Source organism: Rhinolophus sinicus, chromosome 11 (genome assembly GCF_057876585.1).
Source record: "Rhinolophus sinicus isolate RSI-liver-muscle chromosome 11, RSI-T2T, whole genome shotgun sequence".
NCBI classification, from domain to species: Eukaryota; Metazoa; Chordata; class Mammalia; order Chiroptera; family Rhinolophidae; genus Rhinolophus; species Rhinolophus sinicus.
Window position 1 is genome coordinate 24,793,213 of NC_142511.1, and position 71,137 is coordinate 24,864,349.

General features: G+C 47.8%; 2 protein-coding genes across 4 annotated transcripts; both read right to left on the reverse strand.

Moving 5' to 3' along the window:
• Positions 1-7,609: 7,609 nt before the first annotated feature.
• Positions 7,610-13,866, reverse strand: OPTC (opticin). Its single transcript, XM_088801832.1, is given in 9 exon segments — positions 7,610-7,633; positions 7,718-7,888; positions 8,296-8,327; positions 8,330-8,390; positions 9,580-9,780; positions 10,606-10,657; positions 11,124-11,269; positions 12,811-12,897; positions 13,636-13,866. Coding segments are annotated over 9 exon segments (1,005 nt in total).
• Positions 13,867-18,509: 4,643 nt separating this feature from the next.
• Positions 18,510-31,198, reverse strand: PRELP (proline and arginine rich end leucine rich repeat protein). Of its 3 annotated transcripts, XM_088801791.1 has the most exons (4): positions 31,039-31,195; positions 29,419-29,618; positions 23,032-24,011; positions 18,510-21,507 (listed from the first exon to the last, which is right to left on the reverse strand). In XM_088801791.1, the coding sequence occupies exons 3-4, from the start codon at positions 23,993-23,995 to the stop codon at positions 21,332-21,334; spliced, it is 1,140 nt and encodes a 379-aa protein (XP_088657917.1). In that variant the 5' UTR covers positions 23,996-24,011; positions 29,419-29,618; positions 31,039-31,195; the 3' UTR covers positions 18,510-21,331. The 3 variants fall into 3 exon arrangements, with proteins under 3 accessions (XP_088657917.1, XP_074178108.2, XP_088657916.1); XM_074322007.2 differs by lacking the exon at positions 29,419-29,618 and having other exon boundaries at positions 31,049-31,198; XM_088801790.1 differs by lacking the exon at positions 29,419-29,618 and having other exon boundaries at positions 31,039-31,194.
• Between the last annotated feature and the right edge of the window lie 39,939 nt (positions 31,199-71,137).

A 71,137-nucleotide genomic window follows, 5' to 3' on the forward strand; every position in this document is an offset into this window, starting at 1 on the left:
TTTCTGTTTATTCCATTAGTGCCTGTCTCCCCCACTGAGAGCAGGGACCTTTTCTGTCTTTATTTATTATGATGCCCCTGTTGCTTGACATGTAAGGAGTTATTATTCAAAGAATCAGTGAGGGACATGGGAGATGGTTAAGACTGAGGCAAAGCCTGGATCCATGTGAATCTCTTTAGAGACGGGGTGTTGCCGACTCAGGCATGCCTCCCTGCCCTGCTCAGATAACAGGCTGAGGATCCACATAAGACTGGGGATCTCTGGGTTAAGAATCAGGGGATCCCTGTCTGGCTCCATGAAGGAGGAGCTGTGCTGTCTGCTCGGTCAGGGCCAGCTGCTCAGTCTCTGCCTTGTTCATTATGGCTCCTTCGCAGGCTGTCCTTGAGGTGACCTGGAAAACTTCACACACCCACAAACCAGACCTCACCCTGGGCATGGGGTGGTGGGCACTTGCTGGGTGATGGCAGCACACACACACACACACACACACACACACACTTTTTTTCCCCATTCCTCTTCCAGTATTCCAGGCAGGAGATAAGTGAGCAGCTCCTGGGTTCCAAGAAGGACAGAGGCAGTACGCTGGCACAGTGCCATTGCCCTGAGCTGCAGTGTGCAAGAATGGGGCAGGGCAGAGAGGCAGAGTTAGGCCAGGCCACTTTTCCAAGAGTTCTGTCCCATTAGCAAGAGACTATAGCACCAGAAACTCCCTGGGGATCTCAAAACTGGCCTGGAACACCCCTTGTTGGGATTCTGTTTACCAACAAGTGGGAACGAACCTATTGTACCCAGGGTGAAAGAGGCGGAAAGAAATTGGTGAATAGAAGCTTGAAAGCCAAGAAGTTGGGCTCAGAGACAATAGCTAGGAAGGGGAGGAAGTGTGTGGGAAGGGAGATCTAGGGTGGAAAGGCTGGGAGAAGAAATCCAGGTGTGGGGAGCCACCATTTGAGGACGTTAGGAGAGGGAAGGAGCAAAAAAGGGGCCACTTTGGTGAGGTTTCTATAGTGGCTGGACTCCCCCCTCACCCAATGCATGGAGCTGCCCAGCATGGTGTTCATGGGGTGATTCTATGTGCAAGGCTCCTATAGGAAGTGAGAAGTGGTACGTGATTCATCCAGTGCATCAGACTCTCAGCACCAATCCAAAAGGGTGGAAGGCTTTGCAGTCAGGCCAAGTCTGAATTTTCATTCTGTCTCTTACTTGCTGCATGACCTTGGACAAAGAACTTAACCTGAGTTCTATAAAATTGGGGCAGTGCTCATCTCAATGAGTTACTACAGGAATTAAATATGATAATGTACGCAATGCAAAGGGCTAGCACAAGGCCTGGCACAGTGTCCTGCAAATGGTGGCTTCATAGCTTTCTGCAGCCTGGACCTCTGGTTCTTACTTCAAGCCAGGGAAATCACTTTCTGCACTAGCTGGAGGCCTGCCTGGATGTGGGGGCTTTAACCGAAGGACCTTGAGGAATCTTGGGGCCTTCAGAGTATTGAATGTCTGCCGGCTTCCCATCTTCCTCTACCTTCCCATAATCTCTGCAGGGATGATGTCCTGATCTGCTGACTTTAAAAAGAACCCTATTTTCAGACTGACTTGTTGAAAGGCAAAGCATCTACATTGGTAAGCTGATTTTAACCCAAGTATATAAATGATACGAAAGACTTGAATCTCTGAAAACTACATTTTTTTCTCTCTCTGCTGCAGGGTGCTTTAGCTCGAAACATCTGTGTAACTGCTCAACACCTTCCGACTTCACAGAGCATTTCCACCTTGGGGTCTGTTTGCATCTTTCTGGCCTGGCATTTTCCACAATTACACAGACCCCAAGACCTCAGGCACTCAGCGGTCCCACTTCCCACAGCCCCCTCCTCCAGCACTTTCCCCAAAGGCCAGAGGCTCGCCTGCCATCCTGTCTGTGTCCCAGGACATGGCTCCATGGGGATTTCTTAGGGCCTCCAGAGAGGTGCTGCTGCCTTAGTGGCTGGGCTCTAGGAGCCTGTCCTGGCATGGAGGGGTCTGTCTGGGGGAGGCAGCACCTGTCTTGAGACTGCACTTCAATGGGGTATGTCGATCACGGGTAATATGTGATTCAAGAGTCGTTGCCTTTCCTGTCAAGATGGGTCAGGATGGGTGTCCCTGTCGCAGGTTCCTGGGCCCAAGTGGGAAGAGACCTTGGATTGGTCCCTCTTCTGCAGGGACTAGAGGGGTCTCAGGAAAGCCTGCAGCTCAGCCAGCTTTAGGTCAAGGTGCAGTTTATTTGGAATCAGAAACCTGAGTTAGGAGACTAGATATGCTCTGTGTATCTGTACGCTCCGTCCTTGCCTCCATTGGTCCCCCTTCACCACTGGGCATCTCTCTGTCCATGTTGGTCTGTGCTCCAGGGAACAGTGGGGAGGGTCTGTCTTTGTTCTTAGATTAGAAATGGAATGGGGATGGGCATGGAAATGATTCCAGCCACAGAATTAGGCTGTGGGAGCTCCAAGGGGAAGATGGACAAAACGAAGCACTGACACGACTTGCCACAGTCACGCAGTGGGTCAGGGCTCTGGACTCGCACTCAGTGCTTGCTCCCTTGCACCACCGTGCCTTTGCAGGTGGCCACAGCATGAAAGCCTTGGGCTTCCGCCTATGTATGAACCGTGTGTTAGACACACACCGGAGACCAGGATTCCGGAAGACAGGCTAGGACCAGCGGTGCCAGGAGAAGGTTAACAGCTATCTGCTCTAGTGCCTGGAGACAGAGGGATTACAGGGGGAGGAGAGAAGGGAGAGCGGATGTAGCGTGTTCTGTGGGCACATTCAGGAGCGTGTGCACATGTGTGTCCAGGGTCACAGGTCTGGCTACTCCTAAGACATGAAGACATGAAGAAGGCCTGAGTTCGGGGAATGTATTGCAGTGGCTCAGGAAGGAGGTGGTCCCTGCTGCTTTTTCACCCCTGCAGGAGAAGGAATACATGGGAGCACTGGGGAAAAGCCACATCCTCCCTCCAGATGGAGACGCTCTGTCAAGCTGGCAGAACCACAGGAGGGAGGCGTGCGAGATGGTGAGGTGGCAGTTGCTGGGGATGTGAAGCCAGCCCAGTCGCAGAGACAGAGAGATGACCTTGAAAGGAGAGGCAAAATAAGCTGGTGTCTAGTGTGGGGGTGAGGGGGGGGGCAGGCGAGGAGGAGGAGGGAGCTGAGAGGGATCCAGGCCGTGGAGGGAGGGCAGAGCTGAGTCTGCCTCCTGTCTGTCTGCCTCCCTCCTTCTCGCTGAAGCAGGAAGGACACAGATATGGGCATGTGGGCGCTGGGCTGCACGTGCCTGCGGGGATGGCGGCAGAGATGGGGGGCAGTGTGTCCTTGGGTTCTGGGGTTTTCCTGAGCCGAGATCCACAGAAGCCACCATCACCTCATTGTCTCGTGTACTCGGTCAGAATGCAGGTCTGAGGAGCTCTTTTCTCCAGCCTGAGAGATGGTCCTCACTCCTTGCTTTTCAGAGAGCTGTTGGTTGGGGCATAGAGGATGGGGCAAGTAATCCATTGCTCCCTCAGCAGGGGGTGGGGTTTCCCATTTCTCCTGCAGGAATTACCCCCAAAATGATGGCTGTCCCTCTCCTCCTCCAGTCTGTTTTTCTGTATATTAAACAGTTGTCTTTCTCTTGAATGAATCACTTAGCCTCTATGTTCTGTCTCTAAAGTAGGGATAATAATATCTTCCTCACAGAATCGTGGGGATTATAAAGTCCATCCCATATGTAAGGAGGTCTGTGAAGCGCACCTTACAGCAGAAGGCTAAGAGAGTTGTACTCAGGGAGGAAGCTAAAGAGGCGAGGAAGCAGGAAGGAAGCCTCGGCAAGGGCAGGGTGAGAAAGCACCTTGGCTCCTGAAGGGATTTAGCTCCAGCCCCTCGTCAGCTCTTCCCACCTTCCCAGCCTCCTCTGGTCCTGGTCCTGGGTCTTGCTATGGAGTTGGGATGGGCAGTCACTGCAAACTCATGCTGGTCTCTTCCTCCCATGACACTCACAGAACAGTTCAGGGCGACTTGCCAGGAGGTGGAACCATCCCGAAGGCCAAGTGCTACAGAGTTGGGAGTGCTCCTTCCCTCAGGGCTGGAGGATAGCCACCAGGGAACAACCCTGGAGCAAGGGCCCTTCCAAGGTTGCAAAAGTCACCAAAATTGCCAAGGTGGAGGGCAGGAGGACCTGGATGAGCGAGGCTGGGAGAGTCGGGGTGTCAGCAGTAAGGTACCGGCAGTGTCTGACGGGACCCCGAGGTCCCCTTCTCTCTGCTCTCCCTTTTTTTCTCAGGGCTGGCTCACATCTTTACCATTCTGCAGGACAGAGGACCTCACTCTGGATAAAGAGGTGCTCTCTGCTGCGCTGGCCAGGTCCCCAACCTGGACTCCTTTAGGTAGGTTCCTGAGAAGTAAGAGCCCCAACTCTTCCATGTCAAGATGTGACAGCTGCTGGGAGCCAAGCTGATTTCTCTCCCCACCTCCCTCTCTGGAGAAGCCAAAGGACAGATGTTGTCTTTAGAATTTCTTCAGTGAGGCCTCCTTTCCATTCCTCAGGCTTCCCTAGCCAAGGAGGGAAATGAGGAGACAGCTGCACAGGCAGCTGGCCCTTGGGGAAATCCCACCCAGCGGAGCAGCCAGGGCCTTGGGAAGAAAACTGTCGGGAGCTTTCTTTCTTTGACTGGCCTGGAAAGAAGGGCCTACATTGAAGCGCAGTGTAAGAACAGGACTATGGACCTGTGCTCTGAACAGGACTTCGGACCTGGGTTTGAATCTTGGTTCTGTCACTTACCAGCTGTGTTAATTTGGGTCTCTTCCCTTTCATAAGTCTGTTCCTCACCTGCAGTATGGAGAGAAACATCCCTACTATCTAGGGCTCTTGTTGGGGTTAAATGAGTTGATTTGAATACAAGCTTCTATTACAGGGTCTGGCAAATTCCAAGAGTCCAGGAATTGTTAGTCCCGTTCTCCCACAGTAGAGCAGGGGTCAGATGGCTTTCTGTACTCTACACAGATTAACCTAGGGTATGGGGGTGTGATGTGGCTTCTAGCCCCCAGGAGCCTCAGTTCTGGAGAATTCCCTTTCTGTTGTTTTTCACTGGATTATTTCAGGGCAGGGTTTCTTGCTGTCAGGGATATTGAGGCTTTCAGCTATTGTGTGTCTAGGCCTTGCTGTAATCTAAGAAAGCAAGATATGGAAGAGAACAGGACTAGTGGATATGAGCGAGAGAGAGAGAGAGAGAGAGAGAGAGAGAGAGAGCGCGCTCCTGGTGTAACAAGCTCCTTGGAAGATAGGCAGAGGGAGAGAACAGGCCAGAACTCCACTGTCCTGAAAGACAAGGAGCTACTGCTCCCTGCCTTCCCAGTCTCCCTTGGGCCAGGGATCCTGGAATCCTTGGATCTCTAGGAGAGAGGGTGGGCACCACAGCAACCACACAAGGGCACTTCTTACCATCTTTGCGACTTCCCACTCCCAGGTTGCAGTCTGTGTGCTGAGTCTTGGTTCAAGCCTCAGTCAGCCGTCAGCCGTCAGCCATGTGAGAGCTGGGGGAAGTGCTTAATCTTCTCTAGCTCTTGATTTCTTCTTTTGAGGAATGTGACTAATCCCTGACTTGTTTGCTTACAAGACTATCCTCAGGATCCAAAGTGCACAGAGAGGTGCCAGACAGAGCAGGGGAGGCAGATGAGTGGGTGCCCTCCGGTGTGAGCGAGACACACCTGTCTGTCCAGACTCAGAAACCACCTGGGACCTTAGTGGTTGCCTTGGCAACCGAGGTCCTGGCTGACTCCTACTCCTTTAGGTTTCAGCTTAGACATCGATTCCTCGAGATGTTCTGGACCCCTAGACTGGGTCCCCTCTTGTAAGCTCTCATGGCATTCTGCATATTCCTTCTGTAGCATTTATCATGAGTATAGTAGTGTGGTTATTTGTGTCATTGTTTAACACGTGTCTTCTACACCAGACTCTAAGCTCCATGTCTGTTGCTCATTGTCTTATCACCAGCATTTAACACACTGCCTGGCACATGTCGGAGTCCGCAATAAAATCCTTGCCGAATGAGGAAATGAATTGCCTACCTCAGTCAACACCTGACATCAAGCGCTCATCTATTACATCTCCCTTGCTCAACATCCCCTTATAAGAAGCCAGAGAAGGGTGACATCTCCCCTCCCATTATAATTCAATGGCTAGAGCAGTTGCCCTTCATCCCATCCTCCCAGCACAGCAGGCCCCGCCCAGGATCCAAGAAGGTTGCACGTAACTGCTCTACCATTTATTTATCTTTGCGCAAGGCTGCCCTCTGGTGGTTAAACATGGAAGAGAGCGCACGGGAAGAACGGAAACCCGGGTGTCCTGGAACCGGCTGGCAGAGCCCTGCTCAGAGGCTGGTCAGTGAACCAGAAACAGGTAAGCACTACAAGGAGGGCATCCAGATGAAGAGTCATGTCAGTTCCCCATTCTTATGACTGAATCCCTCCAAATCTAACAGGAAGCCGTGGCCTAGGGAGAACAAGAAATTTAAGAAAGCCCCACAGAAACCCCACCCTTCCCTAGCCCCAGACCCCCCCACCCCCAGTGAGGGTGTGTGTGTGTGTGTGTGTGTGTGTGTGTGTGTGTGTGTGTGTGTTTCTGGGGCTAGGGGAACGGTTAGTTTAAATAGCTATTTTTTCTCCTCAGTGGAGTGCTGGCAAATGCTTAACAACCAGCTCTTTTTAAAAAAATCCTTTTTCTTGTAGTGCAGGTCGTATGTTAGAAAATTCCCTCAGCTTCCATATGTTTGGAAAGATCTTTATTCCTCCTTCATATCTAAAGGATATCTTTGCTGGATACATTATTCTTGGTTCATAATTTTTTGGAAAGAGAACTGACTCTGGGTGGTGAACACAATGTGATTTATAGATGATGTAATACAGAATTGTACACCTGAAACCTATGTAACTTTACTAACAATTGTCACCCCAATAAATTTAATTTAAAAAAAATCTGAAAATCCCAATGTGTAGCATTTACTGATTTCCATCGTATAAATATTTCCACCATGGCCCCTTCCAACTACCCACGTGATGTCGCTGCAAGCAGCCTTGGGATGAGCTAAGCAGTGGCAGCACGTCATTATATAGCTTTCCACCCTACAGAACCCATGGGCATAAAGCAGTTCAAAAACATGGTTAATAGTAAAATAATTGGGAAATGAGGAGTTTGAGTATTTATTACATTTGTTTTCAACATAATATATTTCATTGCATATATTTATTTTTTAATAATGGCTGTGTTCAATACTTGGCTTGTAAAATTCTGGGATATTTAATAATTGGTTCTCCAAGCACAGTAGTAAGAGCCGGCTCCCACACACCACTGCTTCTTCCCCTTCTTCCTCCTCTCCCTCCTCCTCCTCTTCCTCTCCTGTGACTTCCCTGGCATTCTGTGTGTGCAGGAGGGATGGGGAACATGGGAAAGAGCTTTGCTGCAGACACTGCTATTCTCTGAACCAGGGGCCATAAGGTGTTAAGGAAAGAGGATGAAAAAAAAATGCAAATTTGGCTTCTAAAGTACATTTCAGAGTGTCTGTGTTGCTGGGGTGGTGGGGGTTGGGCGGGTTGGTGGTTTCTGCAACTAGATCATGAGGCTGATTAACCCCTAGAAAAAAAGGCATTTGGAGATGGGGGCTGGGCCCTATGGCCCCGGAAGCTGTGCCTTTGGTGGTCTTCTGAGGGCTCTAACCTGGGAGGACAGGAAAGGGTGAGCTAGGAGGAGCAGCCTGCGGGGAGCTGTGGTAGGCAGAAGGAGGTGCTGGGGAAGAGGCCCAGGCCGAGGGGTTGCTGTGAGGGCGGATGTCGTGTGCTCCTTGGTGACACGCAAGTTGTCTCTGTGCACGGTCTCCATCACATTGTTCTGGAAAGAGCACACCAACAGCTGCACTGAAGGCTGAATTAGCTATCCACACCAGCTCTACTCCCCTGTACAACGGGAGAAACCAAGGTACCCAAGGTCAAAACCACTCAACAAGGGGTGAGGAAAGGAGACTCATGGAGGATGGATGGAGAAAGAGGGATGAAGAAAAGAGGAAGAGACAGTGGGTAAGGGAAAGGGGCAGAGGCTGTGGAAGGAGAGGAAGTATTTTCAAAAGAGAAGGGAGGAAAATCAAACGGAGGCTAAGGACAACGACCTGGATAAGACTGACCCATCTGTGCCTCTAATAAGTTCTCCGTTGAGAAGACCCCACTGCTGCCTAAGAATGTTCCCTGCATCTGACCTCTAGCCTCTGTGCTCTGTGCAATGCTCTTGGAGACACCGCTCACCTGCAGGTGTAGTGAGTGCAGGCTCAGGGGCGGGGCCCAGGCACGGAATCCATTAGGTTGTCATCCAGGTAGAGGAACTGCAGCTTCTCCAAGGCCTAGGGCGGGGGAGGAGGGAGAGTGCGGGGGAGGGGACAGGGGAGGCAAAGGGCATGGGAGGCTGGCGGGGGCTGGTGGGCCCTGGCAGAGAGGGGTGCCTGATGTGACCCCATTCACTCACTCAGGGCCTCCTGAGCCTCAGCTGTGTGCCAGGTCCATGATGGGTGCAGCAGGGTGTGCCCAGTATCTTAGGAGCTTGCCGTGCTCACTGCCATTGGGTGCAGAAGGAAAGCTGCTGCCATTGGGGGAGTGTGCAGGAGCTGTCAGCTGTTAATGACAGGTGGGGAAGAGTGGCAGAGGGGGAGAGAGGGAAGACAAGGCGACATCTCAGCCCAGCCTCAGCCTCTGCTATCAGAAGGGATTTACCCAAGTAAATAGTCTCCAAATGCTAAATCTGGAGCGGCGATGGAGAGCATGTTCAGAAAATATCCAGACCAGCAGAATGAGAGCCACAGGCACACATGAGGCGAACTGAGTATGCGTGTGTGACAGAGTTGGGTATCAATGTTGTCTGCACGCCTCTTCATTTCTTCACAGGAACTGACCCCTGGAATCTTCCTAGCCTTGGGGAGTCGGCAGCTGCAGGGGGCCACACTAATGCCATATGTTAGCCCTTCCTATCAAAACTGGCCAACCAATGTCCATGCAGATGGTCTCTTTTGAGAATTTCTTAATAGAAAAACAATAATTAGTCAGTTAGTGGTGGAATTTGGAAATAAAAGGAGTTGTAGAGTTAGGGTGGAAGCCAGCACTACTGCGAGTCATGTGTAAGCCACAGTCTCAGGGGAGCAGAAGCTGTGTGTGCCAAGGGTGCTGGTGTGCAGAGAGGTGAACAGAGCAGATGTACAACAGGAAGCCAAGAGACCATGAGTCCCCAAGACAGAGACGGAGAGTCATAAACCTTGGTTTCTGACACTGTCCACCCCCATGCCCAGTAACAGGCCCCAGAGGCCTGAGTGTTCTCTCATGGAGGTTCTTGGGTGTCATGTTATAAACACAGTTTTCCTGAGTCAGATCAGCTTCTTGCAACAAAAAGAACCTTTAATAAAACAAATTTTAAAAATGGGTTTGATTTTCAGACCCTAGAACAGTGTTGGAGCAGGGATACCCCATGAGGGCAAGGTGTGTGTGTGTAGTCGCAGGCATGGGTGGCAGGTAGTCGATGGTGGACTGAAGGCCCTGGTTTACCCTGAAGGCCCCAGCCTGTATCCCCGAGCTCTGGAGCTGATCTAGGTGGATGTCCAGGACCTCGATGCCCATACGCAGCCGGGGCAAAGCTGTCAGCTGGTTCCCTGGCAGAATCAGGTCCTGCAGAGCAGACAGCAGATGCAGGGCATCGTCATCGATGGAGGAGATAAAATTTCTGGAGAGGTCAGTCCTTTTCAGTTTCACCGAGTGGTGTGAGGGAGAGCAGAGGGACACAGGACACACCATCTTTTCCTGTCCTTGTGGGAGCTGCCATACCCTGCTCCCACCCTCTCAAGATAACTGGTGCCAGTTGTCCATTTGCACCAGGTCCACACCAGAAGAAATAATGTTATAAACCAGGACTTCCTGGAAAAGCCCTCAGATTCTGCGACACCTTTCCCTGGAGTTCTGTCCTATGTGGTGGTTGTCCATCTTGGATCGTTTTGGAAGAAACCTTTCAAGGGCAAGACACAACAGGCCAGAAATCAATTCCTGGATCCATTCCACCTCCATCCGCCACCACTAATTTACACAAAAGGCCCCTGAAGCCCAGAAGGCGGTGGTAACTAGTGGTGGAATCTGGATTGGAGCCCAAATGTCCTATCTTAGGCAGGTATAGGCAGAAAGCAGCAGAGCAAACGGACAAACAACAACCACTTGAACAGCGTCAGTGCCATGCAGAGTAGATTTAACATGATCTTGTCTAGAGGCCAAGCACAGAGCTACAGTTGCTGGGACAACCCAAAAAAGTAGGCTTAATCATAGCTTCCGCTTTCCAGCTTCCCAGCTTTGGGGAGAACAAATGAGAACAGGTCACTTCTGCATCTAAAATCTTTAAGGAACGGAATTAGAGAGACTTGGGGCTATATCCATTTGATGCCTAGAGTGACTGAAAGCTGACAGGGAAAGGCTAACACAGATGGGGCACTGTGTGTGGTGACTGTTCACATGGCTGAGTGGAGAGGGAGACGACCCCAGGGATTCCCTCTGCCACCCGCCCACCCTCCTCTCTTGCCATCCTTACATACTCAGCCCTTTGAAGTCTCCAGCCCAGATATGGCGGATGCCGTTGAAACAGTGTGGGGACAGAGCCCCAGGGAGCAGTTTCCAGGCTCTCGGCCTCACGTGGAAAGGTGCTGGCTCAGGTAGTAGACGGCCATCTGCTGTGGCTAGGTAGCCATCAGCTGTTACCGGTTAGCCATTGGCCACTGATATAACTGCAGTGGCCACGCTAGGGGGTGGTTGGATGGCAGAGAAGCGGATGGCCTGATTGCGGCTAGCAAGTGGGGTTAGCAAGCGTGGATGGCGGATTGCGGATCGTGTGGATCCTAGCTCCTGTGTTTCACCCGGCTGCCAGCGAGATGGGTCCAGGAAGATCCCTCATTGGGGTACTGGCGGATGTTTGCTTTTGTGTCTCGACCAGCCGCCATCAAAAATATAGTGGTAAGACTCCCCTATCTATGGCTCCATTGTTCTTTTTTGGCCTCACCATGTCCTGCGTTCTTATGTGGGGAGCGGGAGATGAGACCCTGCATGACAAGCAGGCATACAGGTAGGCAGTTGTCTGGGGAAGACAGGGAATGCTCTTTAGGTCAGCATTATCACAGTACACAGAAGAACCAAGGTACACACAGACCAGACAGGTGGGCAGGCCTGGCCCAGGGGGAAGACAGAACAAAGGGAGACTCCCCTGGTCAGATCTCCTTCAGCCTCTGGGACCAATTGCCGTCTCCTCAGGGAGTGCCTGAGCCAGGGCTTACTGTGTCCTCTTGGGTTGCTGCCCACCACTGACTGTCACAGTGCACCCAAGCAGTGTTGTTGGCAGCTCCCTGCCTCACGCTCAGTCTTTGACTTGAGAGAAGCAGATCCACCTCAGTTACTACCCAGCCCAAACCTATTAGTGCGCTCATCAGACCCTGGTCCTATGTAGCTTTTCCAGGGCCTATGTAAGTGTTTCTAGGACATCCATCAGTCTCCTTTCCATAGGCTTCCTTTCTGGTCCCACAAGGTACTATGAAGATGAAATAGAGCCAGAATTAAATGGAAGGGTCAATGGTTGCTGGCTCTGCAGATGCCTTGTGGGCAAGAAGTTAGACACGTTCTGTATGGCTCCCAGAAGCATAATAGAGCCAAAGTGGAGTGGATGATGACTGCCCAGAATCCATTTCCCTTTCTTACACAGCCAGCACCCCAGTTTTCCATTGGGAAGCAGCCCCCCCGCTGTTCTCAGTCCATGGCCAGTGGTCATGAGATTTAGGCCAGACCATTGAACTCAGGCTGGCTTTAAAACGTTGAGGAGACCTAACAGTGTAGGCAGTTTCCATCCCTTGCTATTACAAGGGACAGCGATTACTGGAGACCATTGCTAGTCCAAGTCCAGAGGGACTCTGTCAGCAGTGACACAACCCCAAGATTAAGAGGTAGCTCTTCTCACCAGCAGTGACAGCTGTATACGTGTTGCAGAGAGGACCCCAGCACCCTTCTTGTTCCAAGGCCTTGAATGGCAGGTCCAATTGAGGCCCTATGGTCCCTTTGAGGCTGGTATTTTATAGCTCTGGGAGGTCATGGGTTCCTGGCTGAGGTCCCAATAACCTAGACCCACCCAACACAAACATTTCAAGATGAGGACAGGAACTGAGGACAAGCAAGCTGGGAATTGACTGCATCCTTCCCCCACTTCAGTTCTGACCCCCAACAGAATGCCAGCCCCTTACTGCCAGATATGTCAGTATCCCAGGCTCCAGGAGGGCACCAGGGAGGGGAAAGGAGCTGCTCAGAAGGGAATTAAAAGCTGAAAAGCAATATGACTGCTTCACGTGCCCCAGGCTGGATGAAGTTATTTACTTTTCTCTATAGGCTTTGAATTTTCTCTAATCTAATTATTAGTCAGCCCCCTCCCCCAGTGACGCTGTTCCATCAGACAGGGCGGGTTTGCTGGGCATAGCAGAGTTCTGACACTTCCTGGCTTCCCATCCAATTTGTGGATTCAGGCAGAAGCATTAGGGATAGCCAACTCTCCCTTTGATTTGTTTTCTTTTTTCTGTTATTCCCGTGGCTGTTTCCTTTCCTCTACCTCACCCTCCACTCCCTAGCCCTGACTGTACTCCACTTTGGTACCCCTGGTGTTGGGTCATGCTTGTGTGGCCTATGACCCATAGCTATTGACCTGTGACTGTACACTTGCTGTGGCTGGTTGGGGAAGCCAGCAGGCCCCGCATAGAGGCCTGTCACTGTGGGGTTGGAAGAGGGTGTCCTTAGAGCCATGGTGCTCTGAGTGGAGCTGACCCCGTTTGGAGGAGCCAGGCTGGTCCCTTTAACCTGGAGATGTAGCACACAGTGTAAGTCAGCTTTCGCTTGTGAGGGACTTAACTTGGGACTCTGGGAACTCAGTGACCAATTTCAAACTTGCTAAGAGTCACTGTGGAGAAGGAGGGAGGGACAGCAGAAGGAGTGAACAAGGAAGGGAACTTCTGAGCATTTGGTCCAATAGCTTCATTTCATAGATAAGGAAACTGAGGTCCAGAGATGGGAGGGACTGGGCCCAACGAGCCAGCTGGTGGTCAAGCTGGTGGCAGAGCTGGAATCCGCAGTTCCAGGTTTTCCTCCTAGAGCTCTTCCCCTTGCTCCGCACTGACCCAGCCACACGTCAAGCAAGTGCAGACTTCAGAGCAGCCTTTGCAAAGGCCAGGAGGGGGTGAGAAAGAACTTCAGACTGAAGAGGGTTGTGTTGTGGCATTTCTTTTTCTAGGGAGAATATGTGGCTATCACTGATGTCCCAGTGAGATATGTTTATGGTGTTCCTGGAAGGCAGGGGGAGGGATGTGTGACTTCTAAGGGAAGTCCCACCAACTTTGCTACAAATGGACAAAGAAATTGAAGATTTGTTGTCCTGTTTCTTCGTATTATCTGAGGGACAAGTTCCTATGGAGGGACAACAGTTTCTACCCCCAGAGAAAGAGATGAGGGCTTGAGACACTTGCACTACAGAGCACGAGAGGGACCAGGCCCCTGCCCAGTCTCTTGCAGGGGTGCAGCCGCTGTGCTGTGTGTGCTCACCTCGGGGACCTGGTCCCCCCAGTCAGTGAGCTCCTCACAGTTGCTCAGGTCAATGACCTCATGATAGTTGTCCATGTTGAGGGCATAATTTCCCAGATGCAGAACTACGTTAGAACCTCCTTCCCTGTGTAACTGCTCTTCCCTCCTCTTCTTTTTCTTCTTTGGGGGAAAAGCTGGCCCTGCCTCTTGCAGTAGCAGGGCCAGCAGGCTCAGGGAAGCTGGGAAATTCATGGGGTCCTGGGGGGTGGGGTGGGATAAGAATGGGATGGAATCACTTGGCAGCCAGTCCTGGAGAGTGAGTAGAAGGAAGGGCAGCCATCTGAGGAAGCAGGATCTCTTGAGCTTTGTGTGAATGGCTCCCAAACGCAGTGCACTTCCCACCAGGACACTTGCAGACTCTTACTCGTGTAGCTTCATCACACTCAGTGCCTTCAGGACATGTGCAAGCCTCCCACAGGTGGGGGCTATGTTTAGTGGGTGTCTCCTGCCGCCCCCTGCTTCAGTCTCTACCTGCTTACCCACACCCTGATCCTCACACAGGCACATGCAGACACAGGCTCATTTACTCGTCTCCACAAGAACACACGCATGTCCCCTTGACGACACAGCTCTCATCTCATCACAGACAAACGCATGTCCCCTTGATGACACAGCTCTCATCTCATCACAGACACACGCATGTCCCCTTGACGACACAGCTCTCATCTCATCACAGACACACGCATGTCCCCTTGACGACACAGCTCTCATCTCATCACAGACACACGCATGTCCCCTTGACGACACAGCTCTCATCTCCACAGGGATACGCACGTGTCCCCTTGACTACAGACCTTTCTAAGTGGGCACACACTCACGTATTATACGTATATTCTCTATTATACAACCACACATTCAGAGTACAACTATTAGTCACTAAACTAGATTTAGAGAAACTCCAACATCCAGGAATCTTGTGGTTTTTAAAAAGATTATTCATTCATGCATTTGCTCAACAAACATTTATGGGGTATCGGACTTGTCTTTGGGGGTATAGAAATGAATAAGATAAGCCTAGTTTCAGAAACACCTGATCTATTTAGGGGATCTGGGCTTACAAGTTGACATACAATGTAAAAAAGAATATTAGTATATAAAATATACTTATAAATGCAGCTCTTTAGAAACAAATGATTACAGAAACAAAAGACCTTTTTGTGTGTGGTTGTGGGAGTGTCTACACACCCGGAAAGTTCCGTCAATACCTGTGGACACGTGTGTGTGTGCACAGGTAGTCACGTACGTATGTGATGTGCACTGTGTACGAATGTTTGCATAGGTTCATCCACGGACGCGCAGATGGGTCCAGGAATGCGTGTCAGGTGCACTGAGGTACCAGCATATCCCTGACCATGCAGCTCTCCTCAAAGCCCGCTGCATGAGTTTCTAGTAGATTCTCCCCCTTTCTCAGTGTTAGCAGGGCAAGCCCCCAGCAGTAGCAAGAGGTGTCTCTTCACTTTACCTCCCACACCTGACTCCAAACCACATTATATAATTTAAAAAAAACAACATCTTTAAGGAAAGTCCTAAGACATTGCTGCCCACCAGCCTGCTCCGATATCTGGCCCAGAGGCCTACACTCTCTTCTTCCTCCCACCCATTCCCCACCCCAGCCCTCACTCTTTCTCCATTTGCATGCCAATGTGCCTATAGTTTCAAACCTGGAACTTGATCCTTTTGTGTACTCTTCTGGTTCCAAAGGAATCTCACAGCATCCAGATAGGTTTGGACTCTGATGAAAATGTTGTGTGCAGTGGGGCCTGGAGGGACAGCTGCCGGGGAGGGGAGGGAGCTGGCCAGGCAGGTGTGTGGCCAGTCAGACTTCTCTTCTTCCCGGTGTCCAGCTGTTTCCCTGTGACTTCTTCAGGGGGTCCTCATCCCATTCCTTTGCTTAGTGCCAGGGGATTCTCTCTCCCTCCACCACCTCCACTCCCACCCCTTACTTATACCCCTCCCCACCTCCCACCCTCATCTCTCCCTCTTTGTCTGCTGGCCCACTCACTTTGAGGAAGTAGGCAGTCCACATCCTGAGGGGAGTGCCACCCCTTAGATTCTGTACTACTCTCAGAGAAGGCAGCAGCAGTGGGGTGTGTGGAGGGTGGGGGCTTGCATTCCCAGCTTTTTTCTCCAGCCAGAGTGATGATGCTTTGACTTCATAGATGGAACCCAAAGATTAAAAGCTGCTGAGAGTGGAGGCACTCTGACCACCACTCACCACCTGGAGCCCCAATAACTGAACAAAAATCACCAGCAGGAGGATCTAAAGGCAAGCAATTCAAAGAGAAGATGAATGGAGATGGGATAGGATTTGAAAACCAACTTCAAGTTCTCCAGTGATGATGGTGAGGATGACACAGGACATGCACTGCTGACGTTGAGCCCTGGAGAGGATTCCTGATGACAAACACCAGGAGGCATTGTGTGGGGGGTCTCAGGGGACTGAGAAGAATCCCCCCAAGATGTATTTATGGGGAGAGACTCTGCTTTGCTTGTGCCACAGGCTTTCCAGGGGCAGGCCTTGCTGAAGGTGGCGTGGGGTTGGGGGGTAGAAGATGTGTCTCCCCAGGATTCTGTCAGTTTGCCTGTCTGCCAGCTTTTTCAGTAATGCTCCTCCTTACTCCCTCCTGCTGACCAGACACTGAATCCCAGCTGCAGGGCCCCCTAAGAATCATTTAATCCAAACCCCTTATTGTACAGATGGGGAAACCAGACCCAGTGAGGTGAGGTGGCTTACCCAAAGTCACACAGAGCCAAGACCAGCTCCTAGATTTCCTGACTGTCAGGCTAGAGAGTTCTCTTTTGTTCATATGACCATGCCTGGGGGTCCTGAGACCATGTGTCTTGGTGCCGGACAACAGATGGCCTTGGCAGAGCTCATCTCTGCCCTGATATACCAGGTGAAGGGGCAGATCTAATAGCCTGGCCCAAAGGGCAGTGCTTGACCTGCAGTATTCCCGGGTACCAGCTGTTGTGGAGGAGGCTTCCACCAGGCCAAGAACCTGGTCACCAGAGCAACACATGTTCCTATGCCCCTGGCAGACCCCCATCTGGGGAGAGACACTAATCGGGGCTCTGCTGGGGGGAGGAAGAGAGATCGCTGGAGCCAGGACAGTGCCCTGTAAGCAGATGGCAGATTTGGCTGCTGTCCTCCTTTGTTTTCTCTCTATAGCTAGAGGCCCTCCACCCTGCAGTCACCCAGGGCCTCTCCTCTTCCCACCCACACCATTTATTCCCTGGGAGGAATGCAGACTCAGCTGTTCGTTCATTCTGCCTGCCGCCTGCGCTCACTCTCTCTCCCTCCTTTCTCGGTGACACTCCTGCTCTCAGTCGCCATGCTCCCTGCCATGCAATCGGTCCACCCCCAGCACACAGCCAGCCTCCCTGCACGTGCACAGACTACTTCCCTTCCCCACTTCCCACCACCACCCCGTACCGCACCCGAGAGGAATCTCTTAGAAACTGGCCTCTCCCAGCCTGGGCTCTGCCTTAATAAGCTCGCCTGTCTCATGCTCTGGCTCTATGGATTTTACAGAGGGTCCATGGAATGTGCATGTGTGATCTCTGTGAGGACCGTTTGACCATTGTGCTATTCCAGGCCACTTAGCTTCGGAGAGCCCAGGAAGGGGGATGGGGCTGGAGGTGTGGGGAGCCCTTCTAATCCAAGGCCCTCATTAGGTGACGCGCAAGGCATGTTGATGGAATGGAGGTAGCAGGTGGTGGGGACATAAATCCAGACAGCTGACCCTGTTGCTGCCTCTCGAGGGTGTATGGAAATTTTAGGAACCCTCCTGCTTTTTGGACAACAGTGATATATTCCCTGCTGAGGGCTTGTAGCCACATAACCCGATGATGGAAACCTCTCTCTCTCTCTCTCTCTCTCTCACACACACACACACACACACACACACACTCCACAGGGTACATGCCAAAGCCTCCTATGTTTTTGCTCACGCTGCTTTCCCTCGCACTTATGTCCTTTCCCTGCTTCTTCCATCTGGCAAAGTCTGATTTATCCCTTAAGGTCCTGTTCCAATGATCAGAGCCTTTCTGGTTTCTCTCTGGCAGAGGCGGAGGTCCTTTCCACCACACCCTTTGTACACAGCATTATTACAAACACTTAAGACACACAACTATTAATTCATAGATGTTTTCTTTTACCGAGTTATGAATCCCTCCAAGGCCTGGGATACATATGACCTATCATTGAATTCTTAGCTGGGAACCTTGCACATAGTTGATGTCCACTGGACACCTGCTGAATTGAACTGAAGTAGCTGTTCAGGAGGCAGGGTGGGAGGGGCGGGGGCAGCATCTGGCAGTTTTTATCTTAAGATGGTGTAGGCTGGGAGGATCACAAGCCCACTTCTAGAATCTTCCATCTGAAGAGAGATTCCAGGGTATCCCATTCTCACCCTTCTGTGAACATCGGCACAGCCTGTAGACCCTTCCAGATGAGGTGGCCCTTTGTTCTCATCTTTGATACAGCTCTGCCACTGCTTTGTGTTTCTTACACTGCGTCTCTTCAGCTAGTCTGTAAGCTTCACTTGGTCAGGAATGGTGTCTGTTTTGTGTCTTTCCGTATCTGGCTCAGTACCGAGCATTTGGAGACCCTCAACAATTTGGTATGTGTGAGCTGGAAGACCTGGTACTTAGGGTTTCAAATGTAGCTATCAGATTTCTGGTCTGACTTTAGGAATGATTTTTCATGAGGATTGTGAATTTTGGGGAAATTTACCTAGAAAAGGCTTTGGAATTGTTTTCTTAGAGTTTCTTAAGATTGGCATCCTGTCTCCACCCATATTCTCAGAGCACGTGAGAGATGGGAAGCAGGAGGAGCGGGTGGCAAGATGGCTTTATTGAAGGTATTATTTTTGACCTGTGTACATTGTCAAGGTCAGGCAGGATGTTGTTCGTATTATTATATTTTTCTCTGCTGTGAAGCCTGTTGGAATGTGAAAGCTATTTCACAAAGGTAACATGGTTTTCCAGAAGAAGAGCTACATGAACAGAGTACACAGACACACCTACTTACACACCTGTATATGTAGATGCCAATAGTACTGAGAGGTGAACTTGTGCATGGACGAGGGGGCTTCCTGAAACCCAAGGGAGACCAGCATGGTGTGCGTGTGTGTGTGTGTGTGTGTGTGTGGTGTGTGGTATGTGTGGGTGGGTGCGTGTATGTATGTGTGTGTATATATGTGTGTGGTGTGTGTGGGTGTGTGTGTGTATGTGTGTGTGTATGTGTGTATGTATGTGTATGTGTGTGGTGTGTGTGGTGTGTGTGGGTGCATGTGTGCGCGTGCGTGTATGTGTGTGTGTATGTGTGTGTGTATATGTGTGTGTGTGGTGTGTGTGTGGGTGCGTGTGTGTATGTGTGTGTGTGGTGTGTGTGTATGTGTATGTGTGTGTGTGGTGTGTGTGTGTGTATGTGTGTGTGGTGTGTGTGTGTGTGCTTTAAAGCCACTTTAACTTGAATCCTCTCTGGTCTATAGTAGCTGGGAGTGATGGAGGGAGCAGACATTTAGATGGGGTGATGGAATGATGGTGATTGTGTTGCTGCTGAAATAAACTAGTTTGGCTTTTCAGGAGCAGGGGAATGACCCCTCCTCCTCCCTGGCACCCACGGAGCCTCCTCAGAGGGGCTGAGGTTGAAAGGTGTGACTAAAGGTGCAGAAGGGCGCTTATCAGGACCGGAGCCCCAGGCTGCGTGCAGCCACACACGACACGACACGGACTGTAAGCAGGAGCCTCGCAGAAACCAGCTGCAACTGGGAGGAATGAGGCAGCTTATGGGAGCGTGTGGGAGGCAGCTGCGACAGAATGAGCCCCGTTTTCTGTAAAGTAGCAAAAGAGAAGGGCGAGAAAGCGTATAACGGGGACTTCTTGAAGCTAGAGCAGTAGCTCAATACAATTTCTTAAAAATCTCTGGAATTTTCTCAATCTATCTTGAGAGTGGGCACTGTGTCTTACTCGTTTTTAAAACATTCCTCCACTCCCCCACCACACAGACACTCTGGGGGCTATAGAGGGGCAGCACCCCCAAGAAGCTGTGCAGGAGAAGGCAAGTCAGCCCTTGGGCCCAGGCTCCTTTGGAGGCCTGCCAAGCTGCACCTGGACCAGGTAGGGAGAGTGGGAACGTTGGGGGAGGGACAGTCCACACAGGGAATAAATTACTGCAAGGGAAGGGGATAATATTTACGACTTGTCCTACATTAGAGCAAGGTCTAAAGGGTGGAGCCGCAGACGGGAACGTAAGTGCTGGAGGGGCCTCAGAGGACACAGATGTAGGAGCTGAGGGCAGAGGGATAGCAAGGTCAGAGAGCAAACTGGAACAAACTGTATCCTGAAGGGTCTCACCGGTGCTCACCCATGATGGGAATAAGCCCCCCACCTCAGGGCCTCTGTACCTCTGTGTCCTATAGACCCTTGAGGAGAGACAGACCATGCACATAACCCCTGGCTCTTCAAGTTGGAAGTCCTTGACCTTGGAAAATTACCCCTGAGAGAGGTGAGGATAAAGATGGGAGCTCGCTGTGACCTGCACCAGCCACCAGGTGTCACTGATGTGTCCGTCTTAGAGGGTAGGCTAATTTGCACACATGGAAGAGGCGTCTGGGAATTTCCAGGTGCCCCGCCTCTTCTTGCTGGTTTCTCAGGAACCATTCTGGGAGTGGAAAGGATTGAGCCATCCACACTGATAAAGAACAGATGGTAGGGTGGGCCTGGTGGCTCTGCACCCTCCACTGTGGACACTGTGTTCCTCTTGATGACAGGAGGCCTCTTGTCATCAGGCCTCTTGTCCAAAGTGGCCAATGGGGCTACAGGATCCATTGCAACCAAACATGCCTATCTTGGAACTCTGACTCCCACCCCTTTCCCACTGACTGATTCCTAGTTCCTGAGCCATTCCTTTCCTGGACTGTTCCTCCCTGCTCTCCCTCTTGGAATAGAGAGCTCTATTGGAGGGCCTGTGCTGTGTTCACCCTGGAGAAGGAGGGCCACAGCTCCTCCCTGTGAAGAGACAGCCAGCGCAGGCTCTTGTGGGAACTGTGATTCTCTGCCCTCCCTTGGCCATGCCCTTGCACTTCCTTTCTGGAGAACATAGGCTGGCAGAGAGCCAATGTGATGTCTGGTGCCAGCTAATGGGTGGTAGAACAGCAGTTTTGGAAGATGGATCCCTGGCTAAGGAGGCCTGGGTTTCTTGGCCTTTTGGAGTGAAAGTTGCCCATGAAAGAGGAATCTCCTACAGACCTTCCCAAGCCTCACCTCTGGGCTGCCCCTGATCATTTTTTTGCTTCGCCAGGACTGAGATCCAGGTGTCAGTCCTGGCTTAGGCTTACCCAGGAGTGACAGGGGAAGGAGGGGAGAGAAGGGACTATGAAGTCTTTAGACAGACATCTGTGCTTCTAGGGCTAGAAGTTTGGGTGTGTAGTGGGTGTCTTTGAGCTGGGTGGACCCAAATAAGGCCTAGAACATCTCGCTCTAGAAGCCACAGGTGCAGCAGAGTGTGTGGCTTGTCCTGCCCCAGGAAAGTGGGATAAGAAAGGCAAATCTGGGAGCAAGACAGGGAGATAGAGAAAACGAATGGTGAGCATAGGCGCCTGGGCCACCAGCATTCAAGTGCCATCAGAGAAGACCCAGGGCAGAGCAAGGCCTAGATGATCACAGACTGTAGAAGGCGGAAGCACATCATGAGGTCCAGTGGGATGGGTGGCCTCAGGTGGTTCCCATCCAGCCGCAGGTAGCGAAGATGGGGCACGTTCTCCAGATCCGAGGAGAAGTCGTGGAAGGCGATGAGGTTGTTGGGGCAAATCTGAGTCCCGTTGATTTCTATGGAGAAAGAAGGGGAGAGGTGAGCAGGAGAAGAGGGCGGGGTCAGGACAGATGGGGTTGCAGGCACAGATAAGGAAGGAGAGGGTAGACAACTGACAGTAAGGACTCTAGAGTTCTCCTCTCTGGAACTGGCTAACTTTGGGAATTTGTGACCATGAATGAGTTGACCCTAACCTCCAGGCCCAATTTACTCATTTGTAAAATTAATTAAGTTGGAATTGGTCCACAACTGTTATTTGAAATTCACTCTGAAGAGTCGTGGAGGAAGTAAGCTTTGAGTTGGGCCTTCAAAGTTAGGTAGGATGATAGCAGGGGATACCTGGGGGATGGGGTTCTGATAGAGGGACCTATTTGAATGAAGTTGTGGAGGCCAAAAAGTTCACGGCAGAATCTGGGAGTAGTGAACAGCACAACATGATGGACTAGGGAGAGTGAGCTGGAAAGGTAAGTTGTGGCCAAAAATTATGGTTGGCTTTCAAATATTTCACTAAGGATTGGGGCTTTGATCTTCAGCCTCAGGAATGACACTGAGTAGGACAGCAGGATATATGGACCATAGTAGCGTCCGGGGGTGTGAAATCTGGAGGGGGCCTATGATGAAGTTTATGCTGTAGAAAGACGAATCTAGCCACAATGTGGAGAAATAGTGGGGGGAGGTGAGATCTGAAGCCAGCAGGTGGATGTGAGAATTTCCCGTGACCTGGATTTGAGGCACGCAGATGGACAGAAGATGGCCTCATTAACTGAAATAGGGATGCCAGGAAGAGGAAAGGCAGTCTGGGGAGGGCACAGAGCCCTGGGGACATCTGAACCTATTGATTCTTACGTGAGTACTGATTCTAGAGAAAGTAAGCTAGAAAGGTAAGTTGTGGCTAAATTGTGGTAGGCTTTCAAATGGAAAATGAGATTCCGTTTTCTCCTTCACCTCTTTTTAGATGACATCGGATGTGTCATCTTCTAAATGAATCTTTATTCTCCCTTAGCCTTGCTTCATTTATCATCTGTGAGGCCGTTGATGTTCTTTTTCTCTCTTCACCTTTGGAGTAGCAGAAAGAGCCCTGACATAGATGGATTTCTTCTTATGGCCATTGTGGCTTTGGACTGTCACCTGACCACTCTGACACTCAGTTCCCAGATCTGTGACTCATGAGAGCTATAGATCTAGAGGGCACAGAAGCTGGGGTTGATGAGAAGGGATGGAGAAAGAGAAGCTAGTACCCTTCAAGCATGGTATTCTGGGCACTATATTCATGTTAAATGACTAAATCTTCATGTCAACTTCATGACAGGGGTATTATTACCATTCTCACTTTACAGATGAGGGATCTTCTCAGAGAAGGAACTTCCCTTCTCAAATATCTGTTCAAGGTCATACAGATAGCAAGTGGTAAGGCCAAGATTTGAAGTCTAGTGCCAAATGGGGTGCTTTTTGCACCATCCCTCCCTGAAGCCCTTGAGAAAGGGCTGAGGTCGTGAGTCCCCAGCCTCCCTCCGTGGCCCAGCCCTGCCCGTCCCACTCACTCTCGATGATGTTGTTGTTGAGGTATAGGTGCTCAAGCTTGTTGCTGATGGCAGGCACGTTGCTGATCTTGTTGTGTGACAGGTGGAGCACGAGGAGGTTGGAGATGTTAAAGGAGTTCTTGGGGAGCCCCCTGTCGGACAGCTTGTTATAGTTAAGGCGAATGAAGGCAAGGTTGGGGAAGGCCTTGAAGTACCCATTAGGGATTGTCTCGATCTTGTTGCTATCCAGGTAGAGCTGGTGAATGGCTGTGGGGACCTTGGGTGGCATCTTTTTTAGGCTGTTGTGGGCCAGGTTGAGCTGCATGAGGTTCTTGAGACCTTGGAAGGTGTCGGACTTGAGGACGACATCACTCAGCTGGTTGTGTTGGAGGTCCAGGAGCACTAGGTTTTCCAGCTTGCTGAAGACGCCAGGCGGGATCCTGGAGATCTGGTTCTGGCTCAGCCTCAGCTGCTCCAGGTTCTGGGGCAGGGCCGAGGGCACCTCTTGCAGCTGGTTCTTCTCCATGTAGAGGAATGCCAGACTGGGTAGCTTCTCCAATACCTTCTGGTCTACCTTGCGAATTCGGTTGTTGTCCAAGTTGATCCACCTGAGGCCCGAGGCATTCTTGAAGGACTCCACTGGGAGCTCAGTTATGAAGTTGTTCTGGAGATAGAGGTAGTGGATGCGGGGTGGGATGACAGGGACCTTTCTAAGGTTGCGACTATCACAGTAGAGGGCAGACGGGAAGTCATGGGGGCAATAGCATTCCCGGGGACAGTCAGGAAAGATAGATGGAGGACCCGGTGGGAGGGGAGGAGGCAGGTCTGTAGGCTCCGATGGCTCATGGGGCTGAGGAAAGCTGGGTGTGGGTCTAGGTCTCGGTCTGGGCCTGGGCCTGGGTCTTGGTCGTCTTGTTGGCTGGCCTTGGGCCACTGAGGCCAACATGAGGAGAAATGGGATGAGCCAGCAGAGGGATGACCTCATGGTCCAGGTGATGTACCTATAGGGAGGAGACACAGGAGGTCATTAGAGGCCATGTCTTTGCAACCAAAGCTGGCCAGGACGGGCTCCAAGGGAGCTGTGGGAGGGCCCTGTGGAAGCATTTCCTTGTTTGCCTATATCCAGCAGTTAAGAAAGTAACAAGGGCTTAAAGATCTGGAGCCCCTGCCCAGAGGCCTGGCCACTCGATGTGTTCTGCCTGCTCTGGAGAGCAGGAGCCATCCTGGTAGAAAGCACACTGGGCTGTGAATCAGAAGTCTTGGGGCGTACTGGAGAAGACCATTAACCTTTCTAGCCCTTCCCATTTGCAGCATGAGAAAATCATCCCTGTCCTTATAAGAGGGATGTTAGGATACATGAACCATAGAGTTCTGGGGTGTTACATCTGGAAGGGTCCCTAGAGATCTCACAGCTCAGTGTTTTCACACTGTGCCCCCATTTCTGTGGAGCCCCCTGAGGAAGGGAGGCCAAAGGGATGGCCCTCGGGCACCCATAACTCACTCCTGTGCCAACCTGAGAAACTCTGCTTTTTCTTTTAATCTGTTGTGTATATTGCGGTTTCGCCAAAGCATTCATTTGGAAAAAAGAAAGTTTCATTGATAAACGTGGTTTGAAATCCACCAATCAAGTCCAGACTCTACAGCTTATAAGACTTGAGGACTGGAGGAAAGAAGTGGCTTGCCAAAGCCAGGCAGCTATTTAACAGCAGAGCCAGGACAAAAGCCCAGGTCTCCTGCCTTTCAGAAGGGCTCGTAGAGATCTTGGAAAGGAAGGAAAGTGCTACAGACACTCTTGTGTCCCCTCTGCTCACCCCTGTCCCCCTGCGCTCAACTCATAAAACGCTGGTCTTTGCAAGCAGGAGACACACCAAGAATTCTCCCCACATGTGGAGGCTTCTGGGACAGTAAACAGGGAAGGTCTTAAAAGCTGCCAGGAAACCACTTTCATCTCTTGTGACCTGGTATTACTGCTCCCATATCCATTGGAGTTGATGGTGTTGAGGTATCAAGAATTTCCTGCTAGCCTCCGTGACATAATGGAATGGGTTGCTGAAGGATGTTTTGGGTCACCCTTCCCAGTGGCCCTGATAATCCCTCAAATAGGGCCATATGCTTTGATTTGAATTAAGCTGGGGAAATAACAATAGATCCAGGGCCACAGGCAAAAAGTGGCAGCTCCCACAGGCTTCCTCCTTCGCCTGGCAGGGAAGGGTCCAGGGAGGGGGTTCCATGTACCATTTCTTCCCCAGGGCCATCATCCTTATGACATTCCTTCAGGTCTCCAGGCAAGGTCCCCATTCCCACATTGCTTCTACTGCCCCCCCTTGCTGCTTCTTCACAACTGTGGTGGTCTACCCTGCCCCCTCCTAGGGTCTGGGACATGCCAGAGATGCAGAATTCTTGGGCTTCTCTGAGATAGAGTGGGCGTCCCCACTGCATCTGGACCCTGTGATCTCTTTCCTTTGAGTCCACACATCAGCTTAGACTCCTCCCTGCGTGAGTGACCCAGCACCGGCTTCTTGTTGGCTTTGCTCAAAGGAAGATGGTAGAGGCCCCTCACCAGCTGCTTAGTCCTGGACCAGATGCTCAAGAGGAGCTGAATATGACAAGAAACAGGAGAAAGGGCAGAGCTCAACCCTAGAGAGGCAGAGGATGTCTCCTACACCTTACACACACACACACACACACACACACACACACACACACTCCTCTCCCGTACCATGTACATAAGCAAACTCATGCTCACATGTGCTCTGTGTGTGGGGGGGCCCTTATATAGTACACTGAGTATAGGAAGGAAAGAGGGAAGGGGGGCAGACAGACGAGAAAGAGGGAAGACACCGCCTGCAGCCTCCATTGCCTCCCACCTCCCTCTAAGGTAGTCTGTTCCCAGGCTGGCCTTTCCAAGGGGGTCCAAGAGGGCCAGTTTCCCTGGGCCTCCTATCACAAAGGACCTTGCAGTTAGATTCTTGGCTTTAGCTTCAGTTGAGGCTGTAACAGTCTTGGGGATACATTAACAAAATGGGAAAGAAAAGGCATTCATCGTAAACCTACACTTGGAGTCTTGTGGCCAGACCCCACACCACTCGTAATTGGTGAACTACAAATTAATATTTTATAAGTCCTGTAATTTTCTTGAAAAGAACACGATCATTTTGTATAACTTTTAAGGGAGTAGTTAAAACATTAGTATGTTAGAAACAAACATTTTTAAATGCCTCTATTTTTGTGACCCTGATTTTTTTGTTTTTGTTTTGGCATTTCTTTATTTTTTATCACCCAGAAGCCTAAACATTTTTAGCAAGCAATCTCTCATGATGTGAGAAGCCCTTCCCCAGGGAGGCCCCCAGCACTGGCTGAGGCTCCCTATTTCCCGGCATTGCCTGTGTCACTAAAAGCAGCTACCAGGTGCTTGACCCCAAGTTAAGCAGGTAAAGCTTGTCCAGAGCTTCCAGCAGAAGCCCACCCAAGTAAGATACAGTGAGTCAATTAAGTGAGGTACAGTGAGTCAGGTAAGGTACAGTGACTCAGGTGGCTGGCCTTCGCTAAGGGACGTTTTCAGTGGCTCCAGGCCTGGGCAGCCCTAGTCCCCATGGTCAGGAGTGATGGGATCATAGTTTAGTCGCAGCTCCACTTGGCAGGCCAGCCTCCCGCTCCTTCCATTCACAGTGAACATAAGCCTTCCTCATTCCCATCTCCCTCCCAGACCCTTTGGGAACTTCTCTGATCTGCCCACTGGTCCTTCTTCTGATCGTTTTACATTCCAAACCTCTGGAGGCTGGCCAACCTCCTGGCAGAGCTGATGGGTGGTTCCGGAGGAAAAGCTCTCTGGGCCTGTACCATGGGGAAGCTTGATCTGTTAATTCCTTTCTTTTAGCTGCTGCTGAATCATTCTGGGTGTATCCTCGTGCCCATGCTTCTTTCTTGAGGAAAGAGCTTTCCTTTCTAAGGCTTTTCTCATCTGGCAACGCCTCTTTCTGTTGGAGCTTAGCTGTCCGGAGGGAAGTCATGACAGCATAGCTTTGGCAATGCACTGTGACGTCCTAAGTTCCTGAAACCAGCATCTGTGTGACAGACTGGAGGTCCATGAACTCCAAGGGGAGTCATAGTTTCCCCTACCGAAAGCCCAAAGTCACACTTTTTTATGCTTCTGCCTTCCAGAACCTTCTGTCCAATCATAAGCTCCCTTAGGGTGGGTCATAAGTACGTGTGATTTTTAAATTCCTTATGCTTTTGTGAGCACACCTCCTCATCTCCCAACTTTCTGCTGGGCTGTGCTCACTGCTCAGTCACTGAACCCTTGTCGACCATGGACAATCACGGACCTCATGCAGCCCAGTTCGCTAGCATTGGCTCTCAAAACACTGCTGCTCCGTGGGGGAGCCACAGTTGCTTTGCCCAACCCCAAATTCACTCTCTCCAGTTAAGAACATTTCCTAAGACAGTTTAAAATTTGAGTTTCAGCTCCCTGTATTGGAGATCTGGGCTTGAATCCTGGCTCTGCTGCTCTGCCCCAGGCTCCTTGTCTGCGTAAGGATCAAATGAGATCACGCACGTGAAGCATGTCATAGGCTTACACTCTATAAATGGCGGGGCATTAGTTTATTCATTGATTTACTTTTAAAAGAGCAGAGTCTCTAGAGAGACTCTGATTTTAAAGTGAGCTAGCCCTCTTCCCTACCTAGCTCACAAATTCATTCATTGAATGTTCGAACACCCAGGGCTGGTGCAATGTTCAGGTTCATGGCAGGGCTGGATTGAGGCTCACGTGGAGTTTTCAAGTCACTGGGAGCAAGTTTAAGGGTGATTGGCTTTGTATGGAGTCTGGGATTGGGCTTGACTGGGAATGAGGTTGGGTGTGTCCCTTCGGGTTAAAGGATTACTCCACACTTCCACACTGCTTACTGGCATTCTTCTTTCTTGTCAGATTTTCTGTCTAGTTGGTTACCTCAAAATCTCCGTGGTTTAACTCAGCCAGGAAGCCTGCAGTGGGGAACAGAGCTGCCCCTGCCCCACAGCCATACCCACGGACATTGACACGACCCTCTCGCTCTGTTCCCCTCTTTACGTTCTAAACTCAGACTTCTGAAAGCCATCCTGCTCCTTTTGCCTCTTCCAGAATCTCAGAGGGAGTTGGAAGCCAGGAGAATCAGATAGTCTCTGCCCATTTTTTAGCAGAGGAGCAAGGCAAGACCACCTGGGCTGCCTAAGACCCTTTCAAGGCCTTTAAGTAAGGCTTTTGTGGCCCACAGGTAACAAGAGGGTTGGTATAGGGTCATGATGAACTCAGCACACCACTGATGCAGCTGCCTCTTTGGGGGGTGGGGGGAGTGGAATCAGTACAAGTGTGGGCCTGACTGAGGCAGTGGGGGAAGAGCTTCATGGTGCAATCTAGACAGGGGAGGAGGGTCCTTAGCCCGTCCACCACTGCCCAGAGACGCGACCCTGATCTCAGCCTTAGTTTCCTTATCTGTAAAAAGGGGATAATAAAATCTTCCCTATTCCTGTATTCCTCACCTAGTTGTTGTCAGAAGCAAGTGTGACAAGTAAATTTAAAATGCACTGCAGATCAAAAGTGCTAAAAATAAATATAACACTATGATGGAGAGACCATCTGTCTCCCCAGCATCTACCACGGCAAAGTGTAAACAGAGTGAAGTTTCTTTGGCTTCAAGCCACGAGTACAGAAGAGCAAGTTTTCCATTCTAAGCAGCTGGGGAAGGAACAAGGGCGAGATGGCTCTAGTCTTCGCCTCTTGCCTCCTTCTTCCTGCCTCCACCCCCTAGCATCTCTATCGCTTGCAGAAAGCCTAGAAGATGCCTTAGGTTCGTATAGATCTGGGCCCTAAGCCTGAAACTCTTCAGCTACTTCACTGGGTGCTTTTAGGCAAATCGCTTACTTCCACTAAGCTTCAGGTCCCTCATCTGTAAAATGGACGCACTAACGCCTCCTTACCAAGTTAAATTGCGGGTTAAAGAGTGAATGTGTGTAAAGTGAACGCTCAATGAACGATAAGCCAGTGTTGACTTTATTTCAAAGTAATGGGGTCTCTTTCCCTGCATCTTGTCCAAAGGGTAGCCCAGCTCTCCACCCAAGGCAGGGATCCTTGCAGCTGGATATTGGCTCATGGATTTCCCCCAGCTCTTTTAAACAGAATGACTTCCTCCCCTTTGGGACCTGTGAGACCACACTGGGATCGCAAAACCAACTGTTAATAACTGGAGAGATCAGAGAAGCCCCCAGCCACCGGGACCGCTCACGCTGTTCTCCAATTCACTACGCTCCCCACCCCCCACCCCTCCCAACGTGCCTTTCTGCAGCAGGTAAGGGGACGCTGGTGAGGGAAGGCACAGAGCTGGCTGTATGGTCCCATTGTGACCCATGATTCCCCCTCCCAACCTTTCATACCTGGCATTTTTGCCCCTCTGAGCCTTGAAACACTTTCCTCACATGCCCAGTAAGTGGGGCTGCCCGTTGGGCAGAACTCATTGGCCAGCCTATCTTCTGTGTGAGGCCATCAGAACAGACAGCTGTTAGGCAAGAGAAGAGGGGATGTGGCAGGGATGGGGAGAGGTCCAGCTCAGTGCCTCGGGGCGCAGGGCAGGCATCTGCAGGTGAAAGGAAACATCAGCCTTTGGGGGGCTATCTTGGGGGAACTTTCTTTCTGGGACGTTCCCTCCTGATATAGCTGCTGGTGCTTGCAAGAAAGATAGAAGGGGAGAGCCCACAGGAGATCTTCCCTGGTCCCTCCATCCCACTCCCACTCCCCAAAAGCGGGTAGTCTATTTAGGACAGTCTGGCGCTCCTCCCTCAGACAGTCCTTGTCCAGGAAACCACACAGCCCTTCTGCCCGGCTAACGTTGCTCTTCACTCCCAGCACAGGTCTCCCTCAGGCCCCTGATTCAGATTCTCAAGACTTGGTTGACCATCAGGATCCCCTCGAGTATTAAAACAATGACAGATTCCTGGGTCTCAATCCCATAGCTCTGGAGCGAGGGGTCCAACACCTATATTTTTAGTGAGTCCCCCGTCTCTCCCTGCTCCCAGGTGATTGTGAAGATCAGCCACATTTGGGCTGATGTAGCCGCCCTGCCTGTCTTGGGACAGCACTCTCTACGGAGAGAGTTCACCCTAATCAGAAACAAGCCCCGTTCAATAACTCACTCCAGTTTTCGTCTCCTTGATAGATGAAGGAACTACTGTCTTTTTCCTCTGCCACAAGGACCCCTTGCCAATCTGGGATAATTTCAAAATGGCTTTAAAAAGAAATCTCTACTGGCTGCCTACAGAAAAATAAATGAACTGCCCCCAGAGCTGGGGGTTAGGACACCCAAGGCTTGGAAGCTGAGTTCTTTCTTCCCTTTATTTCCAAAAGCCAGTGGTTTGGACCAGTGAGACAGAGAAATTCAGAGCTTCTGGGACAATACTACGCAAGTTGGAAAGCCACTTCCCCCCTCCTACCCAATTAAGTTCTAAAGAACGAAGCAATCCTTCCAACTCCTGCCCTTGTTCATCTCCTCCCTACTCCGCCTGGACTCAGCATGATTTTCTTTGGCTCTGCCATCTCAGCGGGAAGATGTACTTTCTCTTTGCTCTTACAGCTGGAGAGGCCTGTGAGAGGGTGAGAGACAAGATGCAGTGTGTGTGTGTGTGTGTGTGTACCTGTGACAGTGAGTGACAATATGTGAAAGGTGCAGAGAAATGGGTTCTTGAACATGGTTTCTATGGAAACATCTGATCTGTAGAAATACTGTATGCAGCATAACTCTCTGTGCTACAACAAACAGCTGTACCACGAAAGTTTAACTTCTGCAGCAAATACACAGGTAGAAAATGATGAAGAGAAAGAAGAATAGGATGTAGAAGCAATGAGCAAGGAGACGAAGTGGAAGGAAGGAAGGAAGGAAGGAAGGAAGGAAGGAAGGAAGGAAGGAAGGAAGGAAGGGGACAGAGACTAGATCAATAACCTAAGCTGGACAGAGCAGGAGGACACAGGAGGCCTCCTACCCATCTCAGGACTGGGCTTACCTGCACACACCTGCCTCTGCTCTCAGCTCTGGGTTAGTCCCCGCAAGGTTCCCTCCTCGTCCTCCCCCACCCTTCGGTGGAGCTGTGGCCGCAGAGAGCCAGCCAGAAGTTCTGATCTCCCTGTGTCGCAAGAGTGCTTGTGTTTGCCTGACTTTTCTTCCACCAGATTCTATTGGGGTGGGGAGGTTAGGTTAGGGGGAGGGACGGGCAGATTGTAGGGAGGGAGGGGAGGAGGGGAGGAGGAGAGCAGAGAGGGAGGGAGCTTGGGAAAGGAAGAATGACAACAATAAAGTCTTTATTTGGCAGCCAAAACTCCCAAAGACTTCATCCACACACCATGCCCACTAACGAACTCATTTTTAATAACATTTCCTTCTGCTGCCACTGCTTCTGGGGGGAGATTGAACTGTGTTTGGAAAACAAGCCAAATTAACAGAGGAAAAGGCATGAAAGCAAACTCTGTGTGGACCAGCGCTGGATGGCCGGGTTCTCACCAGCCTCCCCAGAACAATCGCCTTGCTTCCCCTTTGCTTCCCTGGTGTTAAATTCCCAAACCGTGAAGCGTGTGGGACATGTTCTCTGAGCAGGGACAGCCCTTCCCTAAGTTATCTTCTCTGGAGGTTGCTAAGGGCGTGGAGTCTCAGAGTGCAGTGAGCTGGCACAGGAGATAGCCTTAATTTGGCTGTTAGAAGGATGCTGTGAAGACCAGAGAGGGAAAAGTTTGGCCTGGGGTCACACAGCAAAGTAAAACAGAATTAAGATTTGATATAAGACCTAAAGTCATTGTCTCTAGCCCAGTGGACAATATCAGTGTCTTCTTTCAGCCTCTCCACTTGTATCACACTCAGGAAAGATCTGGGGACTGTGTGGTCATCTCACAAAGACATGGGGAAATCTAAGTGTTCACACCATCCCAAAAGACCCAGTCAAGTCAGACCATTACCTCGAACAATTCTCCTCAATTAAAAAATGGCAACACACTTGCAGTTAAAGAGCAGCCCAGTGAAACTTCCTGCCAGCCTGGTTGACTACTTGGAAAATACAATGATACTTTTTCTGTCATCAGGTCCATGGAGAGCTGCAGAGCCTACTGACAGGAAACGCCCACCACTCCTCCCAAGATCTCCCTACGTGATCTTGGGCAAGTTACTTAATCACATAGACAACAACTAAGAAAAGGAATGAGTTGGGACAAATCCGGCATCTACAAGGGAGAAGGTGCCAGGTTATCTCAACCAGCCTGCCTTTCTCATCGCCTTGACAGAGGACACAACAGCTTCAAGAGTGGGAGACAGGGGCTGGCTGGGTTCTTGAGACCTGGCTTTGCCTCTTTACATGCTGTGTGATCTTGGAGATGTCCCTTTCCCTCTCTGGCCTCAGTTCATCATTTGAAAATGCAAGGTTGAACGAAGCATGAAGAGAGCCTGAGATTTGGGGTCAGGACACCAAATTTCCTTCCTGCTGCTCTCTAGCTATCTGCTGAGCGGGCCTTAAACACACCTGTGCCTAAGGTAATGACCCTGCCGCATCTCCTGCACAGGTACACCCAGCACAACGCTCACTGGGAGCGTCATCTGGGAGAGCACTTAGCAGGGCACTGACTTCATGCAGCCAGACCCTGCAACTCCTCCCGAAAGAGCTTCTCCTCCTTGGGTCTTGGGGATACCAATCCTTCCCCCCAAAAAGGTACTATCTCTTCCTGGTGTCGAGGACAACACGAAGCGAATGCTGGGAAAATGGTGAAAAGTCATGACAGCCAGTCTGTTGCTGCAGCCTATTCCCAGGAGAGGGCTGCGGTAGTGGATAGGGGTGGAATGTGGGGACAGAAAAGGGCAAGAGGGGGAGGCAGGTGCCTTTGCAATGTGGTGGATTGCAGCGGTATTTCCAGAGATTCTGGACCTGCTCCCACTTCCCACCCAGACTGCAATCCCCCCTCAGGGCCTCACTGCTTCCTCGACCCTCACAGTAACTGCTGCTGGTTATAAGCGAGTGAAGCAAGAGAAGACAGGGCACGATTGTGTATGAGCCTTTCCACAGGAATACAGCACGGTTTCTAGAAATATGTGCTTTCCACCTCCCCACTGCCCTGTCCCCAAGACTCTGCTGGGAAGGAACAGTGTGGTCCTGAGAAGTTTTGGCTCAGACTGCCCTGTGGTTATCGGGCCCACAGGGGCTGGCCCTGGGATGGACCCTCACCCCTCACCAATTGAGGCTGACAGCCTAGGGCGGCTGGGCATCAGGGCAAACGTGGAACAGGGAGAAGCTGTGCGAGTCCTGTGGTCGCTGATCCTGCCGCCCGACCTGGGGGGCTTGCCTGGGGTGAGTGGGTTCCTGGTAGGTACAGGCAGCATCCTGTCATCACGGTATAACCCACAGCACCCACCAGGGGCTTGGCACACCCTGCGTGCTCAGTAGGGGTCTGTTCCATCACATTCAAGAGGGCTGAACAAGGAGACTCTGTCACTCTCTTTTTAAAAAATGTTATTTATTTTAAAATATAAATAGGTAATACATTCTCTTGATTCAAAATCCAGAAGGTACAAAGTTTGCACCAGGGAAAAGTTTTCTACCTTGCCTGTGTTCCCATCATGCAGTTTCCTCCAGGAGACAATCAGCATATCAGCTTCTTGTGTCTGCCAGATTTATTTAGTACACAGATGAGCAATGCATACAAGAACGGTACTTTTATTTTTACTTGGTAGTATATCTTGATAGTCTCTCCATGTTTTTACACAAGATTCTTTCTCTCTGCCCCATATTTATTTGAGCAGTCCCTCTTGTGGACATTTGGGCTTGTCCCTCTCCCTCACCCCAGACTTAGCATCTCACAGACTTGGGTCCAGTTCTGCCCTGCCTCCTCTCCATGGAGACCAGGTAGCCTTGGTTGCTCATTTGCCCTCTCTGAGCCTCAGTTTTCTTATCTGTATATGGCAGGTGTCAGTTGCAATCCATCAATTCAGTAGTTGTTCTATAACTTAACATCTATAATTTAACTCAATTTCTGAATCTGAGTGCTCATGTTACTGGCACAGTGGAAAACTCCATCTCAGTTCTTCTTGGTGCCCCACCCCCTGGGTTGTACAGCAGCTGCAGCAGGTTTTTGTGGAGCCAGGGCCTGCGTCAGGGGAGGTGCTTACGGGGAGGTGCATGTGGTACCTGGTTAGTGTCTTACCCAGGATGCTCGGGACATGCCCTTCATCCTGTGAGACCCCTGTTTGAGAAGCTCTGAGGCACATCCTAAGGCTGTGTGCACAGGACAGAAACCTGCAGAGCTGTCATTTCCTTTCTGGAGATGCGCTAGCAGCCTGGCACTCTCCCAGGGGCTCAGGACTAACAGAACCCCACATTCTCCCCTGACCTGGCCCCAACCAGGGACCATTTCTTCTCTGGGGAAGGAAGTTTCCTTGTCCGCCTTACTTTTGGCCAAACACTGTATTCATGTCCAGAAACCTCCCAGGGTTCAGGCTTGTGGAAAACGAAGCCATAGAATTTGTAGGCTTCTTCCTTTTCCCTCTTGCCTTGCCTGTGGCAGAGAAACTGGCCTGCTGGTATCTACCAGAGGAAGGAAGGAGCAAAGACAGGAAAGGAAGAAACAAAACATGTCTGTCAGCCATGAAGTGAGTGCACCGGGGCTTGGAGGCCCCTGAATTCCTCCTGCTCACTGTCCACAACCCTGTCTAGGTGCTGTCAGCCTGAGGGCTGTCTGAATAGTCCCGCTCACTGTCAGCTAGTGTGACTGGGCAGCACTAACCTGGGGCCGCTTGATCAGCATTGCTTCTGGAGTTCCTCAGGTGCTGGAGAACCCAGGCTCAGGTGAGTGGTGAGGGCACCTGCCTTCCAAGGGGAGGCCCTCCTAGGTCCTGGGCGCCTCTGTGCCCTTTGGACACATCATTCTGGAACTCCACTTAATTTTATGTTGTAATAATCACAAGTCACAACAGCTGGATCTAATATCCAGGTTGCAGGTATAGATCTGATAAGTCACCCAACACCATCCTGCTCCTTGCACTAAGTGATTGGGTTAATGACACTGCCTTACACAGGCACAGTCACACTATAGCCATGTGACGATGATATGTGGCCATGTGCGGTCAATCATGTCTTGGGTCAAAAGGTCTAAGAGGGCAAAAGCAAGGCAGCCCTGCCGGGACCACCACCCATGAGCATGGAGGCCCTCACATCTACACGTGCACTGAGCACCATCACATTTTCAGTGAAACTAATGGCTACCTCTTGCTGAGGCTTACTCTATGCCAGCCATTCTTCTAAGCCCTCTACGCTTAGAGGGTACAACTCTAGTTCTCACACAGCTCCACGAGGCAGCGACTGCTCAATCATCCATTTTACAGGTGAGAGACTGAGGTACAGACAGTTAATGAACCCAAGGTCACTCAACTAGTGATGGCGGGGATAAAATTTGAACACAGATCACGCTGCCTCCAGGTGTCTTGCCTGTGTTTATCCACGCTATTATGAAGAATCAAATGCAAGTCCTTCATAGTCCTCTCTAAATCCATGGAGCTTGGCGTCATTAGGTATTTTCTATTCATGCAAGTTTAATTATCATCACATATTTATTTTTTTGATGTTGAAAAGAAAATCCTCATGTTGAAACTGTTGAGAACCACTGACCTAGGCCTCAGTTTCTCATTCTTAAAACAGAGTTACTCTCAATGCCTCTTTTTCTGACCCCCTATATGGATTCTCCAAGTTCTGTCAGTTCTATTTTCTTAATGGTTTCTTGTGACTTCCCCCTCTTTCCTACCATGGCACTGGACCGCTGCTGGAGTTCCTGACCGGGTCTCCCTGCCTCGCCCCTTCCTCTGCCCTCCAACCCCCACCTGGCTCTTGCTAAGGCATGGATCTGACCAAGTCACTTTTCATCAGCTCCCTGGCCCCGTGACCATGGTTTCCAATCCACAGCGCTTGTCAGATTCACCTGAGAGCTCTAAGGCCCCACCCTTAGAGATGCCAATTGAAGGAGCTCTGTATATTTGAAGGCTGTCCCCATGAGTGATTCAGTCCACATCCTCGGCTGAGAATCATTGAATGCGGCCCAAGCACCACGCTCTACTCCCCTGCTTACTTCTCTAGCCCCATTTCTCAAACTCTAAACCCCAAACATATGACTGCCTCACAGCAACCAGAATACTATTTCACATCTCCACGTCTTTGCCCTCTGCTCTTTCTGTCTAGATGGCCCCTCTTCCCCCAGGAGTTACATTTTCTAGGATGGTCTCCTGACAGCACTTTCCTCTTCAGCCCCTGGGCAGTGATGACCACTCTGTCTGTGTGCTCCAGCCACCAGCCAATGTATGTCCAACACAGGACCAGTGCCACTTCCCTGTTTTCCTGCCTGCCTGGTCTACCAGCTTCTCAAGGGCCTGTGCGGCCGAATTTGATTCCTACTTGAAGCCTGAGTTCTGACACTCAGTAGCCTACATCCTGGCCCCAGTGTAATTTGGCAGTGACCCTCAAAGCACTAGAATAGTTTCTCCTATTTTGTATTTGCCCTAGTCATTGCAAAATCCTCCTGTGTGTGTTTTCCTGTAGCCTTTTCAATTTCTAATCTACTTTCCATGACCCACCAAATGTGCTTTTTCCCAAAACACGAACCTGATCATGCAACCCCCTTGCTTAAAACTTTGCAGTGCCTCTTAGTTGTTTATAGAACCAAGTTCAGATGCCTAAGCATGACACTCGAGGGCCTGCACTCTGACCCGGCTTTCCTGCCATTCCCATTTCCTTTCAGAGTTCCCACAGAACCAAGAACCGGAGTCATGAGATAATGCTTTCCTGGGCCTTTGCTAATCTATGTTCAGATGTCCTTCTTCCCTTATTCTCCATTTGGGGACTCCGACCTACCCTGCAAGGCCCACATCAAATGTGACCTCCTGTGAAACCCCCTTGATTCCTGCAGGAAGAGTGGGCTCCCTGTGCTCCCCAGTCAAGCATTCCAGCACTTGCCGTGCAGTGCGCTGACGGCTTCTTTCCGTATCTACCTCCTCCGCATGATCGCAGGAGCTCCAAGCAGAACCCTCACTCCTGACAAAGGACCTGGCCGATAAGTGACAATGGTCAGAATACAATGGTCAGAAGAGCTAACACCTAGTAGAGTTTCCTATGTGCTGTGCGTGAATGTTACAGTTCATTAACTCATTCCGTCCTCAGAACAACCCAGAAGCAGGCACTGTACTATCATCCCTTTTTATAGAGTATTATACAGTTACTAAGTGTCATGGCCAGGATTCAAACCCCAGCAGCCCAGCTCCAGGGTCCATGCTGTCTACACTATACTGATAACACTTACAGAACGTATGGTCATTCATAGTGAGAATGTGTGTATGTGGCAGGGGCGGAGGGTAGTTAATAAAACATGATATGACTCGGTTTCTGCCCACCCCACTCCTGATGTCAGGTTGGGTTGGAACCCTGGTCTGAGGCCTGGTCTGTGGCTGTCACTGAAACAACAGAGCTGTCATCTCTTTTCCAGCAGGTGACATGGATGCTCACCGACTCCTCTCATTACCTCCACAAACCTCAGCCACTTTTCTTTTTATTTCGCCTTTATTCTTCTCTGCTTGCCCAGTCTGAGAAAATAACTGGTTGGCCTGCAGCTTGTGAGTGGGGCCCCCTCCTCCCTCCCATGTGCAGACCTGGCCTTACTCGGAGCCAGAGCACCCGGCTCAGGGGCCATGCCACGTGGCTGTCCACCCTCCCCCACAATCCAATCTGTAAGACTCCTGAATCCTCCCTGTCAAAGGAAAGAACACAGCCAGAGAAAAAGACCAAGGTTGAGAATGTTCTCAGCCCAGTTTTCTCCTTTCTCAGCCTGCTGGGCTCAGAAGCACTGCTGTGGATGTCACAAGCAACATGTGCATGAACTCCCACCCACTGCCCGGGGCTTCTGCCTTCCTCGGGCTGGTGACACAGGGCAGTGGGCTGAAGCAGAGAGAGGGTGAGAGAGCACACCCTTTAGTAGCTATCACACCTGCCCCAGCTTCCAGGAGTGGAAGCCCACCTGAGCAGATGCCCGGAGCCCCTCTGCTCCTCCATTCACCCTGCCTATGGTTTATTCCTGGGTCTCCTATGAGCAGTCTTCAGCTGGCCTGGCTCTACCGTTAGACTACCAAGTTGAATATTCCTCCAGACAAGGCTGCGTCTCCCCACCACTGGCATTTCCCAAGGGCATGTGAGAAGGGAGTCTCCCAGTTAATGGTGAGAAAGAGGAGCCATGCTTGGTTCAACCTTGTTCTCCACCCCTAGGGTGCAGGAAGGGTGGCAGAGACCTTGGGCCTATTCGCAGTGCTCCATGGAGCAAGTAAGGAGACTTGCTTTCTTCTGCTCTAAGAGCTGTCTCACAGCCTAAAATGGGCAATATACACATAGGACAATCGGTCACCAAGACCCATGACTGTTTGACCCCAAAGATACACAGTAAAGGATTAATACTTTTAATGGCTATGGTTCATGAAACAGCATCGTGGAAGGATACAGAGTATTGTTATGAAGTGTCCTCGCCAAGAGACACTGTGTTTCCTTCAGAGTGTTTATGCTGGCCTTGGCATCCATCAACAGAGGATATAGCCAAGGGCACTCCTGGCCGAGGGTTGTGATCTGGGGACTAATGTACTGGGCACAAGTGCTATCCCTTCGATCCAGTCCCCTCTTGGCAGTGCACTAATGTGGCCACCTAGCCAGGTCTAGAAGACCATCCTGGATGCTCATCCCCCCACGCAGCCCTGCAAACTGCCCCCTGCTAATCGCATGGACTCAGAGCCTGCTGTCCCATCCCATAAGGCCGTTCTGAGGACAGAGCAGGGCTTTCAGACTGGAAACAGTGATTATTAGGGATGGAGCAACCCATCTTGGCCCGCCCCAGGTGTGGGGAATTTTCAGGCCATCTTGAGCCAAGCCACAGAATGAAGGCAAAAAGGCAAAACATGTTTTGGAAGGTGGCTGGCAGTCCGGACTGTCTGCTCCCGGGGCCAGGGCTCAATGAGAGGCTGTGCAGTTAGCAAAGTGGTGTGGGAAGTAGGGGAAAGCAGGCAGGACAGTGGTGGCTCGGCTTTCTCTAGAGACCCCCAGAAATGAAGGCTCTCCACCTCACCATGTCTTCAATCCCCCAAATCTTCATTTGCCGAGCTTCAAGCTGAAATGGTCTCATGAGGTCATTCCGTCAGTCTACCTGGCCTCCTGCATGCTGAAATCAGGCTCCTTTCTCCTATTTACATCCTTATTGGAGGATGAGAAGCCTCCTCCCACCTTAAGCAGAACTTGCACTTGAAGAGAAGTCTAAGCTCCTTGGAGACAGGTGCTGGGTAAACGGTGTTGTCATGAGCGCTGTTATATCATTAGCATTACTCACCTGTCAGCAACGTCTGAATGTGGTAGTTCCCTGGGCAGACAGCCACCCTCCCTCCTTTCAGTTCTGGAGAGAGGAAGAAAGAGGACGATGGGGAAGTGTGGTGAGGACTGGGCAGAGGAGTAAGGGAACACTGGACAGGGCAGGAGCCAGCTCCCTCCAGAACCTGATGGCTGATGGTCCCCCTCCCGCTTAGGTGCAGGGTGGGTGTGATTTGCGTAATTAGCCCGTGAGGCTGTCATACTGATTCTTGTTGACAAGAAACCTTCCTCCTTCCCACCCTCCCTCCTCTCCCTTCTTCCTGCCTTCTCTCCCTCCTCACCTCTCCTCCCTTCTCACCTATCCCTCCATGTCCTCTCCTTTCCTCCCCCTCTGGCCCCTGACTTTATTTTCCTTCCTTGCTCAAGTCTTCCTCTTCCCTCCTCCAGCCTCTGGCTCCTCTTGTGACTGTGCTCAGGGAGAGGATATGAAATCTATTAGCTACCACATTGCCACAGGACTAAATCATGCTGGTGGCGCCTCTCCATCAGGCCGCACAGAGCTACAGGTCTGTCAAGACTGGACCCTTTAGTTCAGCTCCCTGGGCACCACCACTCCACCCACTCATTGTGATGCAAAGCCTGTCCCTTTCCTCCTTCCCAAGCCTGTGATGGGTGGGGGTGGAGGCAGCCTGTCCCTTCTGGGAGCTTCATCCCCCACCCTTCTGGCCCCATTTGCCATCTCTATACCCCTCATTGGGCCTTGCACTCCCTGTTAAGGGAGCGAGCCCCTTTCTCTTGCTTTCCCCCACCCCTAAGCCCATGTTCTCATGCCCCTGATGCCCTGTGCCATCTCCCTCCAGGGCCTTGTCCCTTTCTCCTCACCTCAGGCCCCTTGCCTGACGCCTTCTGCTCTCACCGAGATCCGGAAACTGCCCTCAGGGGAATTATTTAAATTACTCCGTCTTCTCCTTTAGACTAAAAGCTCTGTGAGGGCTTACGGTATAGCCCAGCACCCTGTACAGGCCTAGCGTTCATTTGACAAATGTTTATGGAGCTCCTACTATGTGGCTGGCACTATAATAGGCTCTGGGGACACAGCTGCAAACAAAGCAGACATGGTCCCTGCCCTCCTGGAGACCTCAGCCTACAGGGAGATACAGAAAATAAACAAACAACCTTAAAAATGTCACATTGCACAACCTAAAATATACAGTTTTTGTTTGTCAATCATACTTCAATAAAGCTGGGTAAAAAAGAAAATAAACACATAAATAAATTGAAGTATATCACAAATGAGGATAATAGTGTGAAGGTGAGGAAAGGATACATAGTAGGGCCCTAATTCATACTTACAGAATGCATGAATGATGAATTAACTCTTACTCTGCTTTCAGCCTGAAGGTTGGTTTGGTCTACACCACCTAAAAATATTCTCAATTATATCCTGTCTTTCATCTGTTCTCCTTGTATTAGTCTTGTCATCATAATAATAATAATAATAATTTCCATGCATTAAATTGCTACTATGTGCCAGGCGATATGTTAAGAACCTTCATGTATTGTCTCTTTTAAGTTTTTATCCCCCCTTTAAATATAAGGAAACTGAGACTCAGACCAAATAGCTTCTCAAAAGCCACATAGCCAGCACCAGTAGAAGAGCTGTATCTTATACTTCTTTATCACCTAATGGTCGTGGGCCACCAAGATCCCACAGGAGATGTTGGAGAACCAAGCTGGTGAGGAAGGGGAGACCGGGAAGCATAGCTTTGCCCCCAGACACCCTGTTGGGTCCAACAAGAGTGGGATTGTCCCCCTTCCTGCCCACGGAGGGCTCCTGCCCCTGTGCCTGCACAGACACTCTCTGCACCTGAAGCAGCACTGTCAGAAGCATGGGGAGACCACTCTGCTCTGTAGGCCAGCCACCCATGTCCCAGGACCCTGCCACCATCTTAACTTCTATGTCTCTCTACCTGTCTTCTCTTCCATTGAGGTCTGCCCATAAGAGCAATAGGGACAAGACATTCTGGGCCCTTCTCTTCTTGTAAGACAAGGCTGCCATCTCTAAGATGTATCTCTGGAATTATTCCACCATTTCTAGCTTCTCAGTCCCTCCAGATCCATTTCCATTTAGCTCTGGGTTTATTCTGATAAAAATCTCCATCCCATTTGCTTACCCTTCTTAATAATTATGCAAGCTCATAAACACTGCATTATAAAAACAGGGATTTTTACACCCCACCTGTAATAAGACTATAGACTCACAGATGGCTGGGACGATGAACAGCACTTAGTCTTTCTCTCTCTCTCAAGGGTTCTGTGTAGGGCCTCCTGCCACTCCATCATCCATTCTTCACTAGGAGCAAGATTATCTGTCTGTCTGTCTTTCTGTCTGTCTGTCTGTCTGTCTATCTATCTATCTATACATATATATGCGTCTATATGTATATAGACGCATATATATGTATATATTTACTTTTTTTTAAAGGACCGCACAGCTCACTGTGGCCCACGCAGGGATCGAACCGGCAACCTTGGTGCTACTAGCACCACGCTCTAACCAACTAACCTAACCAGCCACCCCTTTTTACTTTTAATTCAACATTTTTGAGTTGAATTACATATTTACATATGTTGAACTATAATTTACATATAGTAAAATGTAACCATTTTAAGAGTATAGTTTGATAAACTTTGACAATTGTATTATATATACTCACGTAACCACCACCCCAATCAGATGTAAAATATTTCCATCACCCTGAAAAATCCCATGTTATATCACCTCTGCCCCTCACCATTCAGTGGGATTCCCAGTCTCTAGCAATGGTGAACTAAGATATTTGAACTAACCCTACCACTGAAAACAAGTAAAACTGATAGATAAGATATTAATTATTATTTCCTTTAAAAGGAGCTAACAAGAGAGTTAGTAAGAGAGAATAAAACAACAAGCCCAAGTTGAAGGGAACATATAGAAACCTCAGAGACAGAAACTGAAGGTTTGCCCTGAGGGTATTTGCTGATTCCATTAAGTCTGAACTTTTGTTTTAGTAACTTCACCGCAAGGAGGATACAAATCGAAGCTGGGGACTTGAAGATTTGTAATTATTCTCCTCTTTATAAGTAAGGATCCCAAAGGACCACATCCTAGGGTAAAGATGAACCAAAATTAAACCAGCTTGGTAACGATTTGACTGAATTCTCATCACTGTCTTGTTCAGGGAACCTCAATAACTTGAATTTGATTTAAGGTGTTTCCAGATCAGTACTCCCCACAAGTACATGGCAAAAGCAAAGGAAAAAAAAAAAAAGAAACACTTTTCAGGAAGAAGGCCCTCTCATCCTCTACACTTAAAATATTTTACCAAATTATTAGTGTTATTTTTTAATTTATTGGGGTGACAATTGTTAGTAAAATTACATAGATTTCAGGTGTACAATTCTGTATTACATCATCTATAAATCCCATTGTGTGTTCACCACCCAGAGTCAGTTCTCCTTCCATCACCATATATTTGATCCCCCTTACCCTCATCTCCCACCTCCCCACCCCCCTTACTCTCTGGTAACCACTAAACTATTGTCTGTGTCTATGAGTTTTTGTTTCTCATTTCAAATTATTTTTTAAGTATGATGAGCAGCCAAAAAAAAAAAACAAACCAAATATAACCTCGAATAATGTCGTTTTGTTCAATGTTGTTTCATTATAATCTTGTTGAGAAAAAATAAAATTGATTACTGGCTAGGCCACTATGTGGAGTTTACAAGTCTCCCCATGTTTGTGAGGGTTTTTTCCAGGGATTCCGGTTTTCTCCCACATCCGAAAGATGTGCACTTTAGGTGAATTTGTGAGTCTAGATTGTCCCATCTGAATGAGTGTGGGTGTGTGTGAGTGCACCTTGTGATGGAAGGGGCTCCTGTTTGGGATGGGGTACCGTCTTTCACCCTGAGTTGTTGGGAGAGGCTCTGGTCACCCATGACCCTGAACTGGAATAAAGAGGTTGGAAAATAATTATCTTACTTGTTTTTATTCATTTTTCTTAAATGTATGCATTGCTCACATTTATTTCAATGTTTAATATTAAAAGTGTGTTAAGTCTTTATTTAGAAGTTTGGTGGTGTTTTTTGTGACCAGAAATATGCCATAGGAACTTAACTCTTATTTATAACAATTAGCCTATGGTGGAATTGGTTTTGTTATATGTTGGTTCATTTAAAGTTGCAGTGTCCAAGAACCTATCGATGACATTAAATGAGGACTGACTGTATACCAGGGAACAGGCACCATGAGTAAGAAACAATAGATGTAGTAGACAAGAAAAACTAAATTGCAAAAACTTCAGATTGTGTATTTATTGGACGTAGACTATGAAATAATTATGATTACTATGTTTAGAAAAATAAAAGACTATGCTTGAAAATACCTGTAGTTAATAAAAAACTATAACAATTGATTTAATTTGGAAAAAGATCAAACTTCTAGAAATAATAAATTCAATTAATAAAAATGGAAGCTCAAAAGATACACCTAGAGAGAATAAACCAGATGATGGAAGAAATTATCCAAAACTTAGCATAGAGGAACAAAAAGATGAAAACTATTAAAGAAGTTAAGAGTTATAGAGGACAGTGTGAGAAGAACCAACACATGTTTAATTGGAGTCTCAGGAACACAGGAGGGATAATTGTGTCAGCCTTAATATGTAAACCAATAATAGCTGATAATGGTCCTGAGTTGATGAAAAAGAACAGATCACAAATACAAGAAGAAAAATTAATCTCAAGCAGGATAAACAGATATCCACAGCCAGACATATCATTGAGAAACTTTGGTAAACCAAAACACAAAGAAAACTATTAAGGACACATTATCGTTAAATTTTTTTTTTAATATGCTGAAAGAAAATAATTGCCCTCCTAAAATTCTTTTCTCAGTGAAAATACATATCAAGAATGAGGGTGAAATACAGATGCTTTAAGATGATAAAAAATAAAGTAAAAAACAAACAAAACAGGAAGTTGAAACCAGGTGATTCTCTCTAAAGGACATTCTGCTCTTTAGGCAGAAGGGAAAAGACCCCAGATGGAAGGTCTGAGAGGCGAGAAAGAATGAATAACAAATAAAGTGGCAACAATATGGGTAAAAACAAATAAACACAGACTATATGAAACAGAAACAGTAATAATAATGTCTTGTGAGGTTTGAAAATAAAAGATATAATGGGTTTCTCAAACCTATAATGTCCAAACTGAGATCTCTGCTATATCCACCGCCTCATTGTGTTGTTCCCTATCTAAATCAATGGCAGCTCCACTTTATCAGTTGCTCAAATCTCAGGGGTCTCTGACCTTTCACATTCAATCCATTAGCAAGTCCTATTAGTTCTGCTCAGTTCTGTGCTGAAGCTGGCCAACTGTAAAATTTTTGGGAATTTTATGAGCCAGCTGACATCCTGTAGCTTGAAATTTCATCCTGTAGCTTGAAATGAGCCATGTTAGGAACATTTATAGCATGGGAATCAGTGACCCCACCACAAATGCTGGTTGTTAAACCTTGACTAGCACACCACTGGGTTTACCTACAAAATATGTCCAGACCCTGGTCACTTCTCACCACCTTCACAGCCACCGCCCTACCTCCACCACCATCATTTCCTCACCCAGATTATTGCAATAGCTTCTTAAAGGGTCGTTCTGCTGCCTTCCTTGCGTCTCTTCAGTCTATTCTCAATCTAGTAGCAAGAATGATCCTTCACTCCAATGGCTTCCAGTCTGACTCAGAGTAAAACCAGAGGCCCTACAGGTGCTTTGGCTTCCCCCTTCCGACTCCTCCTACCTCTCTAGCCACTGACTCTACTCCACACCACTGTCAGCCACTCCTCTAGTCACTCTCGCTTCCTTCCTGCTTTCCAGCCACTCCTGTCCTCTCCCTGGGCCTCAATGCCTGTGTGTTTGCTATTGACTTCCTCCTTTCTTTCCTCTGGGTCTTTGTCACATGTCACCCGCCCAGTCAAGCTCTCTGATCACCCTATCAGAGACTGAAACTGAAATTTCTGCTTGCTTTTTCTCCTTAGTACTTACTACTAACACACTAAAAATTTTGTAAGTTTATTTTCATGAAAGTGGGGTTTTGTCTATTTTTGTCAAATTGTATCCCTTACTCCCAAAACTAAGTCTGACATATAGGCACTCAATAAATAATTCCTCCCTCACTCCTTTGTGTTGGCTTATTCCTGTGTGACCCACCCCAGGGCCAACTGACTGCTTTTATTCAATTGAGGAGGGTGAGGGCTTAGCCCACATGACATCTTGGAGGTGATATGTGAGCCCAAGTCTACAAACTGGTGGCCTGGGGTTGAGTCCAGCCCAAGAATGTGTTTTGTTTAGCCCACTAGACATTTTAAACTAAATTAAATTAGTTGCCAACATTTAAAAAAATGAGAAATTTCACATTTAAAAAACCCAGATTTCCAGCTTGTCTATAAAAATCCAGAGCTCTCGCAATCCTGAGGCTGCATTCCCACCTGGCACCATTAGCACACTAGCAGCGCCTGTGCCCCGGTCCCCGTCAGGCTCCCGGCAGCCTCTCTCACTCACATGTCTGGGCCCCAGCTTCGGTCTGTGTCTGTCCAGTGATGAGGTTAGCAGCAAGACCTCTGACTTGGAGGCAGAAGTCTGAGTTTCAGTTCCTCATCTATAAGTGGAAATAACAAAACTATCTTGGTGGGAGGTTATGTGACCTAAGGAAATATCTGTGAAGGGACTGTGTGAGCGGCAAAGCCCAGAACACCAGGAAGGGTTCAGCGTTCACACCACAGTCATTCACATAAACACCTCATAAGGGACTGCAGTGCATCTCTGTCCAGGCTGGTCCTGTCTGAGGATCCCGCCCAAACAGTCGGTATATACTTATTCTGCCTCTCAGAAGGCATCTCTCTCTCACACAGAGAAAGTTCCTCATCCCAGGGCTCCTGCCCAGCCCCCTTGCGGCACATCTGGTCTACCAGGCTGTCTCAGTGGCGGAGTCTGGGGGACTGTGGCATCTCCCTCTGACAAGGCTCTCCTGTACTGGGCTCTGGGAAGCTGGGTGAGCCAAACCTGGCAGGTTGATGCCAGGAGATGCCTGTGCAGGCCAGGCTCTGGGAGAACAAAACGAGGGCCATGACTCCCACCCGCCCACAGTGCCCACCAGCACTGCCACCACTGTGGTTTCTGCCCGGGCTCCCTGCCAGAGACCAAAAAGGCAGGAGTGTGGCCCATGGCGGTTTTCGGGTGGGAATGCTACTGTTATTGGAGGCTTCAGGAATGTGTAGGGAAGCCACAGGAATGCCAAAGGAGGGGATCAGAGGGACAGGACGGATGCCAGAGTTCGGGGATTCCATATGCCACACTTGTGGGGCTCAGAGTCCTGGCTTCGAGAAATGCTGTGCTCACTTGTTAGCTGTGTTGCCTGAGGTAAGTCACTTAACTTTTCTGAGACTGGTCTCCTCTGTGAAGAGGAGATAGTTTTCCACTATTGGAAGAATCACATGAGATCACATCAATTGAATTAATGAGAGGATCACATTATAAGCTCCTGCTTGTGGGCAGACTCTGTTTGCAGCACTTTCCACACATTAACTCACCCACTCCTCACACCAGCACTACAAGGTAAGTGCTCTTATTATCCCCATTTTATGGATGAGGAAACTGAGGAACAGCGAGGTTAAGGAAATAGCTTTTGAATTTACAGTTAGTAAATGGCAGAGCTGGGATTCGAACCTAGGAAGTTGAAGTCTAGCTTTTAGGACCCTTTAAGTTCTTCCTATATCATTCTCTAGAAAACAGTGATGAGACAACGCTAAAATCTACATCAAACATGTGAGGGCACACTGTTCATTCAGACAGCTGGAGGTTGTTTCACTGGGAGGGGGACCATTTTTTAAGTCTCATCTGTAAATGGGCCTTTTCACAAATGAATCTCTTGAGCCCCAGTGGGGTGCCAGTTCCTATAGGGAGGTTTGGATGTCTGGGGCTCACAGCTTCTTGGGGAAACGGGACCAGCAGACTAGGAAGAGAGAAGTGTTAATGTCAGGGAAAGCCCTGGGGTTGAACTGGTTGAGGATACCTGATGCCTGAGAGTTACAGGAACCTCAGAGGAGACAGGTGTGCAGTTTCTGGGAAGGCTTCTGGAGGAGGTGGCCGCTGAGGAATTGGGCCTTAAAAAATGGGAAGAGAGCCAGGGTGGGAGTCACGGTTATAGTGTGAGGGGGGGTCCTGCCTGCCACCCTTTCTGCATTGTTTTCTGAGTCCTACTTGCCCCTCCAACAAATATGTGACTGGGATTGGTCCCACCAGTAATTCTGGGTGAGGGGCAGGATGCTGTTCTCTAGAGGGCCTCGTTCAGTTAAGGGTAATTGTGAATGGGCACAGTGGCCTGCCTCCTATAAATAATGTTCAGTTGTGCTCTTATGCATTGGTGCTGTACTGAATGCCATGAGATTAAGGCGTTTACTGAGACAAGATCCCTGCCTTTGAGCCATTCATAGCCTGATGCTGCAAGTAATATGGGAACAAAGAAAGGCCCTAGGATTGTGGTTCTCCATGTAGGGCGTGCCTCAGAACTTCCTAGGGGCCTTCCTCCCTCACAATTTTGCTTCACTGGGGAGGAGGCAGAACTGGAGCATCTGCATCTTATTAAAGGTGCACAGGAGTTCTCAGGCACACCCAAAGGGTACAAGAGGCTGCCCTACGGATGATGTTGCCATATGGATCTGGGGCACAAGGGAGGGGCTGATCAGTTCTGCCTGGGCCAAGCAGTGGAGGCTTCCCAGAGGAGGTGCTGCCTGAAGGTTGCAGGCAGAGAGGGTGGGCAACACCCTTCAGGTCGAAGGACCAGAATCCATTACATTGACGGCGTTTTCCAGGAACTGAGGAGTCAGTGCCAATGGAGCATGGCTTCAGCACGTATGGGGGCAGGGACTGCCAGGAGATCAAGGGAGAGCAGTAGACAGGGGCTTGGTTTTGTAACAGCCGTCGTTTTATTCTTCAGTCGGGATCTGAAGAAGCTACTATCCCTGAGCAGGAAGAAAACACGTATATACACATCTTGCAGGACGTTTTAGGAGGCTCATAGTGGTAAAGATGAACTTTAAGGAAACAGGATCAGGTGTGGGGTCTATGGGAGGAGCTGGGGCTTATGGAAATTCACACAAGAACCCTAAAGGAAGAGCTCTATGGTTCTAACTTCCTTTAAAATAAAACCGTGTGGGTCCAATTTCCTTTTTCCCTTCTTTAAATAGCCCTCCATCTTGGCACGCTGGCCAGAATGTGCATGTGGCTTGCCATGTCTGCAGGTGCTGGGTTGCAACGTTTTTCTTTTTCTTTTTTCCTGAATAAATCCTTTTTGGTGAAGAAATACCTAGTCAATATTATTTTTAAGTCAACAGTAGACATTCTTCCCTATCCCATGCCCATCCACTGACTGAAAACCACTGTTGAATATGATACACCAAGATATGAAACACAAAGGAAGGCCAGGTTTATGAGGGAAATTAACGAGCTCGCTTTCGGACAAGTTGAATTTGAAGCGTTTCAAATTTGAGCTCCTAGTGAAGATATGTAACAGGCAGGTGGCTGCATAGGCGTGGAGTTTAGGTGAGAAGTGAGGCTGGAGTCAGAAACGTGGGTTATCTGCAGACTGGTGGTCACTGAAGTCATGGGGGTAGCTTGGAAGACAGGGGCGGTGAGTGGGGATGAGAAAAGTGGAGGAGAGACAGGCTTGGGTGTGACTTACTCTTACTGCTCTAAGAACACCTCACCTGACTATAAACTACTCAGACTAGGAAAGTCAGGGATGCTACCTTTAAGGGTAAGACACAAGAGAAAGGACTGAATGAGTGGGGAATAAAATGTGTAGTTGTTACTACTCCAATTTCAGGCAGGATTGGTTGGGAGATCATTTTGGAAAAAGTCCTTGAAGCAAATAGGATTCCACAACTCTCTGGATGAGGGTGTGGACGAAGAAAAGGATTCTATGGAAAGTAACCCCACAGGGTGATCTGATCATAAATTCCTAACTGGGCAGGTCATGGTGAGTAGCTATGCCCCAGGCCTATAACTTTTTTTTTCTTTTTTTCTTTCCCTTTTTTTAAATTAATTAATTAATTAATTAATTAATTAATTAATTTATTTATTTAATTAAATTTATTGAGGTCACAATTGTTAGTAAAATTACATAGATTTCAGGTGTACAATTCTGTATTACATCATCTATAAATCCCATTGTGTGTTCATCACCCAGAGTCAGTTCTCCTTCCATCACCATATATTCGATCCCCCTTACCCTCATTAGTAAAAGGTTTATCTTTGCTTTCAGCAAGGCCTGTCCATTGTTTCTGTGCATCTAGATTAACACACATTTGAAATAAGCTGTAACCGCCCTCAAGAGAGCACATCATCTTGTTAACTATCCTGTAATCCAATCCCCACCTTGCTTTCTCCCACCTCCATGTAATCTTCCTTAAATTTCCTCCTTAATTTCAAATGAATAAAAGAAGCTGCAAGACTAATATTCTCCAGAACATTTGAGATCTTGTTCCCTAGCATATGTCATCAGTTTGGCTCAAATAAACTCTTATAAAATTTTTCTACAGATTTGGACGTTTCTTACATTAACAAGGGGCTCGCTGCCCTGACCGGTTTGGGGAACCGGGGAACACATCACTGTCCCTCAAGAGCTGGAAGTGCTAAGGGATACTCCCCTTTCTCTGGAAGGGTTTCTGAGAAATGCCTTATTCCAGTCCAGTCAACACAAAGGGATTTGCTGGAACACTTGCTAGCATCCTACCCTAGACACCCTCCACCCGCTTACACTCTTTAATGTATCTATATGAAAAGCCCTGCCCGAGGATGCAGTTTAAAACAAATTTAGCTACAAATTTAACAAAGGGTCTCTTTTCAATGAAATTACTGGAATTGGGGACTGTCATAGAAAATACCGGACATGTGGTCACCTAATTAAGAGTCCGTGTGTCTTCAGGCTGGGCAGGGGAGCTTTTGGTACTATTAACTCATGTCTCCCTTTGCTGCCTTCTCTTTGCCCTTCCTCTCAAAAGTCAGGCCGTTCGTTCTCTGTTCATAGCCTCCAGGTGGGGTTGTCTCATCCAAGCAAAAGTCACTCTGCCCAGCTTTGTGCCCTAGGCTAGATAGTATAGATTAGATAAAAGATTTGGGAGGGAAACATAAGGGTCTCATACCCTTGTCCAGAGTGACACATCCTAAATTCAGACGTGCAGTATTGGGAAAGAGGGGACAAGAGAGCACGGACATTGATGAATTTGGGAGAAGCTGGGCCTGCACCCATTTCTTCACTCCGAACAGTCTGAGCCCAAGAGAGAGGGGGAATACAGGGGGATAAGAGAGATCCAAGAACAGGGGATCTGGGCCTTATAGACTGGGACAGCTCCAAGTGGCAACAAGCCAGCAAAGAATGCTACAGGTAAAGGCCTGATCCAGCACAAAGTGGAGCTCCAGAATCATTCATTGTTGAGTGGCAGACAAGTGACAGAGAGGCATCACCCTGACAGGACCATGGTGTGGCAACAAAGGGACCCAGAGTCTGAGAGGCCCAGCGATCAAGACCAGGTTTGGTGATATAGGTCTCAGGGGAGGCTTCTGCAAGTAGGTGACATTGAAAATCAGATCTGGGTCTACCTCCTCCGTTAGACTCCACCCTGGGGAAGCGGGGCTGGCTCTTGAAGATTCTTCTAGCCCAACTGAATGAAAAGTCAAAATAAAAATTAAAGAAAATAAAAGAGAATCACACTTGTTATACTCATGAGTTTATGAACAAAGATTCATAAAATTAAAATCATATTTATGTATAGATTTAACTAGTTGTTTTTTAAAAACCTGGGGCTTTCTGAGAAAATATAAGACAGTCACTGTACTACAAATCTGAGTCTTTAAGTGACTTTTAAAAGAAGCAAAAAATACTCCAACCCCATTCCACTAAAAAAAAAAAAAACAGAGAGAGAGAGAGAGAGAGAGAGAGAGAGAGAGAAAGAGGTCGTTGTGGTGCTGGCAGTCATTTTCCAAACATTTCACAGAAAAAAAAAAATCTCTTGAATCTAGTCATTCATTCATCTCAGGCAAATATGGAAAAACTGGAAAAATTAGCAATGATGAGTGAACAGGGGATGGGGATGGAAAATGTTTTGCAATTTCATAGCTGTCGCCACCTCAGTTGGTGTGTAATGGGTTATGAACACGGTGTGTTTTGGTGCCTGCTGGTAAGGGGAGCCCAGAGGAGGCTGCAGACACAGCCTCTGTTGACCTTTATGTATTTAATGCCTGGCTGCCTTGATGTCTGGAACAACCACCTCGCCCACTGCCCTGAAGGGCATCCCCCACCACCGCCACCACCAATGTGTGAGGTGGAGCTATGAGAACCTCTGTCTTCAGTAGCTTCCCCCTAGGATGTGCTGCAAACAAGAACTTAAAACTGTTCTGCTGGGAAACGGGCAGCGCTGACGCCTGCTCCCTGCCCTGACATGTCAAGGGAGAGAAGGGCTTCAGGTGGCTGCAAGGAGAGGCATTAATGATAGACATCAGGAGGTGTTTCCAGGTCATCTGGACCAAAAAACACTGATTCATGTCTCCAAGGGAAATTGGGGACTAACTGATAGGCGAAAGTCAGGTCACATTGCTGGAAGCAGGGGGTGATTGGCTCACTTAATGCCATCATTCAGTTTTGCATTTTTTTCATGTGCCTTCTACTTTCAAATACACCCACAGACACAGACGCACACAGCATATATTTTCACTTTCCCAATTCTCTATATGGTGCCTCTGTCCTCCCAAACCAGCTTTACTCTCTAAGCCTTTCTTGAAGAATTTTCTCCTACCCTGTACAATAGGGGACTGAGGTTGGAAGGTCTGTCACTACAGCAGAGAGAGGGACAGAATAGAGAGGATGGCAGATGTCTTCAGTCCCAGAGTCTCTGGTCAGATTTAGGAATATTTCTGAACTCATTAGCCCCCCCCTCTGACTTTGCCTGTAGTGGGTCAAGGCTGTTCACCCTGTCTCCACATTTCTCTAGCTTCTCCTCCTCTCTTCTATATAAAGAAACAGGGAGGAAGTCAGTTGTGTAATCACTTACTCAGAGCTAACCAAGCAATGAGAATCTAAATAACAACGGCTAACATTTTGTCAGTGCTTACTATATATATGCCAGGCCTTTGATGTGGTCTGTCTTATTCAATTCCTCCAACAGCCCTTTGAGACAAAGACAATTATTGCCTCCATTTTTTAGAAAAGAAAGCCAAAGCTTACAGAGCTGAAGTGATTCACCTGAGGCTGTATACCATGTTTCGCGGAAAATAAGACCTAGCCGAACCATGAGCTCTAATGCGTCTTTTGGAGCAAAAATTAGTATAAGACCGGTCTTATTTTCATATAATATAATACCGGGTCTTTAATATAATATAATATAATATAATATAATATAATATAATATAATATAATATAATATAATATAATATAATATAATATAATATAATATAATAAATTCCAGGTCTTATATTAGTTTTTTTTTTGGTTTTTTTTTTTAAAGATTTTATTGGGGAAGGGGAACAGGACTTTTTATTGGGGAACAGTGTGTACTTACAGGACTTTTTTTTTTTTTTTCCAAGTCAAGTTGTTGTCCTTTCAATCTTAGTTGCGGAGGGTACAGCTCAGCTCCAGGTCCAGTTGTCGTTTTCTAGTTGCAGGGGGCGCAGCCCACCATCCCTTGCGGGAGTCGAACCAGCAACCTTGTGGTTGAGAGGACGCGCTCCAACCAACTGAGCCATCCGGGAGCTCAGCGTCAGCTCAGCTCAAGGTGCTGTGTTCAATCTTAGTTGCAGGGGGCGGAGCTCACCATCCCTTGCGGGATTCGAGGAATTGAACTGGCAACCTTGTGGTTGAGAGCCCACTGGCCCATGTGGGAATCAAACCGGCAGCCTTCGGAGTTAGGAGCATGGAGCTCTAACCGCCTGAGCCACCGGGCCGGCCCCTTATATTAGTTTTTGCTCCAAAAGACGCATTAGAGCTGATGGTCTGGCTAGGTCTTATTTTTGGGGAAACATGGTAGCTGTTAAGAGGCAGGCTGGGATTTCAATCCAGGTCCATCTGACTCCAGAGCCCACCATTTTAACTGCCAGACTCTACCGTTTCCTAGAGAGGATGCAGAGATGCACGGCATATAGAAAGACGGAAGATAACTAGACTAGTGCACTAACGGAGGGGAGATGAAAAATAAAACTGAAATGGTATCTTTGGGGAAAGGTTGAAAATGGTGATGCTGTTCCTACATTTGGCAAATACAAACGTGGAGATCATGGCTTCAAAAAACTTGTGGAAAAAGGAAGTTGCTGTGCATACGAACAAAGGTGGGAGCTCGCTCCCTCCTCCTTGTCCCAGCTTAACTCCCAGATTCTATAGGCTCTCTAATTCCCAAACCTCCTGTTAAACCACACTCCCTACCTTTCCAATCCCACCACACTCCAGGCCTAAACCACTGGCTTCCAGGAAATGGCAGGGTGGGACCATGTCTAGGATAACAGCTTCAAGGGAAGCTGTGAGGACTGCCCTGTCTCCAGAACTCAATGGAAGGAAAAATAACACAGAGAGGAGAGCCAAACTATTACCCTGAGGAAGCTGGACTCTCTGTCGAGCCCCTCAGTGGACAATTGTCCAATGTTTTGTTCCTGGAACCTTCCTGAAGAGTCTGAAGGGGCTTGGGGTGGGGGGTTCAGAAATTCAGTAATTCTCTAGGAGGAACTTGGGATGGCCCTGGCCAAGTGAACACAGCAGGAGTAATACCATGTGACTTCCAAAGGTTTGGTCATAAAAGAGGATGCAGCTTCTGCCTGGCTCGCTTTGTCCCAAGAAGTTCGCTTTTGGAACCCAATATGATTATGTTGTCAGGAGGCTCAGGCCACATGGAGAGGTCCCCTTGAAGAGGACCCAAGGCCTTCCCCCAACAGCCAGCACCAGTGAATAGGCAACCTGGAAGTAGTACCTCCAGTCCCAGTCCAGCCTTTAGACACAGCAGCCTTGGCTGGCATTTTGACCACAACCTCAGGAGAGCCGAGCCAGAACGCCTCACACAAGTCAGTCCCAGATTCTGGACCCATAGAAACAATGAGAGATAATAAGTGATTGCTGTATTTTAAGTCACTAATATTTGAGCTTATTCGTTATGTAGCATTAGCAGACTACTACAGACCTATTCATGAGGCTTAGGACCGAATAAGAATAAACATAATCTGGGACCTTAAGGGTCCTCCAGTTTCTAGGTGACTAAGCAGACACTAATGGAATCAACAGCAATATGCCTTATTCCATTTGGGCTGCTGTAACAGAATACCATACATCAGGTGGCTTATAAACAACAGAAATTTATTTCTCACAGTTCTGGAGGCTGGAAAGTCCAAGAACAAGTTACAGGTGTCTGGTAGGAGCCCACTTCCTGACTCATAGAGAGCTGTCTTCTCGTTGTGTCCTCACGTAACAGAAGAGGCGAGGGAGCTCCCTGGGGTCTTTTTTATGAGACATGAATCCCATTCCTGAGGGCTCCTCCCTCATGACATGATCATCTCCCAAAGGCCCCACCTCCTAAGGCCATCACATTGGGGGTTAGGATTTTAACATATGAATTTGGGGGGGCCTCACACAAAGATTCAGTCCATAGCAATGTAGAAAGTATTGCAGTCAGGATATGTTAGGGTTGCTAAGAGAAAGGGTGAGTCAGGCATAGAGTGACCATATTTTCCCAACTGTAAACTGAGGCAATTGACTATTGGTAGCCCATTGTAGTTTGGAATTGGAACAAAATATTTAGATAAAGTCTGACCAGGATAGTCAGGTTGATATGGTCACTTTGTCTGGAAACTTTTCTGCCCATTGGGTCTGGCATAATCTGGAAAGGGCTATCTGTGATGACAGCTACTGTGATGGGAGAAACGATTGCTGCAGGAATGTCTCCAGCCCTTGCCCTCTCCTCTGCCTAGGAAAGAGTCCCGTACCCAGTTACCTTCTTCCCCTCCGTTCTCTCCAGGGAGGGTCTGGCCTTGCCAGACTGCGTATTTCATGCTTTTGTGTTATTAATCAGGAGGAAAGTGGGAGAAGTAGAAGGAGGAAGGATGTGTGGCTAGAGCTGGAGGAGGCGTTTGTGAGCTCGGAATTCTGGAAAGGAGAGGCGCAGGGTGAGATTTGGTATGCAGAGCAAGAAGTGAAAGGAAAAACAGGATTTTGAGAAGCACTGTTCTGATCTACTCCATCCTCTTCCTCGTATTTGAGAATACATACAAATATCGTAACTTGAGTTATTTTGAAATGTTTTTCAGTTACCAGCCTGAGTTTATTTGATAGCATTGCTTCGAAAGTGGACTGGGCGGGTGGGTGATGGCTCTCTAAGTGCTGCTCTGTGATTTCATAGCAGAGAGGAATGGGGTGTGGTGAGTGGTTCTATGCGGAGGAGACTTCTGGTCAGTGGCTGTGAGGGGAAGAGGCCGGAAGCCTCTTCATTTGTTCATTTGTTCCAGGCTTGGACATCAGCATGACTTATGACCTGAAGAATTTGGGCCGCCCCAGGCCCAGCTCTGTCCAGATGTGTGAAAGGAGCTCAAAGGCTCAGAGCCTTTAGAGGCCAGTTTGTTTGTAGTGTCACTGACCACTCTGGCTGTGGCCCCTGGAGCAGCTCCCAGAGGGGCGGGTTTCGGCAGGACCTTATCTCTCAAAACAGAGGGAGCTGGGGCTGCAGGGAGAAGCAGAAGTTTTGCTGGGCCTTGAAGAGGAACTCAGAAATAAAGACAGGGAAGGTGAGGGTGTGTGTGTGTAAGAGCTGCCTTAATTTCCTGGAATTTCCTAAGGGACTGCGAGTTCCCCAAGGGCAAGGTCTGGTTCTTATTCATGTTTGTTTCTCAGAATTAACACCAAGGCTGACAGTTTGTAATTGCTCCATAAAAAGTGTTAGAGAGAGGAAGGAAAGGAGGAAGGGAGGAAGGAGAGAGGAAGGAAGGTTAGTTGGTTTTGTTGCCTCTCTTAGAAATTAATTGGCTACCTAATTAAGACATGACATGGTTCTGGCTGACATCTAATTTCTCCTGGAGGCAGAACTGGTATATGGGATCCCGATTTCAGTGCTAAGTTTCTAGAATTCTGGAGTTCAAGTCATCTTGTCTCCTATCACCCAGCCATGCCACCTCTCAGGTGAACTACTGATAGAGTGATAGGGAACTCATTTGGAATCTGATAGACCTGGATTCAAATCCCCACTCCATCACTTAGCCATGGGACCACAAGCAAGTTACTTAAACTCCTTACTTAAGTTTCTGCTTTCTGTAAAAGAGATCACGGCCTTACTGCAATAAGGGTTAAATGAAAGAAGTGTCTAAAAGCCCTTGACAACTCTGGGGCTGCTCAGCTCTCCCTTCCCCATCACTTTCCCCTGCTGATCTGAGTTCTCCTTACACTTTGATCTCTACAAGCTGCCCTCCTTTTCTTTCCCCCTTATCTCTGGCCCTGTTTCCTCTTGACATCTTTCAAATTTGGTTACTGCTCCCTGGCCCTGTCTTGTTTTCATGCAGCGTCTCTCTCACTAGCTCCGCTCAGCCTCCTTGGTAGGACTGCAGCAATCTCACTCCAGGGGGCTCATACCATGGGATGTGAGGGGCCAGCACACAGCCCAGAGATGAGCAATAGGGGTAGGACTGTCCAATCAGTGGCTTCTGGAGGGTTAATACCTGTGGGGACAGAGCCAGGAGTGCAGTTTCCAGGCTCTCGGCCTTACATGGAAAGGTGCTGGCTCAGGTAGTAAATGGCCATCAACTGTGATTGGATGGCCATCAGCTGTGGCTAGTTGGCCGTCAGCTGTAACCAGTGAGCCATTGGCCACTAATATAACTGCCGTGGCTATACTAGCAGAAAAATGGGGGCTAGCAAGGAGATGGTGGCGGGACTAGCAAGAGCAGATTGCAGAGAGGCGGATGCTGCCAGCGAGAATATAGTGGTATGACCCCCCTATCTATGGCTCCATAGGTGTTCCTGTTTGACCTCACCATGTCCTGTGTTCTTATGTGGAGAGTGGGAGCTGAGACCCCGTAGGCCACCCTGCATGACAATACCCATCTCCTGTCAGCAGCCACACACAGCCTGTTATTAAGGGGGAAAAAATTAAAAACAGATGCTCCTGCATTCCATGACATTTCAGGGTTTTATCTCAGCCCCAAGGACCCCATCCTCCCCCAGCCTTCTACCTCACCCCCATACCCTCAGCCTCAATAGCTTCTCAGCCACTGTCCCCCTGATTCTGCCCCCATCCTCTGGAGATGGTGAGCTGCAGACAGAGAGAAGCCTTGCTTTCTTCTGGCATCATCACACCTATCTCCCCACCCCAAAATGGGAGGATTACACAGGGTGCCCCACCCCCCGTATGGCCATGTAGACTAACTCAGAGTAGCCAGCTTCTGTCCTAAAGATTGTGCTGAGGTGGGCCTACCAGCAGGGGGTGGGTCTGTGCCTGATTTGCAGGAGGACAGCTCCGGGGTGGGGGCAAGTCTATCCTGGTGATGAGGGTGCAGCACTGTCAGGCAAAAACCCCAGAGAGCCCAGGTGAGCAGGGTGAGGTCAGAGTGGAGAAAGGGCTCTACCAAAAGAATGTCCAAGTCTCACCCTCACACAAGGACAGGAACAGCATGCCATGAGCACAGAGGCCTCTCCACTGGATGGGACACAAACCCTCAGGAGGGAGTGAGATCAAGGCCTGTTTTCTGTCCACCACGGGGCACCAGTGCACTGCAAGGAGGGCCCAGATGGAGCTGCCCGCGTGGCTGTGTCCAGGGTGAGGAGCTAGAGGCTTGGTAAGAGCCACTCCAAGATGCCCTGGCAAGCCCCTGTCATTCCAGAACACAGAGGACCAAGAAACCCTGGCTTGGCCAGAGGCATCAGGCTGGCATCCAGCCCAGGCGTTTCCTCCCCTCTCAGTCCCTCCTTTCTCTGTGCTCTTTCTGCATCCTGGGGCCTAAGGTTCAGCTGGAGCTGCCAGCCCACTTTTCTGCAGAGTGCTGGAATTGGAGAGAAAAGGGAAAGGGGCGGGTTGTCAGCTAAGAGAACTTTACGCTTTGCTAATGTTGCTGGAAAGCCAGATATCTTTAAAATATGGGCCAAGCACCCCCAGAACACAGAGATGGGAGACCTGGTCTCTGCCCTGAGGAGCTATCTGTCTTGGAAGGAAGAGACTGCTTATGGAAGGGTCCTTGACAGCCTCATCAGCTGAGCATCTCAAGGAGATCAAAAAAGGACATCACTGAGGCTTCCAAACCATTGTACCCCGGAGGCTGCATAAGGGTGGGAATCATATCTGCTTATTCACAGCTAGTGCCTATCCCACTAGAGGAACTCAATGCACATTTGTTGAATGAATGAATGGTTGAATAAAATGAGGTAGTCCAAGGAGGCTTCCTGGGGGAAGAGGCATCTGAACAGGGCTATAGATGATGAGCAGAATTTGACCAGGCTAAGCAGAAGGGAGTTTATCTGAGGCAGCTGGGAGCCTTGTAAAGAAAGACAGGAAAGGGGACTATTTACAGCAGGCTGTTCTGGACAGGGGCAGGAGGGAAAGCTCCTCTGTTGCTTTCAGGATAAAGGCCAGGCTCCATCTAAGCTGGCTTTGCCCACCACTTTGCTATTGTCTCTTACCACAATGTCCAGATCCTCTACACTCCACCAACTCAAGCAGTTATTTGCAATCCTTGGAACAAGCCTCTCGCTTTCTCTCCTCCAGGCCTGTAAACATTCTCATCCCCTCTGCCAGGAAGACCCACCACCTTCACCTCTATGTCAGTGGTCTCCTCCTCCCAGTGTCTTCCCTTCCAACAGTCAGGGCAGTCATCCCTCCTCAGTGTGGCCACTCTGCTGTCTATTTGCTTCGTGCTTACACTCATCACTGCTCTCTGTCCATGTTTAAGCCACACCACATTCCTCCAGAGACTGCCAACCATGGTCAGAGACAACTGACCATGACCTTAGCAATGTGGCCCAAGGTCAGAAGTGGCTGGCATCCATGGGGCCAAACACAGCCGTCAAAACTGAGTGTGTGGTCCCAAATGCCCTTGACCTCATCTCACATAGACGTTTCCTTTTCATCTCTAAGTGGAAGAGGCATGACTTACCAGCTTTTCTACGAGGTGCTGGTGATCTCTGATCACTGGGTAAGCATCCTGTGTGGGTGTGGCTTTCCCATTAGCCTGGAAGTTCCTTGGAGCTGGAGCTCAAGACTCATTCTCCTTTTTATCACCAATTAAGCATTATCCCAGGCACATGGTAGGTTTAATAAATAATTGTTTATTTATTTGGTTAGTTAATTGACCACACCCCCCTAGAAAAGGTGTCATCATAATTTCCAATCTCTGCTCTCAATCTTGAATGGGCTGCAGGCAGGGGTCCACACAGCTCGAGTGTAAGCCCAGAACAGAACATAATACCAGAAAGAATAAGATGAATAAGAATAAGATAAAGTGGGAAGCAGGTTTCTAACTAAACATTACACGCTTAGAGATGCAAAAGGCTATAGAGAGCACCTAGCCCAAGCCCTCACCTTAGATGGGAAACTGAGAGTAGGATTTGGAAATTGTATGTCCAAGGTCACAAGACATCTCTTGCATGTCAGATCCAGACATTAGACCTTGGTCTCTGAGGTTCAGTGTTCTCTTCCTTGACTACCACTAAGCCTCCTCCTACGGCCTTTTCCCAAGAAGAGGCATTTTGCACAAACGCACGCAGAGAGCACCACAGCCAGCCCACCGAGAGGTGGGCTTCTTCCCTCTGTGCAGGTCTCCTGGGTTTTAGGGTGGGGACTCAGTAGACAAGTGCCTGGCCAGCCCGGGAGTGTCACACTCTTCCCAGCCTCTTCACTAGGTCACAGCTTCAAACCGGCTTTTTCCAGCTCTTGAGGGCTGCAACTCCTCTGTAATCTGACACTATTCCTCTCTTCAAGGACCAGTTTAAGACTCTGAGGGTGGCTGTGGGAGAGTGGGGAGGGAGGGCCAGGTATGGAGTTTGCTGTCTGTCTGACTGAGAGAGCCCAGATGCAGTTCTCAGCTGAGGTTCCTGCCTGGAATGCGGGACACCGCTGTCCTCTATGCTGATCTCGATCCCTCGGCAGAACTGTGGGCACAGGGAGGGAGGCCACTGCCTGGCTGATGCAATCTCTGATCTGCATCCTGGGGCCCCGAGTCTCCAGCCGCTGATGCGGGCCGGAGATGGGCGGGTCTCCACATATCTCCCTTTCCTCTTCCCCACTTGCCTGGTCGGCCCACCTCCTGGTAATCCTGGTGGGAGTCTCTTAGCTGTTCTGTGTGATGAGCGGAGAATCCTTTGATGAGTTATAGATGTTCAATTTGTCCCTTGCATTTCTAATGCATTAAAATGAGATCACTTCACAGGCTTATGACTAAAAGTAGATATTGCCAAAATTAAAATAAAAAAGCATAAGAGTAAAAAAAAGAAGCAGCGTTTGTTTAAAATGCATCTGTTTCTGGCCCTGTTATTAGCTTCAGAATGAAGAAGCTTTGGTAGACACAGATCAAGCAACTCATAATGGCATCTCATTTATACACATTTTAATTTGTGTCATCCCTGTCACTTACATACAAACATGTACTGGTAAATGTTTACATTATATCACTTACACTTTTTTACTTATGGGTGAATTTTTACGATGAAAAGTGTTTGACAGAGTGTAGGTGATCCCAGCTGTGTCAGCGATTTGCTCCTCAGCTTTAGATGGATTTTATATCTAAATTTACCCATCTGTGAAAAGGACATAATAATGCTGTAAAAAGTTAGCTTGAAGGTGCTGTAAGTGATACAGGAGAGTTAGCATGGCCCTAGGTACACAGGGTGGTCCCTGGTGGAATAAACAAAGACAGTCATATCCTAAAACTTCAGGTTTTGAAATCACTCCTTTGCTCCAGGACATAATGTAACAAGGCCTTGAGGTGAATCATAAAATTGCTTTTCGTCTGACAAATGGAGCAGATCTGATAGATAAGAGTGGGTTACTTTGCTGATTCCTTTAGGATGGGCAAGCAGAACAAACCTGGTAGAGGAATTTCATTAGAAGGGGCCAGTTCCCTTCTTCAAACAGCTCCCCTTCCCCAAGCAGACAAGGGAAGGCATAGAAAAGTAAGAGCTTTTGCCTCAGTCACAGGCACCCCCATTTGGGACCCCCTCCCGCTCAGGAGCTGCAACCTCTTCTCCTGCCTCTAATAAACTATCCTCTTTTAAAAACTTTTTGCCTCTCCCTGGTCCGTGTTTCCATTCTTCAGCTTCACGAGACACGATCCTGGCCCGCACTCAGAAACTGCCGGCAGATACAACATCACCTACATCATAAGTAACACGATTAGAATCTACCTCAGTCTTGTAAACATTTTTGTAGTAATTTATACAAAGCCATTTCCTGTTGCTGAGTCAGGTTCATTAACATCCATTTATATAATCTTTCGTCGATGGAAATGATTTTAAAATTCTTTGAGTAAGAGTTATTTTATGTTTTTTCTTTTAAAATAACTTTTTATTATGATTTTAAAATAAATATCATTTCAGTGTAGCAACATTGAGAAATATAGAATAGAATATATATTATCTGTAAAACTATAGTCCAATGATAAATAATGTTAATATTTTGATATATTTTTATCTGGTGTATGTGTGTTGCACATGCATGAATTATACCATTGGAACCATGACACGTACAATTTTTGCAATTTTTGTTTATTCCTATATTCTCTGCTTTATAGTTGGATAATTTAATTTATTTTACATTTATATTCTGTTTTCTTTTTAGTTTTATACTGTCTTGACAAATTGTTTAATATTCTCTCCCTGACTCCTCCAATACCTTTTGGAAACTATAGATAGTGTTTCTATTAATGTGTTGGCTGATCTTACATGTTAATATATTTTCTTACTTTGTATTATTTTATAACATGCTATAAATTTATTTAGTATATTTATCTTCCCAAATATGATGAGTGTTTTAGAGCATTCTAACTAATAAGTAAACTATTTTCCATCTTTCTTCTAGTTTTTATTCCAGACTTTTAGTCCTATCATTTTTCTTCTTAAAATTAATATTTTTATAATCATTAGGTAGTAACAACAAAAAAGAAAAAAAGAAGAGGCATTTGTGTCAGACCTGAGTTCAAATCCTGATTCTGCTACATAATTGCCATTCTGCCATGTACAGTTCTTGAATTATCTCCTTGTGTAAGAGCGGTCTACCGCCTGCACAGGGCCAGCATGTGAACTCAAAGTGAGGCAACATCAGTGAGACAGGCTAGCTAGCATGTCCCTAGGCAGACAGGGAGGCCCTTGATGGAATACGCAAAGGCAGCCATACCCTGAAACTCCAGGTTTCGAAATCACTCTTTTGCTCCAGGACATAATGTAACAAGGCCTTGAGGTTAATCATAAAATTCCTTTTCGTCTGACAAACAGAGCAGACGTGATAGATAAGAGTGGGTTACTTTGCTGATTCCTTCAGGATGGGCAAGCAGAACAAACCTGGCAGGCGAATTTCTTTAGAAGGCGCCAGTTCCCTTCTTCAAACAGCTCCCCTTCCCCAAGCAGACAAGGGAAGGTATAAAAGTAAGAGCTTTTGCCTCAGTCACTGGGCACCCCCATTCGGGTCCCCTTCCCGCTCGGGAGCTCTGACTCTTTGCTTTCAATAAACTATCCTCTTTTTAAAACTCTTTGCCTCTGCTGGGTCTGTGTTTCCATTCTTCGGCCTCAGACAGGATCCCAGCACTCACTCACCCCACAGTCCCCTACATCACTTGGGGACTGAGACGTATTCCTCCTTCATCAGCACAGCGCCTACACTGTGCCTGATCCAGTGGTCCCCAGTAAATGTCAGGTCTGTCTTCTTGTTCCAGTTCTTGGGAATCGTTCTTGCCTCTTTGTCCTGTCGTTGGCTCTTAGAAAAATCATAAAGTCCATGTAGAAGGACCTCTGGAGAATCCCAGGCCCACTTCCCTGCATTTATTCAGGGACCCTCCCTCCCTTCTTCCCCAAACACTCTGTCCTCCCTGAGCTTCTGAGGAAGGCACGTATGTCACTGTATAACTCGTGCCAATGGATACAGGAAGGTAGTTCCTCCCTTCTTCGGATCCAGCCCAACACTTCTTGCTGAAATTTCAGGATGAGGCCAACTTCTCTATTTTGCCCTTCAGGAGGATAAAAAAGCTCCTTTTTTCCTTCCTCCTTCTGATGTAGGAATATTTCTCCTGTGAGTCCCCAAATGATGTGGATGATATGATGTTGGATCTTCCAGCAGTTTCTCGGTGTAGGCCGGGATCATGTCTCGTGAGACCGAAGAATGGCAATACGGACCCAGGAGAGGCAAAGACTTTTAAAAAGAGGATAGTTTATTGAAAGCAAAGGGTCAGAGCTCCCGAGCGGGAAGAGGTCCCGAATGGGGGTGCCCAGTGACTGAGGCAAAAGCTCTTACTTTTATACCTTCCCTTGCCTGCTTGGGGAAGGGGAGCTGTTTGAAGAAAGGAAATGTTTGAGGAAGGGAACTGACGCCTTGAAAATTCATCTATCAGGTTTGTTCTGCTTGCCCATCCTGAAGGAATTAGCAAAGTAACCCATTCTTAGCTATCAGATCTGCTCCGTTTGTCAGGCCAAATGGAATTTTACGATTAATCTCAAGGCCTTATTACATTATGTCCTAGAGCAAGGAGTGATTTCAAAACCTGGAATTCTAGGATATGGCTGTCTTTGTTTATTCCACCAAAGACCTCCCTGTGTACCTAGGGCCATGCGGGCTTACCTGTCTCACTTCCTTTTTCTACTCTAGGTGTTTATTTATTCTTTAGTACCCTACCTTCTCCTTCCTTTCTCCTGCTCGCAGGCTTCAGGAGGCACCTCCACTCCTTCTCTCTGTTGTCATCTCCCCCACTTTCGTCTTTAGATGGCAGCCATATGTTGTCACAGCCACCTCCCACCCCACCCCCCAGGACCCACAGCTCAGCCTGGCTCTATGCCTGCCTCTGGCAGAGTGCTTCTCTTGCCCACCACGCACAGCTCCTGCGGCAGGCAGGTGGGGCCGAGTGAAACCAAACCACTGCGTGCGTCTCAGGCTAGGTCCTGCTGGTTCTGTCACACGTCACCCAGCTGTCTGCTAAGGGGCTGCCCTCCAGGCTCCTCTAACAAAATTCCGGGGATTCCTAGGGCCTCCGCCCATTCCACAGGATGGGGGTCACACTAGCTCCCCTTGCCCCAAACCCCTCTCTCTGGGCTGCCCTGGCCCCTTTACCAGAAGAATTCCGGGGCAGCCTGAGGCAATCTGCCTGCAAAACGAAGCCTGTGCCGAGCTACTGAGGACTGCAAGGTAGCCAAATGGTTTCAGTTTGATCCCAAAGCTCCCAGCAGGACCAGACCTCGTAAATCAGGGAGGAATTTGAGTTGTTGTTTTAAGAGCAGCCAGTCTTTTCTTGTTTTGGCTGCCTCCCTGCTTCCTTCGCTGTACTCTCCCCTTTCTCCCTCCTGGAATTGGAGAAGGTCAGGAACGAAGGGCAGGCAGGCAGGACTGGAAAGGAAGTAATGGGTTGATTTCGCAGGAACCATCTCCCTGCCTGGCCGTGTGTCTTGACCTTTGGTCTGACTAGACCTCACTGATATTCCAGTCCTGCCAGCCTGGGGAACTGGCAAGACCTTGTGTTCAGAGAGCATGTTCCAACTTTGTCAGCACCTTCACTTCCACTAATCCATTTTATCCCCCTCACAGGCCTGGCTAGGGCATAAAACGAGACACAGGCCTTGGAAGTCACCAAGGTCAGCTGCATCCAGGCTGGACTCCCTCTTAGCACATTGGCTTACCAGGATTCTGGAGTTGGCCCTTTGCAATCAGACCTCCCCCTTAGAGAGTGAGTATTCTGAGGACCCGCAGAAATGACTCCCAGAAGCTTCCACATACTGGCTTCCTATTGAGGTGATTGAGAGTGTGGACTTTGGTTCAAAGTGTGGCTCTGTCCCTCTAATGACTGTGGAGACTTGGTCAAGTTACTTAGCCTCTCTGGGCCTCCACTCCTTAGTGTAAGACAGTACAATGCTAGTACCTTACAGAGCTGTTACAAGGGCTAATGGGTTACTATTTAGAAAGTGCTTAGTGCAGTACCTGGTATACAGTAAGTGCTGTATTATTGTTTGCTAAATAAGTTGCTGTGACTTCTGACATACGAGATCACATATTCCATAGCTCTCCCTCAGGCATGGACAGCTCAATGCTCCCTGAACCTCTTCTCTAGGCCCTTCATTTGCTCGACAAATATATATTGAATGAACACTTACCATGTTCTTCTGTGTTTGGCCTTGGGTTTGCTGTGTAAATAAAACAAAATGATCCCTGTGCTCATGGAATTTACAGTAAAAGCAAAATAAATACATAATTTCAAACTGTTAGGTGTATCATGAAGAAGCAAAGAACAAGTTGCTAAGTGAAAGAAGAACAAGACAGACCTACTTGGGGTGTGAGAGTGTGTGAGCCCCTGTAAGAGGAAATGACACTTGAGCCCAGTCCTGAAAGATGAGAAGGAACAGCTATAGGAGACGGGGGATGGGGAAAAGCATTCTAGGCAAAGGGAGCAGCATGTGTGAGGGCCTTGGGGCCAGAAGGAACATGACATGAAGCAGAAACTGAAGAAAAGCAACACGCTAGAGCCAGTAAGTGGGGCTGTGAGATTTGAGGATAGTGTGAGATTGTGTTGAGCACACTGTAAACATTACCACTTCCAGGGTGAATGTTCATTGTCACCAACTCCTTGAGTCACACCAAGCTTACAGCTCCCTAAAACCCTAAAAGCTTTCCTACACATGCAACTTCCAAGCCCTGCCTCTGACATTCTGTATTCACACACTTGGAATTTTATTTTATTTTATTTATTTATTTATTTATTTATTTATTTATTTTATTAATTTCAGGTGCACAAAACAATGTACTAGTTAGACATTTATCATTTATATCCCTCACACTGTGTCAACCCCCCTCCCCCCATCCACTATCCCTGACATCGCACACAACCATTACATTTCCACTGTCTCTATTCCTAATGCTGTGCTCCACTTCTTGTAACTATATACATTATATATATATATATATATATATATATATATATATATATATATATAAACTTGTAGTTGATATTCATTATTGTTCAGCTTCAGCTTCAGGTGTACAGTGCCGTGATCAGGCATCTACATCATCCCTGAGATGGTCTCCCTAATGAGACAAGTGTCCATTGGATACCCTACAAAATCTTTACGAGATTATTGATTACATTCCCCAAATTAACTTTCGTAACCCCGTGGCAATCTTGTGGTTACTGACTATGCTTTCTAATCCCTTCACCTTCCCCCTTATCCCCACCCCCCACCCATCTAGCAACCCTCATTTTTTCCTCTATGTCTCCGAGACTGTTTCTGATTAGTTCATTCATTTATTCTTTTCTTTAGATTCCACATATAAGTGAGATCACATGGTATTTGTCTTTCTCTGTCTGACTTATTTCACTTAACATAATGTTCTCTAGGTCCATCCATGTTGTTGCAAATGGTAAGCTTTCTTTCCTCTTTATGGCTGCGTAATACTCCATTGTATAAATATACCACAGTTTCTTAATCCAGTCATTTACCGATGGGCATTTCAGTTGTTTCCATGTCTTGGCTATTGTGTATAGTGCTGCAATAAACATAGGGGTGCATACATATTTTTGAATTAGAGTTTTGGATTTCTCCAGATGGATACCTAGGAGTGGAATTGCTGGATCATAAGGTAGTTCCCTTTTCAGATTTTTGAGATACCTCCATACTGTTTTCCATAGTGGCTGCACCAATCTGCAATCCCACCAACAGTGCACAAGGGTTCCCTTTTCTCCACATCCTCACCAGCACTGTTGTTTGTTGATTTATTGATGATAGCCATTTTGACTGGGGTGAGGTTGTATCTCTGTGTTTTTTATTTGCATTTCTCTGATGGTTAGTGAGGTTGAGCATTTTTTCATATGTCTGTTTGGCATCTGTATGTCCTTTTTAGAAAAATGTCTCTTCATGTCCTCTGCCCATTTTTTAATTGGGTTGTTTGTTTTTTTGAAGTTGAGTTGAGTGAGTTTTTTTAATAAATTTGGGATATTAACTCCTTATCGGATGTATCATTGGCAAATATCTTTTCCCATTCAATAGGATCCCTTTTTTATTGATGGTTTCCTTTGCTGTGAAAAAACTTTTTAGTTTGATGTAATCCCACATATTTATTTTTTCTCTTACTTCTCTTGCCAAAGGGGATATATCAGTAAAAATCTTACTCTGAGTAACGTCTGTAAAGTTTCTTCCTATATTTTATTCTAGGAATTTTATGATTTCAGATCTTACATTTAAGTCTTTAAGCCATTTTGAATTTATTTTTGTATATGGTGTAACGAGGTGGTCCAGCTTCATTTTTTTTTCATGTGTCTGTCCAGGTTCCCAGCACCATTTATTGAATAAACTGTCTTTACCCCACCATACATTCTTGCTTCCATTGTCATAGATTAAATGACCATATAGGCATGGGTTTATTTCTGGGGTCTCTATTCTGTTCCATTGATCTACGTGTCTGTTTTTATGCGAGTACCATGCTGTTTTGATTACTGTAGCCGTGTAGTATAATTTGATGTCAGGTATCATTATACCTCCCACTTTGTTCTTATTTCTCAAGATTGCCGAAGCTATCCGGGGTTTTTTATGGTTCCATATAAATTTTAGGATTATATGTTCCATTTCTGTGAAAAACGTCCTTGGTAGTTTGATAGGAATTGCATTGAATCTATATATTGCCTTAGGTAGTATTGACATTTTAACTATATTAATTCTTCCTATCCATGAGCATGGTACGTGTTTCCATCTATTTATATCTTCTTTAATTTCTTTCTTCAGTGTCTTATAATTTTCTGAGTACAGATCTTTTACTTCTTTGGTTAAATTTATTCCCAGGTATTTTATAGTCTTTGATGCAATTGTAAATGGGATTGTTTTCTTAATTTCTCCTTCTGGTATTTTATTATTGGTATATACAAATGCAACTGATTTCTGAATATTAATTTTGTATCCTGCTACTTTACTAAATTCATTTATCAGCTCTAATAGTTTCTTGGTGGAGTCTTTAGGGTTCTCTATATATAGTATCATGTCATCTGCATATAATGACAATTTTACTTCCTCCTTACCAAGTTGGATGCCTTTTATTTCTTTTTCTTGTCTGATTGCTGTGCCTGGAACTTCCAGTACTATGTTGAATAGAAGTGGAGAAAATGGGCAACCTTGTCTTGTTCCTGATCTTAAGGGGAATGGTTTTAGCTTTTCACCATTGAGTATGATGTTAGCTGTGGGTTTATCATATATGGCCTTTATTATACTGAGATATGATCCCTCTATTCCCACTTTCTTAAGGGTTTTTATCATAAATGGCTGCTGGATTTTGTCAAATGCTTTTTCTGCATCTATTGATATGATTATGTGATGTTTATTTTTCATTTTGTTAATGTGGTGTATCACATTAATTGATTTGCGGATGTTGAACCACCCTTGCATACCAGGAATGAATCCCACTTGATCATGGTGTATGATCTTTTTAATGTATTGCTGAATTCTGTTCGCTAATATTTTGTTGAGGATTTTTGCATCTATGTTCATTAGCGATATCGGCCTGTAGTTTTCTTTTTTGTAGTGTCTTTGTCTGATTTTGGGATCAGGGTGATAGTGGCCTCATAAAAAGTGTCTGGGATACTTCCCTCCTTCTGGATTTTTTGGAAGAGCTTGAGGAGAATAGGTGATAATTCTTTTCTGAATGTTTTGTAAAATTCGCCTGTAAATCCATCTGTTCCAGGGCTTTTGTTTCTTGGGAGCTTGTTGATTATTGATTCAATTTCCCTGGTGGTAATCAGTCTATTCAGGTTTCCATTTCTTCTTGAGTTAGCCTTGGAAGGTTGTATGCTTCTAGAAAATTGTCCATTTCTTCCAGATTGTCAAATTTGTTGGCATATAGTTGCTCATAGTAATTTCTTGAGTTTTTTTTTGTATTTCTGTGGTGTCTGTTGTCACTTTTCCTCTTTCATTTCTGATTTTATTAATTTGGGTCCTCTCTCTCTTTTTTAATGAGTCTGGCTAAAGGTTTGTCGATTTTGTTTATCTTCTCTAAAAACCAACTCTTGGATTCATTGATCTTTTGTATTGTTTTTCTGGTTTCTATTTCATTTATTTCTGCTCTGTTCTTTATTATCGCCTTCCTTGTACTCCCTTTGGGCTTATGTTGCTGTTCTTTTTCCAGGTCCCTTAAGTGTGAAGATAAACTGTTGATTAGTGATTTTCCTTGTTTCTTTAGGTAGGCCTGCAATGCTGTGAATTTTCCTCTTAGAACTGCTTTTGCTGCATCCCATAGTTTTGGGGTCATCGTGTTTTCATTTTCATTTGTCTCGAGGTATCTTTTGATTTCTCCCTTGATCTCATGGTTGACCCATTCATTATTTGGTAACATGTTATTCAGCCTCCATGAATTGGTGTGTCTTCCAGTTTTTTTCCTGTAGTTAATTTCTAAATTCATAGCACTGTGGTCAGAGAAGACAACTGGTATTATTTCAATTTTCTTAAATTTATCAAGATTTATTTTGTGACCTAACATGTGGTCTATCTTGGAAAATGTTCCATGTGCGCTTGAGAAGAACGTGTATTCTGCAGCTTTGGGGTGAAATGCTCTAAAAGTATCGATTAAATCCAAGTGGTCCAATGTATCATTTAAGGCCGTTGTTTCCATATTGATTTTCTGTCTGGAAGACTTGTCCCTTGTTGTCAGAAGTGTGTTGAAGTCCCCTACTATGATAGTGTTACTGTTGATCTCTGTATTTATGTCAGTCAATATCTGTTTTATATATTTAGGTGCTCCTATGTTGGGTGCATAGATGTTTACTAGGGTTATATCCTCTTGTCGGATTGCTCCCTTTATTATTATATAGTGCCCGTCTTTGTCTTTTAATATATTCTTCATTTTAAAGTCTATTTTGTCAGATATAAGTATTGCAACTCCAGCTTTTTTCTCATTTCCATTTGCATGAAATATCTTACTCCAACCCTTCACTTTCAGCTTGTGTGTGTCTTTTGATCTGAGGTGAGTCTCTTGTATACAGCATATACAAGGGTCTTGCTTTCTTATCCACTTAGCCACCTTATGTCTTTTTCTTTTTTTTTTTTTTTTTTTTTTTAAGATTTTATTGGGGAAGGGGAACAGGACTTTATTGGGGAACAGTGTGTACTTCCAGGACTTTTTTCCAAGTCAAGTTGTTGTCCTTTCATTCTTAGTTGTGGAGGGTGCCATTCAGCTTCAAGTTGTTGTCCTTTCAGTCTTAGTTGTGTTGGGTGCAGCTCAGCTCCAGGTCCAGTTGCCGTTTTCTAGTTGCAGGGGGCACAGTCCACCATCCCTTGTGGGAGTCGAACCGGCAACCTTGTGGTTGAGAGCCCACTGGCCCATGTGGGAATCAAACCGGCAGCCTTCGGAGTTAGGAGCATGGAGCTCTAACCATCTGAGCCACCGGGCTGGCCCCACCCTATGTCTTTTGATTGGAGCATTTAATCCATTTACATTTAAAGTGATTATTGATAGGTACATAGTTATTGCCGTTTTTCTAAATTTGTAGT

Coding starts and splice junctions, on each gene's coding strand:
- PRELP (XM_074322007.2), bottom strand. CDS start 23,995: ATGAGGTCATCCCTCTGCTGGCTCATCCCATTTCTCCTCATGTTGGCC. Junction 21,508..23,031: donor CAACAACAACATCATCGAGA/GTGAGTGGGACG, acceptor CTTTCTCCATAG/AAATCAACGGGACTCAGATT.